This window comes from Grampus griseus (genome assembly GCF_964374135.1).
Source record: "Grampus griseus genome assembly, chromosome: 15".
In the NCBI taxonomy this organism is placed as follows: domain Eukaryota; kingdom Metazoa; phylum Chordata; class Mammalia; order Artiodactyla; family Delphinidae; genus Grampus; species Grampus griseus.
In genome coordinates, this window is record NC_139009.1 from 76,976,530 (window position 1) to 77,045,033 (window position 68,504).

At 45.7% G+C, this 68,504-nt stretch overlaps 2 protein-coding genes across 3 annotated transcripts; one reads left to right on the forward strand and one right to left on the reverse strand.

The window, feature by feature from the left end:
• Positions 1-18,112: 18,112 nt before the first annotated feature.
• SLC20A1 (solute carrier family 20 member 1) lies at positions 18,113-33,046 on the reverse strand. 2 transcript variants are annotated; one of them, XM_082672561.1, is made up of 11 exons: positions 32,840-33,046; positions 31,775-32,390; positions 31,459-31,599; positions 31,189-31,274; positions 26,370-26,466; positions 23,809-23,928; positions 22,001-22,273; positions 21,321-21,879; positions 20,543-20,728; positions 19,912-19,996; positions 18,113-19,076 (listed from the first exon to the last, which is right to left on the reverse strand). In XM_082672561.1, exons 2-11 carry the CDS (start codon positions 32,118-32,120, stop codon positions 18,915-18,917), a joined length of 2,055 nt encoding a protein of 684 aa, XP_082528687.1. In that variant the 5' UTR covers positions 32,121-32,390; positions 32,840-33,046; the 3' UTR covers positions 18,113-18,914. The 2 variants fall into 2 exon arrangements, with proteins under 2 accessions (XP_082528687.1, XP_082528688.1); XM_082672562.1 differs by lacking the exons at positions 18,113-19,076; positions 19,912-19,996; positions 20,543-20,728; ... (1 more) ...; positions 22,001-22,273; positions 23,809-23,928 and adding an exon at positions 25,766-26,280.
• Positions 33,047-33,151: 105 nt separating this feature from the next.
• Positions 33,152-59,806, forward strand: LOC309834152 (cleavage and polyadenylation specificity factor subunit 5-like; the record flags this gene model as incomplete). Its single annotated transcript, XM_082672770.1, is given in 7 exon segments — positions 33,152-33,246; positions 46,621-46,683; positions 46,879-47,034; positions 47,993-48,057; positions 58,715-58,839; positions 59,255-59,414; positions 59,417-59,806. Coding segments are annotated over 7 exon segments (1,020 nt in total). The 3' UTR covers positions 59,773-59,806.
• Positions 59,807-68,504: the final 8,698 nt, after the last annotated feature.

Genomic DNA, 68,504 nt, shown 5'->3' on the forward strand with positions numbered 1-68,504 from the left:
CAAAGGAACTGAATAGATGTTTCTCTAAAGAAGATATACAAATGGGCAACATGTATATGAAAAGATGCTCAATATCCCTAATTATCAGGGAAGTGCAAATCAAAACCACAGTGAGATATCATCTCATATCTGTTAGAATGGCTATTATCAAAAAGGCAAGAGATAACAAGTGCTGATGAGGTTTTGAAGAAAAGAGAACATTTCTACACTGTTGGTGGGAATGTAAATTGGTAAAGCCACTATGGAAAACAGTATGCAAGTTCCTCAAAAACTTAAAAATAGAACTACCATATAATCCAGTAATCTCACTTCTTAGTATATATCCAGAGGAAATGAAATCAGAATCTTTTTTTGTTTTGTTTCGATTTTTTGGCTGCGTTGGGTCTTCGTTGCTGCACACAGGCTTTCTCTAGTTGCGGCGAGCGGGGCTACTCCTCGTTGCGGTGCACGGGCTTCTCATGGCAGTGGCTTCTCTCGTTGCGGAGCCCAGGCTCTAGGTGTGTGGGCCTCAGTAGTTGCAGCACATGGGCTCAGTAGTTGTGGCTCGCAGGCTCTAGAGCACAGGTTCAGTAGTTGTGGCACACGGGCTTAGTTGCTCCGTGGCATGTGGGATCTTCCTGGACCAGGGATCGAACCCGTGTCCCCTGCATTGGCTGGTGGATTCTTAATCACTGCACCACCAGGGAAGTCCCTGAAATCAGGATCTTAAAGCAATATCTGCACTCCCATGTTCATTGCAATATTATTCACAATAGCCAAGATATGGAAACAACCAAAGTGTCTGTTGATGGATGAATAGATAAAGAAATTGCGAGATATTTTATCAATGCTAATAAAATGGGGAAATATATATATATGATGGAATGTTTTTCAGCCTTAAAAAAGAGGAAATCCTTGTCATATTGAGTGAAGTAAGTCAGGCAAAGAAAAACAAATACCATATGATATTGCTTATATGTGGAATCTAAAAAAATGGTAAAAATGAACTTATTTACAACACAGAAATAGAGTCACAGATATAGAAAACAAACTTATGGTTACCGAGGGGGAAAGCAGGGAGGGGGGTTGGGGAGGGATAAATTGGGAGATTGGGATTGACATATACACACTACTATATATAAAATAGATAACTGAGGGCTTCCGTGGTGGCGCAGTGGTTGAGAGTCCGCCTGCCGATGCAGGGGACACGGGTTCGTGACCCGGTCCGGGAGAATCCCACATGCCGCGGAGCGGCTGGGCCCGTGAGCCATGGCCGCTGAGACTGCGCGTCTGGAGCCTGTGCTCCGCGATGGGAGAGGCCACAGCAGTGAGAGGCCCGCATACCGCAAAAAAGAAAAAAAAAAAAAGATAACTGATAAGAACGTACTGTATAGCACAGGGAACTCTGCTCCATGCTGTGTGGTGACCTAAATGGGAAGGAAATCTAAAAAAGAGTGGATATATGTATGTGTATAACTGATTAATTTTGTGTACACCTGAAACTAACACAACATTGTAAATCAAGTATACTCCAATAAAAATTAATTTTTTTAAAAAAGAGGAAAGTCCTGTCATTTGCAATCACATGGATGAACTGGGAGGATATTATGCAAGGTGAAATAAACCAGACACAGAAAGACAAATATTGCAGGATATCAGTTATATGTAGAATCTAAAAAAGTTGAACTTAGAGAAACAGAAACTTAAGAAATGGTGTTTCCTGGGACTTCCCTGGTGGTGCAGAGGTTAAGAATCCTCCTGCCAATGTAGGGGACATGGGTTCAAGCCCTGGTCCGGGAAGATCCCACATGCCACGGAGCAACTAAGCCCGTGTGCCACAACTACTGAACCTGTGCTCTAGAGCCTGCGAGCCACAACTACTGAGCCCATGTGCTGCCACTACGGAGGCCCACACACCTAGAGCCCGTGCTCCGCAACAAGAGAAGCCACCAAAATGAGAAGCCCACACACCGCCACGAAGACCCAACGCAGCCACAAATAAATAAAGAAAATAAAATAAAGAAATTGTGTTTTCCAGGGACTGGGGGTTGAAGGAAATGGGAAGATGTTGGTCATAAGGTACAGACTTTCAGTTATAAGATGAATACGTTGTAGAGAGCTAATATACAGCATTGTAACTATAAGTTAATAATAGATCGTATACTTGAAATTTGTTAAGAGAATAGACTTTTTTTTAATTGGCTGCACTGCACAGCTTGAGGGATCTTAGTTCCCCAACCAGGGGTTGTACCCCTGGCCCTTGGCAGCGAAAGCACAGCGTCCTAACCATTGGACCACCAGGGAATTCCCGAGAGTAGATCTTAAGTGTTCTCCCCTCACCACCACCACGCCCCCCCACCCCCGCCACACACGAACACAAAATGGTAACTCTTAAAGGTGTTGGATATGTTAATTAGCTTGATTGTAGTAATCATTACACAAGGTATACTTACATCAAAACACCACACTGTATGCCTTAAATGTGTACAATTTTTTATTTGTCAATCATACCTCAATGAAGTTGAGGAAAAAGCATTGTAAAATGATGTTTAATTTCTTCCAATGCTAATAGAAGTGTGGGAATAATCAACCAGGACCTACTGTATAGCACAGGGAACTCTACTCAATATCCTGTAATAACCTATATGGGAAAAGAATCTGAAAAAGAATAAATGTATATGTATAACTGAATCGCTTTGCTGCACACCCGAAACTAACACAATATTGTGTTAACTATACTCCAATATGAATAAAAATTAAATTACAAAAGAACTTTAATGGAAAAGAATCTGAAAAGGAAAAAAAAGTGTAGGAAAAACATATTAATCTTTTGTCACACATGTTGCAACTCTTGTTGCTATTTTCTATAGTGCCTTTATGGTGTTTTTCATGATTATGGTGTGAAGTCTGTCAGTATTTCCTTTATTGTTTCTGATCTGTTTGTGTGGTTTTAAAAAGTCTTTACACATTAAGGATAAAAATTGACCTGTGTTTTCTTCTAAACTTTACTAAAGATTTTGTTTATTAAAAATTTATATTTAAAAAAAATTTATATTTTATCTAACTTGAAATTATTTTTGTTATGGTATGATTCAAAATCGAATTTCAGAATCGAATTTCATTTTTCTTTTCCCCCTGAACGGTTCTTCCAAATATATCATTTATCCCAGGGTTTCGCTCCAGTGGCACTATTGGTATTTGGGGCCAGGTAATTCTTTGCTTTGGGGTTGTCCTGCACATTGTAGGATGTTTAGCAACATTCCTGACATCTATCAAATTCTAGTAGCATCACCCCAGTTGTGACAACCAAAAATGCCTTTGGATATTGCCCGGTGTCCCCTGGGAAACAAAATCACTCCCAGTTGAGAACCACTGATTTATCCTTCCCTGGAAATGATTTGAAATACCATCTCGACAACGAAGTACATTCTAATATATCATATACACCCGGGTCCATTTCAGGACTTTCTATTCAGTTCCAATTATTTGCTGTCTATTCTTGGACTATATAGAAAATAGTACCAACTATTTTCCTTATTGTAGTTTTGTATTAACCTTTAATCAGTTTACACTCTTGCTTTCCCAGTCTTTTTTTTTTTTTTTTTTTTTGCGGTACGCGGGCCTCTCACTGTTGTGGCCTCTCCCGTTGCGCAGCACAGGCTCCGGACGCACAGGCTCAGCGGCCATGGCTCACGGGCCCAGCCGCTCCGCGGCATGTGGGATCCTCCCGGACCGGGGCACGAACCCGCGTCCCCTGCATCGGCAGGCGGACTCTCAACCACTGTCCCACCAGGGAAGCCCTCCCAGTCTCTTTTAATCCTTCACGGAGGATACTTAATCTTATTGATCAGTTGCGGGGGGGGGGGGGGGGGCGGGAAGGAACAAAAGAGACCGAAACGGAATCTGGGGCATGGGAGGCCCCACCTTCATGTCAAGGAGGCCCACACTGGGTGGAACAGGCACAAGGCTGCCTGAGGCTGATAAGAGAAAAGGCGCCTCATAGGATCTGGAAGCCACAGCCCCAGGATCATCTGGTGCAACCCAAAGGGGAGGAGCTACAGAAAATAAAAACAGGAAGAGGAAGCAGTGCTTTGAACTGCTGGTATTACTAAGTGGGTCGGGGGGAAGGAAGCTGGGGAACAGGATGTTTATTTACACGGTATCTATAGACTTCTGTTGTTCCAGAGGAGCTGAATATAGCCCTATAAGGAATTAGTCTGGGCTTCCCTGGTGGCGCCGTGGTTAATAATCCACCCGGACATGGGTTCGAACCCTGGTCCGGGAAGATCCCACATGCCGCGGAGCAACTAAGCCCATGCGCCACAACTACCGAAGCCTGCGCGCCTAGAGCCCATGCTCCGCAACAAGAGAAGCCACCGCAATGAGAAGCCCGTGCACTGCAACGAAGAGTAGCCTCACTCGCCGCAACTAGAGAAAAGCCCACGCGCAGCAACGAAGACCCAATGCAGCCAAAAATAAATAAATTTATTTTTTTAAAAAAAGGAATTAGTCCTTTAAGCCCAGTAGATGAATCATAGTCACATGGACACTGGTAAATTCCCTCAGGACCAGGACCTTAGATTCCCCTCCCCTCTGGGAAGGAGGGCCCACCTCTGCCAGGACAACTACTGGGATAAATAGGGCAGCGCTGCCTCCTCCATGGAGCCCACAACCCAGGGGTTCTAGAATTCTCTCCCCCTCTGCATCAGAGACAACAGCTCAGATCAAAGACTAGTGACAGGCATCCCAAGGGTACCAGTTAGGATGGCTTCAGCTGCAAGAAACAGGAAACCTGACTCAAACTGGCTTAAGCCATCAAAGAAATTTCTAGGCCCAGGTGACGGAAGTCCACAGGGAGCCTTCCTCCAGTAGCTCAGTGACTTTGCAAGGACTTGCTTCTTTCCTGAGCTTTGCACTGTCTTCCTCATTGTTAGCAGCATCCTTGGGAAAGGCTTGGGGCTCCCTTTGCATTGTGCTGATAATCACACAGCAGAAAACTCTTTGGCCCAGAATTCCCAGCAAAAGTCCTGACGTTCGCTTTGATTAGACCATACTTGTTCACATGTCCATCTGGGAGAAGGGTAGAATTGGCTTGTCTTGATCACCTTAGAGCTGGGACCACTTAAATCCCCACCGGAAATCTGGGCCTGCGGGGGAAAGGGAAGAGGGAAAACGGAATGGATGCTGAGATACCCCGACGTGTCCACTGCACCAGGCTTCCTGAAGAAGCCGGGAAGGAAGCAGCGTGGAGCCTGAAATCTGAAAAGAAATACTTGTATCACTGGAGAAACTTTGCCCCTTACATCTTAGATAGATTCATAACATCATTTTTCTTTATACCATCTTTATCATTTCTTCCCAAGCTCAGGATTCAAAAACCCTGTCAGCCAGAAATGAAGACCCAGAAAATGCATGTGACCTAAATCAGGAACGAGACCCCCAATACCAGACAAAGCCAGAGTCTCGCTGCCTGATCTGTCCAGCCCCTCCATAAAGGGCACACATAAGCTCTAAGTGACAGGTGCCATGTCACAGTGTTTTGTCTGGAAAACAATTTGCAACCATCAGAGCAAAAAGTGCCCTGGTGGGCTTCCCTGGTGGTCCAGTGGTCAAGATTCTGTGCTTCCACTGCAGGGGGCGCGGGTTCGCTCCCTGGTCGGGAAGGTCCGCCTGCCCGGCAGTGCAGCCAAAAAAGAAAAAAAGTGCCCTGGTGATGCAGGCTGGTCTGTCACAGCCACTGTCCTTCCTGAGTTGCTCAGCTGTTCCTTGATGCCAGGAGGGCTGCTCGGGAAGAAGCAAGAAAGCCACAAGCCCCCAGCCTACTGTTAGCGCAGCGACTTTGGGAGAGCAGTGCCTAGAACAACCCCTCTATCTTCTCGAAACATGTTTCTCATCAGCTGCTTCCAGCAGTTTTGCGTCATCAAGTAGATCCGTGGCTCCTACCCACAAACTCTGCTCTGTTTAACAGAAACTCCTGCGAGATGGCAGTGGGTGGGGAGGTGGGGGGCAAATCAAAGCTTAGCCTGTTTTGGCAACATGATGCCTCAAGGTTCCTCCTGCGGTCAGGGTCAACCATGCTGGTACAGACCATGGGGTTGCACTGGGAATGCCAGAGTCGCATGCCAGGCATTCAGAAAATGGCAGCATTGTCAATATCCTTATAGTTATGCCTGCAAATCAGACTATGTTTAGTCCAACACTGCTCCTTTGTTCATTGATAGAGGCACTCTTCCCAAGAGTATAAGACCCCAGCAATAAAACCCCAGAAACGGGTAACAGAGGCATCTCTACTATGTACAAAACCAACCATAACCTCCCTGTTCTTTATCTTCCTTCTCCTTCAGTTGCCAGTTATCTTGATTGGCTTTGAAGACCCCAAAAGCACAGGTCACAGATTTGATGGTAAGGACTCTTTTCTCCAAGCACATGAGGAAGTCTCAATGGTGTTGTCTCTGTGGTATCCAGATCTTCTGCTGGCTGCAGATTTTTCTGAAGGAGCTATTGCCAAAGCACACAGCAAATGTTGCTTCAATGCTCCTTAAATAATTTTCCCAGCACTCACTTACTTTAAGAGGAGCAGTCCAATTGGCATCCAGCAATCTCATTTATCTCAGATTTGGAAATGCTCCTGCCTTACCTGTTGAGTGTTTTCTCTCTGTATGGGCACCAGATACACTGTCCTCCATTGCTTTTAACCTTCTCCATTGCAGTAATGACACATTCCTAGTGTGCTGGCTGTGTGACCTTGGATTATTCCCTAACCTCAAGAATCCCTTAGTCTTCTCATCTATAAGATATAACTTCCTGATTGAATTATTATGAATATTAAATGAATTAAAGCAAAGTGAGTGCTAAATTAACGTGAACTATGACTAATTTTGCACCAACCTAATTGCTGATTTCCCTGTGACCAAATCCATCTAAAAATTATGACACAGGGGGCTTCCCTGGTGGCGCAGTGGTTGAGAGTCTGCCTGCCGATGCAGGGGACACGGGTTCGAGCCCTGGTCTGGGAAGATCCCACATGCCGCGGAGCGGCGGGGCCCGTGAGCCACGGCCGCTGAGCCTGCATGTCCGGAGCCTGTGCTCCACTAGGGGAGAGGCCACAGCAGTGAGAGGCCCGTGTACCGCAAAAAAAAAAAAAAAATTATGACACAGAAGACCTAAACTGTACCTATTTCATAATTACATATTTAACTAGAAATTAAATATGCAGTTAAAGCAAAGACTAGAACAGAATATGGACAAATGAAAATAGTAGATTGGGAGTCATGGTAGGTGATTTTATTTTTTATTAATTTTTATTAGAGTATGGTTGCTTTACAATGTTGTGTTAGCCTCCACTGCACAACAAAATGAATCAGCCATACACATACATATTCCCCTCCGTTTTGGACTTCCTTCCCATTCAGGTCACCACAGTGCATTAGGTAGAGTTCCCTGGGCTATACAGTATGTTCCCATCAGCTGTCTATTTTATACATAGTATCAACAATGTATACGTGTCAATCCCAATCTCCCAATTCCTCCCACCCCACCACCTTCCCCCTTGGTGTCCATACATTTGTTCTCTACGTCTGTGTCTCTATTTCTACTTTGCAGGTAAGATCATCTATGCCATTTTTCTAGATTCCACATATATGTGTCATTATAAGATATTTGCTTTTCTCTTTCTGACTTACTTCACTCTGTATGACACTCTCTAGGTCCAAGTACATGATTTTATTTTATTTTAATTTTATTTATTTTTGGCTGCGTTGGGTCTTCGTTGCGCGCGGGCTTTCTCTAGTTGCCGCGAGCAGGGGCTACTCTTCGTTGCAGTGCACGGGCTTCTCATTGCGGTGGCTTCTCTTGTTGCAGAGCACAGGCTCTAGGCGCGCAGCCTTCAGTAGTTGTGGCACGCAGGCTCAGTAGTTGTGACTCACGGGCCCTAGAGCGCAGGCTCAGTAGTTGTGGTGCACAGGCTGAGTTGTTCCGTGGCATGTGGGATCTTCCCGGACCAGGGCTCAAACCCGTGTCCCCTGCATTGGCAGGCGGATTCTTAACCACTGCGCCACCAGGGAAGCCCCAGGTAGGTGATTTTATAATGTACTGTTTGTATAACATGGGAAAAGTCAACCTAAAATAGTCGTATTGGGTGGATTTAAAATTTTGAAATGCATGTAATACATATATTTTGTGACAGCCATATATATATATATATATATATATATATCTTCCCTTCAGTTTCTGCCTTCACTATAGCTCTGGTTACCTATTGTCACATAACAAGCTATCCCAAAAGTTAGCGGCTCAAAAGAAGCATTTTATTTTGCTCATGATTTGGGGGATCAGGAATTCGGGGAGGGCTCCAAACGGAGCTCTTCTCTGCTCCACACAGCAGCAGGTGAGGCTGGAGAATCAACTTCCAACATGGCTCACTCACATGGCTGGCAAGTTGGGACTGGCTGTCGACCAGGAACCTTGGTTCCTCTCCATGAATCTGCCTGGGCTACATCACAACACTGCCGCCAAGTCTCTTCCCCAGACCAAGTGTTCTAAGAGACAGGAAGTGGAAGCCGCCAGCCTCTCAGGGGCCGGGTCTGGAAATTGGCAGAGTCACTTCTGCCAAAGTCTATGACTCAAAGCAGAGACAGCCCACCCTGAGATTTCAGGAGAGGGGACACAGACTCCGCCTCTATGGGGAGAGGGTCAAAGAATTTGTGGCCATTCTTCAACTGCCACAGTTACCCTTTTCTCATGCCAGCTTGCATGCCGAAGCGACAGACAAGGCACTACCGTTTCATACCTCACACACGTCCTCTCTCACCTCAGCCTCTCTTATTCCTTGCTAGATCCTGGTCCTTTGCCCAGCTGTCATCTCTCACACCTGCAGACGCTCATCTCTAGTTACAGATTCAGAAGCTACACTACATTGCAGTGACGTACTGTTAATCAAGAGCTTTGGAAATGGTAGACCTGGGTTAGAATCAACTCTGTCAATGACTTGCTGTGACCCTGAACAAATTACTTAATATCTGACACTGAATTTCCTCACCTGAAATAAGAAGCCTACTCATAAGATTGCTGGGAGGATTAATAAATAACGTATTTGGCAAAAACTGTAATGTCCGACAATGCCAAGTGTTGACAAAGGCATAGAACTGGAACTTTATACACTGCTCGTGAGAGCATATACTGCGTCAAGTTTTGGAGACCAACTTGGCAATATATGATAAGATTAAAGATGAACATATACTACAATGCAGTGGTTCTACACCTAGATTTAGACCCTGAGAAACTCCTGCACAGATGCCCAAGGAAATCCATATAAGAATACTAATGGATGGACTTCCCTGGTGGTCCAGTGGTTAAGACTCTGCACTTCCACTGCACTTCCACTTCCACCTGTTGGATCCCTGGTCAGGGAAGATCCTGCATGCCTGGCAGCGGGGCCAAAAAAAAAAATGCAAGAATACTAAGGGTAGCACTGTTTTTAATTGCCAAAAGTTGGAAACCACCTAAATGTTGACCAGGAAAAGAGATAATCAACTGTGATGTGGTCATGTATGGGCCAGAGCTACTCATACTAACACGGAGGAATCTCACTACTACAATGTATAAAAAGTAATTAGAATGAAAATGCACATGGTGTGAAGCCATTTACATATAGCTTGAAACATGCAAAACAATGTTATGTCTTATTTAGGGAAAAAAGCATGTGTAGTAAAAGTAAAAAGAAACAGTAAACACTAAATTTGGTCAGTTGTCAGTAGTCCTGAATGGAACAAGAGGAAAACAGTCCAGGCCCTGGAATCTTAAACTACACAGTGGGTACAAGAGTGTTCATTATTTTATTCTTTTTATAACCTTCTCTATGTCTGAAATATTTCACATCAAACTTTGAAAGTTTTAAAGACCTATTTATAGGGACTTCCCTGGCGGTCCAGTGGTTAAGACTCCACGCTTCCACAGGTTCATTCCCTGGTTGGGGAACTAAGATCTCCCATGCCCGTGGAGTGGCCAAAACAAACAAGTGAATAAAGACCTATTTATAGTGAGTATGTGTGCAACGCCGGGGATGAGTCAAAGGCTCAATGTCCACTAGGAAATGCCTTCATTTTCACTCCGACATTTCACCCCTTGTTACCTACTCACCCTTGGGACCCTCTCCTTCACTCCACCCTTAAGCTAGAAAAAGGTGTTTCCATTTTTACAGGAGTTCAAATGAGTGTGTGACTAAGGTCATGAGAGAAGTCACATTTATCTGGTTGCCTGGATCTGGACCAACTGAGTCAGACTGGATTTTGAGAACAGTAACTTTTTTTTTCCCCAAGGGAAAAGAAATCAAATTTACAGTTGCACATATATACAATGGAATATTCCTCAGCCATAAAAACGAACAAAATAATGCCATTTGCAGCAACATGGATGGACCTAGAGATTGTCATACTGAGTGAAATCAGACAGAGAAAAAGACACATCATATGATATCCCTTATAAGCGGAATCTAAAAAGAAATGATACAAATGAACTTACTTACAAAACAGACTCACAGACTTAGAGAACAAACTTATGGTTAGCAGGGTGGACAGGTGGGGGGAAGGGATAGCTAGGGAGTTTGGGATTGACATGTACACACGGCTATATTTAAAATGGATAACCAACAAGGACCTGCTGTGTAACACAGGGAACTCTGCTCAATATTATGTAGCAACCTAACTGGGAAAAGAATTTGAAAAAGAATAGATACATGTATATGTATAACTGAATCACTTTGCTGTACACCTGAAACTATCACAACATTGTTAATCAAGTATAATCCAATATAAAGTAAAAAGTTAACAAAGAAATCAAATTTATAAATATGCCATGTGGTCAAACACTAACAGTGGGAAGATTTTTTAAAGTGCTGATTTGAGAACAAGGCATGCCAGTATACCTAGTTCAGTTCCTTCATTCCCATTCAATGGAATGTAACAGACAGCACTCATTTACCCCACGTGACCACTGTCGGCTGCCTGTTTCCAAGTTCTGAACCGTGGAAGCATGTTGGAATCCTCAAGAGAGCTTTTAAAAATCCTGTGCCCAGATCCCACCTATACCAATTAAATCCCAATGCCCCTGGAAAGAACCCAGGCCTCAGGTCTCCCGATGAGTCCAATGGGGCAGGCACAGTAGAGAATCACTCGCCTATTTGGTCCTCTCAAGAGAATAACACCCTGAAACATCAGACACCACCTGTGAATTCAGGTTGTTTTCCCTCATCCTTTCATATGTAAAATACTCATTAATTCCTTCTAAACCTTTTATAATTCAAGACAATTATGGATACAATGACAGAAATAAGACTGCTTCGGCTTTGGACTGTGTCAAAGTGACGGCTGACTACACCGTGTCTGTTCTACCCAGTTCTTAATAATACAACTCCAACTTTTAGCCAAGATGTGGTCACCCAACTGAAAACCGCCATTTCCCAGAGCAAAGTATGAGGGAGATAAGAGAGCTTTCCTTTACCAAACGAAGAATGCCAACTAATAAATGTTCAAGGTGTAAGAAAAATAGAACATCACCCATTTTACAACCAGTTTGGCAAAAATGGATTCAGGCAAGATTCATCAATGGATACTGAGGCCACTGAATGCAAGACGGCTGTGAGGCACAGGACAGTCACACAATCTCAAAATCTCACCCCACAGATAAGGTATTAATTCCAAACGTGCTCTGAAGATGAAGAAATCCGGCAGACGCCCCTGTGTTGGCTGCTAAGCTAGACCACATCTCAGCTGCAAACCCAGCCCTCCCGACTTTGTGGTGCCGCCGGGGCTGGAACTCTCCCAACCACGTGTTCGCCGGCTTTGGTCACAGCATGCGTGTGGGATCCTAGTTCCCTGACCACGGATGGAACCCGGGTTCCCTGCATTGGGAGCGTGGGGTCTTGTTCCAATTGTTCACATTTGCTCAGTAGGGGAGCTGTGAGGACCCGGCCAGGAAAAGGAGCTGCTCCTGGTCAGCCTCCTGTTCCTTCCATTCACATTTCTTCATTCCCACAGCAGCAGTTCCCCCACCCCAACCAGCTGCAGCCTGTTGGTAGTTTTTCAGCCCTCACAGAGTCATCCTCTTCACACCTAGCCGCCAGCGTGCCCTCCTCAGGCGCTGGGGTCCCAGGCCCATGGGACTCCTTCCAAACTGAGACACCATTTCCAGCCCATCAGTAACTGGCGGAAGAAAACCTTTCTTCTGTGTTCTTGGGATTTTCCATCACTCACAGTTTAACCGAATCCTAATGTATACAGGGTCTGAATACACTTTTCTTCAAAGGCAAGCCACCAAAATTAAATCCTTCATTTCAGATTTAAGAAATACATAAAGGTACAGTTAAGGAAAATTACTTAACAGTCACTCCATAGTCAAGGAAGGGTATCTAGGGGAATCAGTGTTAAGTCAACCATGACCGTGTCAAGAAAAGTTACATATATTTATTTGGAGGATGAGACCAGTTAGTAAACACTACTTAAGAAGTGCTTAAGAAGGCACACTTCACAGGCATTATTTTAATTAATCCTTATGAAAATCCTGGGACCTAAGTACCATTATTATCACCAATCTTCAGACAGGGACCTGAGGCTCAGAACGATTAAATGACCTCAAGGATCCGCAAGTGGTAGAGCTGGAATTGGAACCTAGACAGGTCTAGCTCCAAAGCTTACGTTCGGAACCACTCCACTCCACCACACACAGGAAGTAATCACTGTCTTTAAGATCGCCGATTCTGGGCTTCCCTGGTGGCGCAGTGGTTGAGAGTCTGCCTGCCAATGCAGGGGACACGGGTTCGAGCCCTGGTCTGGGAGGATCCCACATGCCGCGGAGCAACTGGGCCCGTGAGCCACAACTACTGAGCCTGCGCATCTGGAGCCTGTGCTCCGCAACGAGAGAGGCCGCGATAGTGAGAGGCCCGCGCATCGCGATGAAGAGTGGCCCCCGCTTGCCACAACTAGAGAAAGCCCTTGCACAGAAATGAAGACCCAACACAGCAAAAATAAATAAATTAATAAACTCCTACCCCCAACATCTTCTTTAAAAAAAAAAAAAAATCTCTGATTCGGGGGCTTCCCTGGTGGTGCAGTGGATAAGACTGCACACTCCCAATGCAGGGAACCTGGGTTCCATCCCTGGTCAGGGAACTAGATCCCACATGCATGCTGCAACTAAGAGTTCACATGCCGCAACTAAGGAGCTCGCCTGCTGCAACTAAGACCCGGTTCAACCAAATAAATAAATTTTTAAAAATTAAAAAAAAAAAAGATCTCCGATTCCAATGGCAACTTTGAATTTAAAGCCCTTTTCTGTGGTAGTGACGACAGAACCACTCTAAGAAAAACCAAAGATCCTAAACAGAAGAGTCACACCAACTCTATACTCACAAGCTGACAGTAATTCCAAAAAGCTGGCAAGGCCAACCACATTTAGACTGAAGGAGAGCTTGCCAGAAGCCAAGACCTTAGCTAAAAGATTACCTTCCTTCCAAATCAATAAGGTACACACAAGGCCCATTGTATGACTATTCAACTAATGGGCAACATTGACTAACATTCCCAGAACGTGGCTCCCTCAAAATTTTTAATTGAAATTCAATTTAATAAAAGCTCCCAGAAAAAGACATCAAATCAATAGGCTCTTGGTTCTTCCAGGCTGAAATCTGATCTCTAATGGTCCTTGCACACAGCACAGGCTTGCCCTGGGACTTCCAAAACGCCATTACCCTTAGTGCTAAACTAAAAGGTACTATTTCACTTTAGAAACCAAACCAGCAACTCATCTGTCAACGATTATTTTGCAAAGCAGGTCACAGTTAGTTGAAAATTATATTTTTCCAATTAGCACAATGGGAAACACTACGGAGGCATTCAGCCCAAGCCTGCAATTAGAGAACGTTTGCTTGCTTCTGGAAATAGAATGAATGGGAAGTAGAAACCTGCTATCTAGGTCTTCAGCAATAATCGTCTGGGAGGGGAGACCTTGCACTAATGTCAGCAGTCCCCAGAAAAACAAACATCTTGCTCCTTTTCGTAAGTAGCCATCTGCACTGCATCACAGTGTGTTCAGCTGAGATGAAACCCTGCTTCAGCTCTGAATATAACAAAAGGGGTTTCCACAAGAGCCCAGTCATTAGAAAGGCAAGCCAATGAGCAGCTCTAATATTTTAGTATTAAAAAAAGCTATTAATAAAGTCTCGAAAGTCCCCATCTGTCACAAAAGTAACAGTTTGGTAGAAGCACCTCAGCAGTCTTCAGTTAGCTGAGTTTTCTCCGACTTCAAAGATCTCACTGTGTCTTGGGTGTAAATGGGATGGGTAAAGAATTTAAACCTCTCAAGTAGAGGCAAAGACAAAGAGAACGGAGTTAAAGAGAAAGGACTTTCACACCATGGGGTATGAGTTCTGTAACCTTACTGAAATTTTGGAGCACTAAACAAGACTTTCCTGTGAAGCAAGAGAAAACCATGGCAATTAAAATATTTGCAAATCGTACACACTGCACAAACACAGTGCAGAAAGTGTTTAATAGACCAGGCATCCCTATACCACTATGTTGTAGAGGGAACACCGCAACCCAGGTTTTATGAGCAAGTGTTTTGATTTTGTCACCTTGGGTCTCTAGGAAACTTTACGTTGCGGAAAGGTGAAAGGGTGAGGTAGGGTGAGAACAAATCCTTTTATTTCCTGCCAGTCAGGAAATGAACTGTTGGAAGCACTAGTAGCCTAGAGCTTTGCCCAGCTTGCAAGTAAACATGATTGTGTAACATTTATCTAGTTCTCAGTTACCATATTGCAGTTTAACCAGGTGACTCGTCATTGACCCGTTTATCCTGTGAATGATACTGTTCATTTCCTGTTCCGGTTGCTGGTTTCATGGACCTGTCCAGTGTGCAAAAGGTCAGCAAGTTATACAATTATGTGCACTTTTCTGTATACAATATATTTCAATTAAAAAAATCTAAATTTCATCTGCAGGAAACTAATTAATTAATTAAATAAAGTGTTTGAGGCTCAGCTTCCAACATTTTACCTTTTCTTCACCGTTGAGAAATAGCTCTGGGAAGTCCCTTCATGTGAAGTTCAGGCGAAGTTCGGGCCAGGCCAGCATCACTTCCTCTGGGACATCCGCATCCTTTTCATCACAACCACCTTCCTCATTTACGCCGACACGCTCACCTTCACTAAAGCGCCTCCGGCTGCCTATCTAGAATCTCTCAAACAGTAGCAGCATCAACCCTCCCGTGTTCAAATACAACTCAATTCACGTCCACTTTGAATCGTCCAAAGTTATTTGCAGTGTAGTCAGTTTCTGCCACACTGCAAATTACTGCTGCTTTTTGCCATGACGCTTTCAACTTCTTCCAAGCCTCAGCTGAAGCAATCGTACAATCTCCAGTTATAGTACCAATAGCCTGTCCAAACCTGTTAAAATTTGAAATAACCTCTTTGTTGGCTGGATCAATGAAAGTTGCATTTGATGGTAAAAGGCAAGTTTTCGCACTTTCATTCAAGCCCGCAAGAGAACCTGGAACATAATCCAACTGCGGTGCTAACAGCCTACAGCATCTCTTCTACCGCTGGAAACACTACTAAAAAGCTCTGTTGTCAGTGAGTGAACTGAATAATAGCTGAACGGCAACCAGACACCAAGACGACTTTGAAAGAAGCGAACTGAGAGGTCATTCGTTGGGCCTATGTCCATCTGTTCCTCTGGAAATGGGATTTGTGGACCAAAGAGCTAGCATTAAAGTTCGTACTGTACGCGATTCCTCAGTTAAAATATACCATGGCAACTGAAATCTGAACCGTGTTACTGGGGGACTGGTGTTAGTTACCTAAAAACTGTGGTAATGAACGCTGCATTTGGAACCAGGCAAAAAAAACAAGGTACTGAAAACGGGGAGACTAAAATACACTGTGACCCTTGCCCTAGTGAGCCCCGGAACTCTGAGCAATTAGGCCTTTACCACCCGAGATTCTCTCTCAGGAAGCTGCTACAGTAGGGTGTTCTCCCCCAAAACAGGGGAATAAACCAAGAAAAAACAAAAACATGGGCTACAGGAAACAGGAAATCCAACAGAGGAGGTAAAAGAAATTTCCAGAATGGCAGAGGGAAATTTTAGGCTGCAGATGTGAAACTTGTCTACACTGGAACAGGTCAGAGGCTGTGAGTGAAGCTTCCCTAAAATATCAGGAACTTTCCTGTTGCTTCTCATAGTCCTAAAAGGGTGACAAGCACTTAATAAAAAAAAAGGGGGGGGGTGGGGCGGTAGAGCTTATTCCAGGGAAAACAAAATGGTCACAGTATATACGTACTATAAGACTCAGCAGGGCTTCTCTGGTGGCCCGTGGGCCATGGCCGCTGAGCCTGCGCGTCCGGAAAAGACTCAGCAGCTCAGTGACATTTTTAAAACACTCTCAATTTTGATCTTACCAAAATTAAGACCGAATTATACAGCAAAGGTGGGAGGTTAGGGTCTGTGTATGATAACAGTGTTAGACTAGAACTAAACATCATTTTTCACTATGGGACATCAAGAGCTAAACACTGAAAGGGCCAAATAGTAATACAAATACCAAAAGAAAAGCAAGTGGTTGCCTCAGCAAAGAGGGAAATGATGGTGGGAGATCCCTGTTCCATAGAAGCCTTGTTGAATCACTTGAGTACTTTATTATGCATACATGCAACCTTAATGAAAATAGCTTGGATGGGGGGAGAGTTAAAAAAAAAAAGGCAACATCTAATAACGCCCAAGAGAAACAGGCCAGAGTTCTCACCAGCCTGTGTCCCTGGCCCACAGCAGCTATCACCATACATGGAAATACAGATCCCCTCTGGCCTCTTACTAGCTCTAATGGGGTTCCTCTTCCCCAGATCTAGCTGCTCTTCCTAGAGAAACACATCCTTGGGTCAAGTACTTCCTCAGCTGTCCTCTCCTGGGCCAAGGGGAGAGTCTTGGGGAGAGTCACTACTCTCCAATTAATCACTGGGCAAAGACAGGATCTGGGTTTGTGTGAGGTCACGTAGCACCAGGAAAGGAGGCCAGCGCCAAAACTCAGAGGGTCTCCTGCAGGACCCTCAGTTCTGGGCTTACCGTTAGGTTCCTTTTACCCCAGGCCCCCCTCTCCTTCCTCAGTCACATGGCTACCTTCAGCTAGCCTGGGGCTGTCCATTCTCTTTATTTTGGCTGCACCAGGTCTTAGTTGCATGGCACCCGGGATCTTTAGCTGTGGCATGTGGGATCCAGTTCCCCGACCAGGGATCGAACCCGGGCCCCCTTCATTGGGAGCGCGGTGTCTTACCCACTGGACCACCAGGGAAGTCCCTGTCTGTTCTCTTAAGATTAGGAAAGATACAGTTCAGTGTCTTTCATCAGCTACAAAATAATGTTAGGAACTACTGCAAAAGGTCTTGAGAATTAAATGTATATAAAAAGCTTAGTGCAGTGCCTGACATGAAACGGTGAACATTTACTAAGTGAATCCATGGCAGGTATGCAACCAGTGGTCCAATTTCTCAGGCACAGGTCAGGCAAGCATAACCTTATCCTTGTTGCAGTCTGGCTTCTACAAAGCATCTTGCTAAAAGTCTAAGGACAGGACCCATCAATCTAGTTTGCAAAGCCATGCACTTTTGCTTAACTGTCCTGATCAAGCCTAAAAGAGATAATGGGTCAAGACTGAAGAATCCGACACTGAGAATTTTTAAATGAAGCCGAGCTACACACACGAAACACGAACACTCATTTTAGCATTCTAATAGCAAAGCTACAAATAATCTAAGTAAGGGTCTAGTAAGACAAACTAATCCATTCAAACAGGAAAACTTTGTGGCTGTTAAAGACAATGAGTAGATACGTGTTAACGTGGAAATGTCTAGGATGTGCTGGTAAAAAATACTAAACAGTTAGAAATGCCCCATGGAGGAATGTCAGGTATATTCTGGGATCACAAGAAACATACCAGGGAGGAGTGGGGAACTTTAAGCTAGAGGGCAGTTCTCACTTGTTAAGATACCACATTCTCCTAAGAATTGCATAAGGCTGACTGATCGGGAGCTCAGATGCTTCAAATATGTGAACAAAACCAATGAGACATGTTTTCTAAAAACGGTAGGCTTTTTTATTCAGTTAAGAGGTAGACAGATGAACATGGAAGGCTGGCCCATTTAACTCACCCGAAGTTCATATTCCACTGCATTCATCCATCCCACACTGCCAGAAATCTTAAAGAAATAACCAAGACTGCCAGAAGGATTTTTCTTCCTAATTCTTCTTAGCAATCACAGTCAGTGAACTGCCTGCAAAGAAGTTACTACTAACTTAAATTTTCACCGTGTCCAAAGAACCTTGTCCTTGTAAGTAAGAAGTTCACGTATGCCAACAGAACCTGCCACTACCGACAGGAGGGCAGGGTACAAATGACGATTTTTCTAAGAGACTACAAGGGAAGCTTCGGTTACGGTGTGTGCTGTTAAGTCCCTGTGCGTGTTGGGGCAGAAGCTGGTGAAACCAACAAAGCAGAGCACACTGTCAAATGGCTCTGAAGGGTCGTTTTAAAACGACACAAAACAAACAAACAAAAAATCACAAGTTATCTTCAGAGACAACATTAAAACATAATGGAATTGAAGCCTGATACAAAAAGTAGAGAAATATATACAGGAATTCACAGCCCAGAAGGAAAAGGAACCTCAACAGGAACCAGTGGAAACCTGGCTACTTTACATAGCTAATCTTGAGACAAGTCATATTTAGCACAAAAGCAATTATAGCACAAGTAACGCTTCCCTCCCACAGCTCCCAAACTTTAAAGAGACTCCTGTCAGTCTTCTATAACACTGTAATTCATTCTTCAAAGGAACAGGAATGTGGATGGTGGTCCCAAACACTGACCCGAATTTTCATCTCAAACAGCTTCACACTCTGAGGATGACATATTTGAAGACTGCCATGATAGCAGCACTGATAACGCCAGAAATGGGGACTGTGACAAACCAGGCCATAAAAATGTTGCGGAAGAGTCGCCAATCAACAGCCTTTTTGGATCGGAGCCAGCCAACGGACACAACAGAGCCCACCTACGGGAGAAAGCAATCAAGGAAACTGGTTACTGAAGTGCCAGTGGCATTTTGTTAAACAGACCCGTGATTCTTAGGTAGGTAAGGAGCCCCGGACTGCCGGACCGATCCACGAAAGCTGGCTTGTAACAAGACGAAGGGCAATATAAAATCCAGTCACGGAATCCGTGCTAATTGGGGTAAAAGAGGGAAAGAAAACTCCCTTTCCCCTTCTGAGCTGCTGGAATGTAATGAACTACATTAATAATAATAACTGCTTTAATAATAGATTCCTTTAAGTTTTAGGCTTCCCAAAGATTCTAGAGGGAGGCTGCTGTTAGACCTAATAGCCAATCACCCGTAGATCTCTCTGGAAGAAAAAGAATGACTCAAAGGCTCCATGATGAACTAACTTAAAAATTCCCTTAAGGAAGCCAGTTTCTTCCTTTCCCTACAGTTACCCTATGGTTATTAGATGGTCATCAAGCCACCTTAGGACTCAATAAGTTTCTCAGGACTTCAATCCTGAGATGCTCTGAATATATGCTTGCTTCAAATAAACTGCCCTTCAACAAGCCTCACAGACTTGCTGCCTCTATAAAAAGGGGCTTTTGCATGGTTTGGAGAGAAAATATACTATCTGCTTAAATAAAAGTAATAGACGCTAGAAATTGCACAATGTGTATTTACATCCTTAGAGTCAACTTGTCCTAAACTTGTGAACTCTTCAAGACTCCCACGGTATAACACCAAATATCAAAGGAAAAAAACCAAAAACCAAAAAGAACAAAAAAATACCTCTCGACGTATCTACTAAAACCACTCAAAAGACACAGTACCTCCACATTACACTTACTTTACAATGTGTTGTACTGATGGGAAGGCCAATATTCGATGCAATTACTACAGTGAGGGCAGATGCCAGTTCAATACTGAAGCCGCTGTGGACACAGACAGATCACTTGTCAAGAACGGAACTTAAATTTTGGTAAGTTAGCACTACCCCAAAGTTCACGCAATCTTGCTGTGCTCTATCCAGTGACGAAAACTCCACCATCTGTAGTCTGCTCTAACTCCTGAAATCTGCTTTAAATCAGGCCATGAGACTGCTCTTCTCTTTTCCAGCATTTGAGGTGTTAAGGTTTTCTGGAAGCCCATTCTTAAAGCTTGCACTTTTACTCTGAATTTAGTAAACATCAGTGTTGGCTCCGTAAAGACAGAGATAAAAGCCAAATGTACATAGCTAGTAAGTCTTAGCACACACGTCTTTCTCAGAAGTTATTTTGTTAAAAAGAGTCCACCGGAGTTGAATAGATAATTTATGTTTAAGGGCCAGACGATAAGGAAAATCTAAAAAGTTCACACCAAAGAGAGAGGAACATCAGGAACTTACACGAACTTGGTTACTTTACGTAGTACCACTGCACAGTATTATGTATCTTAAGAAAATGAGCATTAACCTAATAAGACCTGCTTTACCAACTTACCTAGAGGGTGTGATTGGTGTCAGATCTTTCCCCATGGTCTGGATAACTCTCCTTCCCCAAACCCACAGACCAATACAGATACCAACACCACCATAGAGCAGAAGCCATATTGGTGTTGCTACTTTTGAGGAAACATCTCCCGTGTCATAAACCAGATACAAAGCAACCAGAGGACCGATGGCGTTGCTGCAAGAAAAAGAGGGCAGGGATGATTTTTCAGGCAAAACTAAAACTTGGCAAGAATCTAGTTGTCAATTGATCTACTAAGTTTTCTAAAGCAAAGCTTTCATTAGAAACTGGTCTTTCTTTCAAAGGAAATAAATGGAACCCCAACATACACAACAGAAGAAAATGAGAGCTCTTCTCAGAGGGGAAACGCCACGCATCTGGTGGCCTGTCTTCCTACAGGCCCAACTAAAGCAAATTTTGGGTTCCAATGAACAGGTGACAAACCACAGAACTAGGATTAACCACCTACAAATTCATTCTAGGGGGCAGTGATTCTATCAAAGAACTGGCTCCCATCTCGATAAAAGGCTTCTCTGTGGAAGATATATGTGTTTATCACCTACAGAAACAAACATATTCTTTGTAATCTCTGAAGAAAAAATTTTTCTTCCTGTTTTTTTAAGTCAATTAATTGCTATTACCTCATCCTTTCTGCATTATTCAGTGTCCCACGGGTGGTATAAGTACCAAGGCCACAAGCAGAACCTCATAAAGGGATTAGGCGGCACAAAAATAGCACGAGCAATGCCAAGAATCATAATCGACTGACCTGACGTCATTGCCACCATGGGCGAATGACCCAAAGCAGGCCGTGAGGATCTGCAGGAACTGGAAGAGGAGAGACACTTCTGGTTTGTCCTGGTCGCACCATTCTTCTAGAGAGCTGGTGCTTCCTTTTCTGTCGCCCAGACCCATCTCGGCCTTGACACTCACGTCGATCTCGGATGCCGAGTGAATATCAGACACGGCGTTGCAGTAACTGGTGTAACTGTCCATTCGAATTCGCTTCTTGCTGTCTCCGTTAGGCCACGTCAGCTTCTCCATCTCTTCACCCTTCTGTTCACCTTCTTTGGCACGGAATGAATCCAGGGGCATGCCACAAATTGCCATGGTATAGGAAGTGTAGCTATTGTTGCGCCTCAAGGGTTTGTCACCAGAGTCTCCCATGCAGTCGCCCACCTTGGCAAGATGTAGCTTGTGGAGCAGCTCTTTGTACAAGCCGGAGTCCTTATGCACCGTGTGATACTGATAGTGGCCGCTGGAGTTTATCTGGTTACTGACAGCTTGATTGAACTGAACTAGGTTCCCATTAGGCAACTGCACTGCACCTGGCCAAGACCGAAAGGTTACACTCAATGCCCAGAGCATCAAGTCCGAACACAGAGCCTCGCAGCAGTGCTGCTGACAAAGGGAAACTCGGCTTTCCCCACCCGAGAAGAGTCCACTCACCGTTCATCGTGCCATCTATGCTGGTTTCCTCTTTCAGGTCCACGCTGGGAAGCCTCTCTCGCTCTGGAGCTTCCTCCAGGTCTCCAAGTTTGAACGAGACCGTTCTCTCCTCCACTGCAGCCCGCAGGGGCCCAGTGGCTGCTGACCCTACCTCTGAGACGGGATTCCTGGTTTCGGTATCACTGAGAGACAACTTTGTTTCTTCACGGTCTTCTTTCAAGCTATTCTTTTTTTCCATTAAGGGGCTTTCAGAAGGACTAGACTTGATTTCTCCTAGAAAAGAAGGATGTTTTTGTTTGGTTTTGACCAAACTAACTTGCTCTACATTTCCCCTTTCCCTCACTTCAAAAAAAAAAAAAAAAAATCCTTCTCAAAATAAGACCACATGTAAACTTCAGTGAAAATTCAGGATAATTTTCCTGTCTGCTTTATTTGCTGTATCGCTTAATCTCTCCCTTGGGAAGAAACCAGCGATACAAATGCAGAACACCCTATTACTAGGGGTTGCAAAGTTTTTTTCAGTGAAGGGCCAGATGGTAAAAATCTTTTAGGCTCTGTGGACTCTGCTATAAATTCTTGTTCTTTATAGAACCCTTCACAAATGTAGAAACCATCCTGAGCTTCGTGCTGACCCCTTCCTGAGGGGAAAGGAGCTCAAGCGTGGGGCTGACAGATAACTAAAAATTCTGACTGCATCTAGTGCACGTCCTTTTTAAAAAGTGGCCCCAGATTTCAGTCTGTGAGTTCAAGCAAAATGACACAGCTCAACGCAGGCAACTGAAGGTGACTTGAATTTCCACCTCTAGAAAACAAAGACATGTGCCTTATGGTTCAAGTTCCATGACCAGGTGGGAACGTTTTCTGCCTCTGCACCAATGCCCAGTGTGTTTCCGTGTTCATTCAGGAATCCCGGTCAAGCTACCAACCAGGGTACAGAACATTAGCAAGACCTGTCTCATCTTCTCCCAGACTGAGGGAGAATCAAGGTCACGAAGTCCTGAAGGCCGCCAGACTAGCGCAGAGCCTCTCGGAGGCTCCGGAACACAGCTGCATGACGCAGCACTCTCCCGGTGCCACTGCAGTCTGTGCAGCCCTGCGCTTCTTCAAAGAACAAACTTATATCACCACCCGAGCATTTGCAGATGAAAAGGGCGGAAAAAGATCGTCTCAGGAGAGTTCAAGTAGTAAGGGAAGGAATACAAGATTTAATTAAGACCTATACTAACCAGAATGTATGCCATATTTGATTATACTGAAATACTACATACAGTAATGGTCTAAATGATCCCTTCATGACACCCTGAAAATGTCTACCTCTGGAATCTGTGCTCCAGTTCTGAAAATGAACCAAATCTGAAGTCAGATAATATAGTAGCATAGCTCTGAATATCTGAATCTGAAGGCGCTGGTTTTGGTAAATGTTTCCTGTGAAAATACTTCATACCTACCTTTTATTTTTCATTAAGGTATCCTCATCCTTCTCAATTAATGTAGACTACAACTTCTCTGTATTTATCTAGCATGTCACTGGCAAGTGATCAAGGTACAGTAAAAAAAAGAAAAAACAGATTAAGTGCCTAGCTTGTCTGGCGGCCCAAATAAGGTCAAATACGCCTTATGACTAGGTCTCAGGTCATTTTAAGTTAATAAGAACGTAGTTTGGACAATAAACCTACATCCGCAAATTTCCATGTAAATTTTCTGGCTTTACCAATCTATCCAAGTAGCAGATTTTTACAGACGGCTACACACAAAGAAGCAAGCACAGCATTACTAGTTAAGATTTTCTGCTACAACGTGTTACTTACGTTCAATTTTTCTCTTCATCCTGGGACATACAAAGAACCAGACGATAAGGGCACAGAAAACTGCACATCCCACCGAGATGAGGATGGTACCCCACAGAGGAAGTTTGTCAAAGCCCAGCACTAGGAGATAAAATGGTGCATCTTGAAAACCCCAGGGCAACTGCCCCCCTGTAATAACGTGTCAACCCTCCTCTGGGGACTCTGGGGTTCCCCAAGCCAGCCCATCACCCTTTATAGCTGTTGCCAGCCTTAGGTCCACAGGATTACTGTGTTCGTGGCTATACAAATCTGGGAGAAAAATCCCATAGCATGTGAAATCCACCAGTCTGGCCTACTTTAAACACCTGCTAGACAGACATCTCCCAAGCTCCTTCACATACTAGGCTTTTTCCTTTCTTTGCTTTAGAAGACAGATTACTACACTGAGCAACTGCAACTAGCTATGAAAATAAACGGAAGCTTTCCACTGCCCAGCCTCCAGATGGGAGCGGCCACACCTTATGTTTGCACATAAGATTTTAACGTTAAGAAAGGAAAGTGCCCCAGTCGTCACATTTCTCCTACTGATGTAATCAGTTCTCTGTGGAAGTTATCACATCCAAGCAAAATCCTTTAGAGCAAGATTATCTCTTAGGACGCATTATCAAACTAAGATACATTTATCTATCAAGGGATAAGAATAGTTCAAAGGGCTGTCTTTCACAAAAAGAAGATAGTAGAGTGGTAATCACACTAACAAGCGACATCTTAAACAGAGACATGCCTACTTCTCACATGGCTCAGGGATCATTAACTAGTCACCTGGTTATCACTTAAATGCCAACAGCCTCCAAGCCACTCGTCTATATTTAATGACAGAAGCAAAGCACTAGAGAACACTACTTAAACCTAAAGGATGTTATAATGATCTGTGGTTTATCCAAGAACAGCTTAGTTCCTTGTGGTTGTTTTGCATATTAGGAATTACTTATAAAATGGAAATTCTATTGTTCCTCAAAATGATTCGTATTTAAAAATCAGATATAAATCGAGGCCCCTTCAAAACCAAAGTTCTGTGATGACTAAATCTTTCCATTTTAATTCCTGCTATCAATTCTAATCATGCAGTTAGTCACACAAACTAAAATATACATGAAATTTAATCAATCTCTGTATCACAATTTAAATTTGCCTACGTTCCAAGTCAAAAAAGGAAAATGAGACTGGTTCTTTCTTGTAAATGATCGACCAAAGGACAGGACAAAAATACCCACATTCCCTTTTCAAAGACGACTGAAAATGCAAGTTTCTAATTTCACTGAACTATGAGCTTTGCTGCTACCACATAAAACATCAGTGCTTAGAGCCTCACGGAGCCTTTTTTAGTTTAACATGAAGAAGCCAATTTAAAACAGAATGGAAAGGCAGCAGGCAAGCTTTCCTTTGCCTGTAGCATTTGGTAAGGAGGCTGGTATCCCCTAAATAAGATCAATATCCTCATAAAGTTGTCTGATTTCTTTCCTGATTATTCTAACAAAGACATGGTTAAAAATACTTAGCTAACTCCAATTTTGGTCAGTGACTTATTACTTCAGTGAGGTTTCCAAAGCAAGTTACAATCCATCAGTCAGAAATGGAATCAATTTGGTGGGCCACAATGAGCATTTTAAAAAGCTAAAAAGAATACTTGCAAATATGACTGCATAGCACATAGTAAGGTTAAGTAGCTTCAACATACTATTCCAGTTCTCTTTCCCTCTCTCCCCCTCCCTCTCTAAGTATGTGTGTGCTGGGCAGCAATGTACAATGTCTTTCTTCCAGTGTGTCACAACAGTCAAAAGATTGAAAGCCACTGACTTGACGGATCAAAGGCCATCAGGCCAAATGAACCTAGACAGGAAAACTGACTGATCAAGACATGTACTGTCCTGTCTGACAAGTTACAGGTTATCAATCTTTTTCAATTGCTAAATGAAACACGTATCACAATTTAATCCATGCTTTGCCTGTGTTCCAACATAAAAGTAATCAACATTTCAATCTTTATATTCTCACAAATATTTTTCCTCTTAGCTGCATGAATTCTTCTTCCAAGTGCACTTAGGGCAGGTGTTAAACATCCCAACTCTTCTCATTCAAGCAGATTCAGGGAGTAAATTTAGAAACAAAAAGGAGCTCCACTTGGGAGAGAAAAATGAGAATATCCAGCAAACCAGTCCTAAATGACTGATTATCGAAGACCAAGTATAACTAATGACTCTTCAGTAGTCGAGGTAACATCAATTCCGGTATTTTTAGCATAGATAGGAAAGAGGGAGGGAGAAGATCAAATTATCGGTGGATCCTGTGAAGACTAAAGAGTAAAGGTCTGTAGTGATTTAGAATCTGAGCAGGTCTCTTTGGTTGAAAAACTATCTAGGTTAACTCAGCATACACTAGCCTGCAGCCTTCTGAAATGGGCGCAGGCCAGCCACCTTCTAGGAGATTTCAGCCCTGTAAACAAAAAGGGGTAAATTGGGCATTTAATGCAAGTTTTAGAAACAACTTTCAATTCACATTTAAATATTCTGATATGTACTTACAAGGTGCTCCAGTGTACATGATGGAAAAGAGGTTGATTCCAACTGTGCAGGCATAGAACACTGGCAAAGCTCGCAACCCGTTAGGAACCGGATCTGCCTGTAAAATACCATCATCATTAAGCTCAAGATCTTAAAAGCTGTAAAAACTTAACCCATTTCCATAGAACCTTATCAAAGGGCAGCTTCAGGAATTAGTTCCAATAACTATCTCCCCATAGTAGTTTCCAAGGCCAGATGGTCTTTTCCTACATTTGCTCCTGGAAGTTCCCCTACCAAGGCTGATCTCATCTTCTACATCCATCTGAATTTAAGTTTGTGTTTGCTTTAATGTTTGGGGGTTGGTTAGGTTTTTGTTGCCGTTATTGTTTTTTTTTTTTTTGGCTTCGTTGCATCTTTGTTGCTGCGCTTGGGTTTTCTCCAGTTGTGTCGAGCGGGAGCTACTCTTTGTTGCGGTGTGCGGGCTTCTCATTGCGTTGGCTCCTCTTGTTGCACAGCATGGGCTCTAGACATGAGGGCTTCAGGAGTCGTGGCACGCAGGCTCAGTAGTTGTGGCTCGCAGGCTCTAGAGCACAGGCTCAGTAGTTGTGGCGCACGGGCTTAGCTGCTCTTAGCTGCTCCGTGGCATATGGGATCTTCCCGGACCAGGGCTCAAACCCGTGTCTCCTGCATTGGCAGGCGGATTCTTAACCACTGAGCCACCAGGGAAGTCCCTGTTGCTGTTATTCTTAACAAGGCTACCTATTACTAGTGACTGGTGATGTCCTGAATGATCAGTTTCAAACCCCAGTGCTCTAAGGTACCTCATGTCCAGATAAAATCTGAGCACACACCTGAAAATGTACTATATAAGAGAGATCAAGAAACAGACTATGAGATATTACATTTCTTACCTGACTTTATACCTGCAATGACTTCTTAAAAACAAAACATGTAGGAGAATATACCAGCAACAACCATCTTATCTAGACATTTGATAAATATGCCACAACTAGTGATTTACCAAAGGGCTAAGATAAAAATCAATCGTACACTAGGTCACCTCCTCATTTAACAGACTGTGCCAAGCACTAAAATATGGGAGTGAATGAGACAAAGTTCCTGCTCTCACAGAACTGACACTTACATTCTAGTACAGAATCATGCTATGAAGAAAAAAGAAGGGGAAGGAGGCCGTGATGGAAGGAGGCGCACACTTTAATTCTTGGAGGTGGCGCGGGAGATACTCCAAAGACCATCAGTGGAACAAAGACACAAATGTGTTAGGTCAACAAGCCATAAGCCAGGTACACACGCAGGGGTAGAAAAAGAGCAGCCAGAGAGCAGGCTACCTGGAGGGCAGACTATCCCAGAGACGTCAGAAAGTACAAAGACCCTGAGGCAAACACCTGAATTGTCTGAGGAACAGCAAGGAGGCCAGTGTGACTGGAAACAAGAGTTAAAAACAAGAGCACAGATCTGAATACATGAGAAGGCTGAACTTCAAAGATGTGGTTAGCCCAAAGGTTTAATGCTATCTTGAATCACAATCCAATGGAAAATCTTGGGGAGGAACAGACAAGGAGAAGAATCAAATACATCAGAAGAGTGAGGTAATGGCTTAAAATCAAGGAAACGGAAAGTAGAGGTGCCATTCCAAATCAGCAGAGATGGGCGCTTGACAAAAACCACTCTGAATATTACCTTCCCTATCCGTAGTTTAAGAGAATGCTACAGGTAGGGAATTGGTCAAAACAAAAATAGCCAATAAAACCTAAGTATCAGGGCTTCCCTGTTGGCGCAGTGGTTAAGAATCCACCTGCCAATGCAGGGGACACAGGTTCAAGCCCTGGTCTGGGAAGATCCCACATGCCGCAGAGCAACTAAGTCTATGCGCCACAACTACTGAGCCTGCGCTCTAGAGCCCGCACGCCACAACTACTGAAGCCTGCGCGCCTAGAGTCTGTGCTCTGCAACAAGAGAAGCCACTGCAATGAGAAGCCCGCACACGACAACGAAGAGTAGCCCCCACTCGCTACAAGTAGAGAAAGCCCACGTGCAGCAACAAAGACCCAACGCAGCCAAACATTAATTAATTAATTTAAAAAAAAAAAAAAAAACTCATCATCTCTGAGTAACTCAACCATGCGTGTCCCACCCCAAGGGTAGTCGGTAAGGTTATGAACCTGAGGTGTATATACATTTTTCTTCTAAGAACTCTCTGTGCTTTAAAGAAATTCTCCAAGAAACCAAAGACCACCCCCCGAAATCAAAATCCATAAGGGTTCTAGACATTTGTGGGGGCTTCTCTTTCTCCCTTTTGCTACCTCCAAACTCCTCTTAGCCACTCCCCCAAGAGGTAACCAGGGCTAACATTTTATTGAATGTTGACCACCATATGACTCACCTAACACTTAAAACTTTACCTATAAGTAAATATCTCATCATCCAGTTATATGGGATGGGAAAGGGGTTCTTCATAACCCATTTTCAACCATAATAGTTCATTTTTTATACATCGGACATTCCAGTAAACTAAAGAAAAAAGTTCCTGAGTTTGAAAAGATACCCTAGATATATTTAATGAGATTCCTGACAGAAGGGAGAATGCTGAAAGGCCCACTTTCTTTGACTAGAATTTAAACACTCAACAGGAAAACTCCCTTTTCCCCTTATTCCTTGTTTATTGTCCCAATCCTTAACCTCCACTCTGCTTTTTCCTACTAGACTACCCAACACCCTTGGAACATTCAGAAAATTGAAAATTTTTAAAAGCACTTTTAATGTTAATTTCCAAAACAGAATCTTTAGTTGGAAAGTATCTTAATGGTCAAATATTTAGATTTTAACAGCCAAGACCACCAAAGGTTACTAGTGTAAAGATGTTTTCTTGAGACTTAAAAGCTAACAGTAACCAGAAATATTTAGCCTCATCACCTAAAAATTCATCTGTTATTGGTAGATTAAACACAAGAGTACGTGCCTGCCTGTGTGTGTGCGTGTGCGGGTAGATTCTCAAAGTCCATATTGAATAGTTTTAAACACTATTCCAATCATTCTTTTTTTTTTTTAATATTTATTTATTTTGGCTGTGCCGGATCTTAGTTGCAGCACACAGGATCTCTTAGTTGTGGCATGCGGACTTCTCAGTTGCGACATGCGAACTCTTTAGTTGCAGCATGCGTGCGTGATCTAGTCCCCTTGACCAGGGATTGAACCCGGGCCCCCTGCATTGGGAGCACAGAGTCTTACCCACTGGACCACCAGGGAAGACCTATTCCATTCATTCTTGATCATGTTCATCCTCATACCCCATGAGAAATATATAATTAAGAAGTTCATATATCTAACTTAAGGTCTCTAACTGAGGATAAAGACGCCTGGCATGCATTCCCCAAATGAGAGTTCTGGGGACCTGAAAATCCGACTTTGCACCTGAAAGCATGACCATTCCTCCTCCAGAAAAGAAGTTTGTTTGGGCTTGAGACACACAAAGCCTCTGGAACAATCTGTCTCTCAATAATCCACAAAGGCCCGGTGTAAACCTTTATGAGCACAAATCCACAACAGGGGATCCCAGCAATCCTCCTGCTTCTCTGGTAAGGAGCAAGCTATACAGCTCTCAAAGTACGAAGAGTTCTGATCCCTGACTACTACTAAGCCTCAAAGGGAAGCCTCACGTTATCACATTCCACAGCTGTGGGGAGTAGGAGGGTAGGTGCTATTCACTAACCACTTGCTAAACAAGACAATGCCAAACTCTGAGTCTGTTGATATCAACTAACCGTTTACTCTCAAATTATACCAAGCTATAGAGGTTTCAAGTTTTCAAAGTATTACGCTGCTATCTTTTGCCAGACTCAGGCCATGTTAAAAAGTGATTAGTGAGTCACTTTACCAGTTACTGAATTTCTATAGAAAAGTACGTATCCTTCCCTAGAGAAGCTCAGAACTAGACCAAACAAACGGTTCTGAATACATTCTTACCCCTTGGGATTAAGCTACCTATCTCCCTTCACTCAGATTTCTTCAGTTCAGAAGAATTTTTAAGAACTTACAATGGACCGTTAAGAGCCATTCACCTCAGGAAAAGGACAACTTTGTTTCCTGAGAAAAAAGCATTTATTCTTACTGTAACTCAGTCCAACGACAACATCCCTTGTTGTCTACATTTATTTTGGAGCCAGCATCAGACTTCTTGATTAAAAAAAAATGCTATCAGGTCCCTCAAAAGGGATTTTCAAATGGACAGGAAATTAAATGGCTGTCTGGAATTTTTTTTTTTTTTTGCCAAGAAAAACAAAACGAGAATTACCTTTACTGGTTCCTTTTTACCTATTCTGAGCTATTAGAGTCAAGTCACTGTGAGAGGTAGCGTGTCCACCATGAAGCTTACAAGCTGGTTTCGATAATCAACACTCTACAAATAACTATGTGGGGACCCAAACGACTCCACTTTAACTGGCAGCTAAGAAAATGTCACCCAGGACACTGTGATTTGTTGAACCCTAAGCTTACAATGCAGACTGGCCTGCATATGACGGTGATTTGAGGTAGTAATCTGCATACAGGTCAACAAAGCCACTCCAAATACATTTCCTTAATTTTTTCTTTCAGTCTCGGCACGCTATAGTGTTCAATTTTTCCTTCCCAAATGACTTCTTGGGTATTGAAAACCTGCTTCTTTCAGAAAATTCAACATACGAGAGGAATACAAAACAAAGAATTTTTCTAACTTTCCAAGGCCACACTCCTACACACCGATCACATTTGCAATAATGCTATCGGTTTGAACACCACTGAGTGTGACTTAGTACAGGTCATGGGGGGAGAGAAAGATTACCTTACGGAGGATGAATGCACGAACAAGGAAGAATAAAATTCCAGACATAGTACCAGAAAGCAGCGGTGAGACGAACCAAGACATCACTGGAATAGAACACAGTAAGAAAAAAATGTCAACTAATGGAAATCAGGAACCAAAACACACTTTAAATTTTAGTCCTCTCGTTTCAAAACTTTAGCCCATCCCTCCAATTTTACATCATTTTCTCCCATACACAACGCCATGGTAACACGACAAGAATAAAAAGCCTTTTAGAATTAAACATACCAATTTTTATCAGTTCTGACCACTTGACCCCCTCCTGCCCCTTCGCCACCAGGGAGAAACCAATGGTTGCACCAACGATACAATGGGTTCCAGAAATGGGAAGCTTCAAAAACGAAGCCACTAGTTGCCACACAGCAGAACCTGAAACACATGAAGTTTTATTAAGTACGTGACAAAAGTGACAAATTCCATTATGTACGAAGTGCATATTACTGAATGTAATACTCTGAATCGAGGCAGAGCACAAGAATGGAACTACCCATGATAAGAATTTCCTCACCCGCCACGATCAGGACAACACGAATAAAAAACTTACCAAACATCGCACTGACAGAGCCGGCCATCAGCAGCTCTTGTGTCGAGTTGTACATCTCCACGTCAATCAAGCCCTTCCTGATGGTCTCGCTCACTTTGGCCCCCAGCAGGACGGAGCCCACTGTCTCAAAGATACTAGCTAGGATGCAGGCTTGCTTCAGGGTCACTACACCTGATCCCACGGCTGTACCAAACGAATTTGCTACATCATTGGCTCCCACGGAGAATGCCAGGACAAATGCAATAACGAAGCCCAGGACGAGCATCCATAGGTAGTCCACCAATGGACCAGAAGCGGCAGTAGCAGCAATAGTAGTGGCAATCAGCGTTGCCATGGTAGATGCCATTCTCTAGAGTAGTGGTTCTTTAATTAATCAGAGAATTACTGAGCGGTTTTCGAGATGTGTAAACAGAATATGAGGTATCAAAAATGCTATAATAAATAATATATATTATATAAAATTAAATACTGTAAACTACGGCACAGAAACCGAGCTGGGGAGTTACTGCTATACGCTGCGTATGGGCATCTGTTGTCTGGGGTTTCTTTGGCTCTGGAGGGCTAGAAGCACGGAGCAGAATTCCATGGCGGAGAAGAGAAAGGACGCAAGTTCATCCTGGAAGGGGGGATGGATAACAATAGCAGCGCGCCCTTGCGGTCCCGCACCCCGCGACGGCCCACCGGGACTGGGGGCCCCGGCCGTGCCCGCCGCCCGCGATCCGGTGTCCCGCACCCCAAGCAGAACGCGCCGGGCGGCGGGCACGTGGCGCAGGGGACCACCTCGGCCCGCGCGCGCCCAGCCCGGCCCCCGCGCCGCCGGCCCGCGCGCGCCCTCCCCGCGAAAAGCGGAAAAGAGCCGTTCCCGCGCGCGCCTCCCGGGGACCGCCAAAAAGGCCCGCGGGCGGGCGGACGGGGTGGCATGGGGGAGGGTGGGGGAGGGAGGCGGGCAGCGCCGAAAGCAGAACCCCACCGCGCCGCCGGCCCCGGCCCAGCCCCCGCGCCGCCGCGTCCGCGCCGGGCCCCGGGGAGAAGAAAGAGCCTTTCCAAGGTGGCGCCGCCACTCACCAAAGGAAACGAAGGGCCGAGCGGGAGACGAGGTCCAGGCTGCGGCGGCGGGCTAGGGCCACGGACGCACGCACCTGCTGTCGGCGAGCACACGGCCTGGCCTGGGGCGGAGGCTCTGGGGATGGCTCGGCGGGGCTGGCAACCCACCCAGGAAGCAGCCGCGGACGCCTCAGCAGCCGAGAAGGAAAAGCACTCAGCACGCGACGGCAGCCATCACTCCAGCAGCGCACTCCGCCGGCCTCTACTTATAGCCGTCGCCGCGCACCGCGTGACCAGCCGCGCCTCGCGCCGCCCAGGAGCCCCGCCCCCGGGATGACGCAGCCCCAGCCAACCCGGCGGCCCGGCCGGATGAGCCCGACCGCGGCGATCATTGGCCCGCCCCGCGCTGGCGGCCACGCCCCCAGAGGGTAGCCTGTCCACGTGGGGAGGGCCGGCCTCCTCCCTGCGGCCTTGCCCTGGTGTCCTGGCACCTTCTGGCCGCGCCTGCTGGTTAGCGGCGGAGGCCGCGGGGCACCCTCACCCTGCCGCTGGAGGTTGTCAAGCGGGGATTGTAGAGGCCGCGACCAAGGTCATAGTTCCTCCCGCGCGAGCCCAGTTTTACGGAGCTGGCCGCGCCTCAAGCCGCACTTTCAGCGCACTTGCGACCTGCCACATCCGGAGGCCACACCTGGCCGAGTTCCCTCCCTCCCGTCCTCCCGGTGACGCTGCAGGAGAGCTCGCGCCCCGGGGCTCCGAATCCATTCCCGGCACGTTGTCGCACCTGTGACTTGCCATTGGCCAGACAGGCACTGTCCCTCGCCGGGGGAGGGAAAGGGCTCACGTGGTCGCTTTACTCCAGCAGTCATGCACTTGGGTGAAAACAGACTGAGCAGTCACGAGAACCAGGTCGTCTCCCAGTCATGGCGCAGAGCCCCAGGGCGGCTGCGAGTCGTCAGTTTCCCCGTGGCAGAGCTGCGTTTTCTGCGCCGCAGCTGTGGCGCGTGGGGAAGGACACTGCTCCGGATTCAAATCCTGACTCCTGCTCGCTGCAGCGTGTCACCTTGAGCGACTTCCAGATCTCTCTGACTGCGCTCTCGGGAATGTAAATTGTTAACAATCCCTACCTACCTGGTAGCGGGGATTAAGTGAGTTAACGTGTGTGAATGTGACTAGAACTCAGTAGGAGTTCAGTGAATGCTAATTTCGTCCTGCTCTTTCCGTGAATATTCCTGTTTTAGAATGTAGAAAAGGTTGTAAGGGTGTTCTCTTTGCATCCCGGAAACTTTCCTATTTTGAGACATTGATTTCTGGTCCCCCTACGTGGTATATAATGTAGTTTTGACATTAGTGAGATTTTCTCTGCACATTTAGGGGCATTTCACTATTTGGCTTAAGTTCAAGACGAACCATTCATGCCAAGGGAGATTAAGGTCATGGTCTCTTGTCAGGGTTGTCGTGAGATTAAAGAATTCCCAACAGAAATATTTACCAGGCTTAGAATGTTCTGGAGCCCTCCCCACCTTTTGCCATCTCTAGCAGCTGGGCACTGATTAGCAGGAACGAAGACGTTGTAAATCGTTGCTATGTCCGGGTCATCTATGGAGGCGTAAACTCCACCGGAGTATCCTCTGACCTGCCTAGAAAATCTGGTGGAGTTATATGAGTAACTTACAAAACTCTAAGTCCGAAGGTCATGTCCAAAAAGAAGAAAGTGCGTGTCCAGGAGCACTGACCCTGGGGTGCAAATCTGATGTAATTCTGACACCTTAAATTGTACTCCTCCTTCCACCTTTACTTCATTTCAAGGTTATGAAAAAAAAATAAAGGACTGGTCTGTTAAAGGTCCTTAGTGTTCTGCCACTGAAAATGATAATTTTCAAAGCAGTTATTAAGGCAATTGCCTGGAACTTTTCCCAGTATGTGTTTTTTGCATTCTGTCCTTTCTGTCTACTTTTGCTGGCCTGTGGTACTAGCTCTTTAAGTGGGCAAACACTTGCTGGACAATGTCTATTGAAGGCCGTGGGGCAGCCGTGGGGCATATCTATCAAGGCAAGAGCACATTCCAGGCCTCCTGGGGTGGGTTGAGGAGAGTGCCAGGGCAGAGATTCAGGAGATGCCCCTTGTGACACAAATGAATTCTGTGAACATCTTCAGGCTCTAGAAGGGTTCTACCCTTCCTCCTTAGGACAACACTCAGAGTGAACCAGGCTGTAAAGGGACGTGGGGGGGTTGAAGGCCGTGTGGGGTGGGGTGGGGTCCTGGCTGCCTCACCTGGGGAGAGAGGATCTGTGGGATACAGCCCTTAGAGACCTAGACTTACCATGGTTGGGACGCCTTATCCTCCCATTAGGGAGAAGAGCTAGGGCTCTGCCTATGGAGAGAAGTTACAGTGCCTTGGAAATGGAAAACGATGGAAAAAATGAGGACCACCAATTCACACACAAATGGCGCTGGTTCTGACCTTACGGCTGAACACAGGAAAGAGGGCAGAGATCTCAATGATAATGTTTCTCTCTTAGAATCAAGGCGTTCTCTGTTAGAATCTCGGACCCTAGCGAAGCCAGTTGGTCTAGTGGTTTAACGTATGGACAATAAAGCCGAACTGCCTGCTCTGCTACTCACTAGTCACATGACCATGGGCAAGTACCTTCTATGCCTCAGTTTCCTCATCTGCAAAGAGGAGAGGTTAAGAGTTGCTACTTCCTAGGGCTGTTGTGAGGACTCAATCAATGTACATAAAGTCCTTTGAGAGGATGTCTACTCCGTGGCTGGTGTGATCTCGGCACTCTTACTGAGTTCAGTATCTAGCTGAAGGCCTACTGTGCAGAGCTCATGTTTAAAAGGAACTGTGTGCTACATGGCAGAGTTGCCATCCAGGCCAAGCTCTTTTAGACTTCTCCCATTGCTGATAAAGAATGGGGGGCCACGAGAAACTGGGGCCCTCTGCCGGGGCCCTGGCATGGTGGGATGGGGTATAGTGTGTGCTTCAGGGCACATGAGTGGGCTTGCTGGCCTAGGAGTGAGAGGCCTGGCCTGGCTCAGACCCTAACTGCCCCCAGGATCTTTGGTGAGTCCCTGCCACAGAGCCCAGGAGCTTCAGGGTCCCTTACCCACCCTCACCTCAAAGAGAATTGAACAGGGAATTCCCTGGCAGTCCAGTAGTTAGGATTCTGTGCTCTCATTGCTGAGGGCCCAGGTTCGATCCCTGGTTGGGGAGCTAAGATCCCACAAGCCATGCAGTGCAGCCAAAAAAATAAAAAAGAATTGAACAAGACAGCCTGCCATGTGCCGCTGAACGGCAACCTGGGCACTATGGGTTTGGAGTTTTCTTGGAGATGCTTCCATCTCTCACTGACTCCATGGGTGGAGTTAAATTGTAGAGAGCTGGGAAGGCTGACCCACCAGCCCCTCCAGACCTGCAGAAGCGTGGACAAAAGGAAGAGGCAGTACCACTTCCGCACTTTCTGAGCTCAGAGACGCTTGCAGTCAGAGAAATGCATCTGAGGTCACCATTCACTGAGCAGGAAGGAAGCCTCCTGGAAAGGGTCTGCTTCGAGGAGGGGGGACTGCAGTGGGGAATGGGAACACTGTGGAGCCAGACTGGGATCCAAGGAAGTTTCAGAGGCCATCCATTAGGACTTGGATGGGAGAGGGGAGAGGAACATTCAGGGAGAAGAAGATGGGAGCCTTTGAGTAAAGGAAAACCACCTCTTCTCTACCCACCACTCCCCTCCGCTCGACTGCGGTCACAAATGAATGAAGTAGTGGTAATATCTACCACGTTTACTCTGCGCCAGGCAGTTTCAGATGCTCTACATGCTAATGCTCACGTGATGCTCTAATAAACCTCTCTTAACGTACTTTTACCTCATTTTACAGACGAAGAAACTGAGGCACAGAGAATGAAGCAACAGTTAAACCAGTGAAGAACCCCACAAACTTCGAGTCTGTAAGTGCTTTTTCCCTGAGGCAGAGGCAAATAGGATGCCCTTAGGTGGTAACTCTTCTTTGCACTTAACCCGTTTACTTCCCCCTTCTTTCCTCTTTATTTTTGTTAACTCTGTTGCTTTTACAGCCTGTACTTTAAGCCTCTTCCAACCCTGTCAGAATAGAAAAGGGCATTTCTAGGAGACCTGACTTCAAGATTGCCCTCCCGGGCTTCCCTGGTGGCACAGTGGTTGAGAGTCCGCCTGCCAATGCAGGGGACACGGGTTCATGCCCCGGTCCGGGAAGATCCCACATGCCGCAGAATGGCTGGGCCTGTGAGCCATGGCCGCTGAGCCTGCGCATCCGGAGCCTGTGCTCCGCAATGGGAGAGGCCACAACAGTGAGAGGCCCGCGTACCACAAAAAAAAAAAAAAAAAAAAGATTGCCCTCCCTTTCTGCAGAGTAAGAAGAGGCAGGAAGTCAAAGCACATATTCTTTCTTCCTAAAAAGTAAGTTGATGCAATGGCCTGACCATGTCTTAGAGTTGCTGAAAACTGTGTTCTCTTTCAGACTTCTCAAGAAAGGAAACGTGGGGGAGTTTCCTTTCTTGAGAAGTCAAGAGTTCTAGGCCACCAACTGGTGGCCTAGTTGCTCGGATTCTGGGCTTTCGCTGCTGTGGCCTGGGTGCAATCCCTGATCAGGAAACTGAGATCTCATGCAAGCTGCTTGGTGCAGCCAAAAAAAAAAAGAGAGAAAAGAAAGAAAGGGAACCTGTCTTGTACCCGGCTGTAGTCAATGCCTACAGAAACAGGTTCAAAATAATGATTCAAGTAAGGACCACACATCACCATCCCACCACCACACTCCCACCTGCTGTGGATGTGGCTGGCTTCCATCGTCAAATATTTCCTCACTCCCCATCAAACAGGACTGGCCACCCAGTATCCGTGGCTCTGCCCCCACGAGGTCCAGGGACTGTTCCGGAGAGAGGGGGAAGGTAGGGGAGGGGCGCTTTCAAGCACCCACACAGACAAGCTCTGATGTGGAGAGCTGCCTCAGGCCAGCATCCCACAGCCATAAAGAGCTGGATTTTGTTTGGCCCAGACAAACGGGTCAGTCTGTTCCTCTGCCAACACAAGGGGTGGGGGACTAGTCCACCCACTCCAGACTTTATGTGCCTCCTTCCGACTGCTCATCCCTGGTCTCTTCCCTTTGGTTTTGAGTTCACACGCTTGGGCGTGTTGTGGCATAGGACCCAGACAGAGGGGGCAGCACCGAAGACCCAACGCAGCCAAAAAAGAACCAAAACGAAACAACAAAAAAAAGAATTCATATTTATCAGTCATTCTATTTAGTTCACAAACTGTGGTCACTAAAAAAACGATCAAGCCCTTTTTTCCTGGACACTTCTTCAGAAAGGCCTCTCCGGAGACCTCACCCAGGACTCCATTTTCCCCAAGGCCCAACTTTCTCAGCTCTTACCAGGAAAGCACGGAAGAAAGGCAATTTGCTGGAAACTCAGGAACTGTGTGTAATGACACTCCTGTGGCAGAAGGGACAAGGGGTCAGCTGGTTGTCACCGTGCCCCTGGACACATGGCTTTAGGCTGAGAAAGTGAGTGGGCGGCAGGATGTGAGTCATCCTCACAGCCCTCCCACAGACTGGGTAGAGGGTAATGGCCTCAGACGCTCCATTGCTTCCGTAGCTCTTCATCCTTTCACTCGCTGAACAGAAGTCTAGCATGGATCTGGCAGGGGAACAAGATTGACCAGCCCTCGCCCTCACAAAACACAAACTCCTCACACCCAGAATTTCACACCGAGGACCAGCCCTGAGCACAACAGCCGAGAAGGCAAAGTCAACCTTCCACCCGCCTCAGACCTCCCCCTCCTGTTCCGGCCCACACAGCTCATCATCCAGGCCACTCTGATTCATCGTTCTTCTCTCAGCAGACATCTCCAGAGCACAGGAGGCTGCCCCCTGCTCTCCATGGGCGTCCCCCAGCTGGCTCAGGGTCCCTCACGCATCTGATCCCCTCAGCAGGAGAAGGCTGTCTGTTAGGGGAGCGACCGGCCCCGCAGGCCCAGAAATTCAGATGTTTGGGGGCTCGGAGGGGCTTCAGCTGTTGGGAACTGCCTCACGGGAGACTGAGGTTCTAACAAAGCCCAGTTTCTTCATTTTCAGTGGGGAGATCCATTTCCAATTTCCCTCTACCTAGAGCCTTGCTTCTCCAAGTGTGGTCTGCAGACCAGCAACAAAGGAGCTGGCAGAACCTCAGGCCCACCCCAGACCTGCAGAATCAGAATCTGCATTTAAAAAAATTTGTTATTGAAGTATAGTTGATTTACAACGTTGTGTTGATTTCTGCTGACCAGCAAAGTGATTCATTTATACATACACATACATTTTTCATATTCTTTTCCATTATGGTTTATCACAAGTTATTGAATATAGTTCCTTGTGCTATACAGAAGGACCCTGTTGTTTATCCATCCTATATATAATAGTTTGCATCTATTAATCCCAAACTCCCAACCCTCCTCCCACCCCGCTTGGCAACCACAAGTCTGTTCTCTATGTAGAATCTGCATTTTTAACAAGGTCCACATGGGACTCAGAGGCACGTTACAGTTTGAGAAGCAATTACAAGAAGAAGAATGATTCTTGTTATCTGGACAGTTTAGAAACAATATGTTAATACCTTCTTTTTCAGTCGGATGTTGAAAAGCCGCCACTCTTTTCTATCTTAAATCTGATCTTCCTGAGCAAGCACTCCAGCATTTTAGCTACGGGGTAGTTCAGCACCTAGGCTGACTGTCTGAAATGAGAATCCTGCTCTACCATTTCCCTGCTCTGACCTTAGGCAAGTTACCATGCTTCCCTGTGGCCCACATTCCTCCTCTGTAAAGTGGAGATAATAGGGTTGTTATAAGGATCAAATAAGTAAAGCGCTTGGCGCATACCTGGCATTTAGCGAGCACTCGATACACTTGGATACTAATTGGATTTGGGTGTCCCCCAATTTTCTATATACTGCACTTACCATCTGTTAAGATGAAATGCTTCTGGAGTTGGTGGTCTCATCCACTATGCACAGATGCTTCCTAGTTTTCTTTCTTTTTTTAAAAAAATATTTATTTATTTATTTATTTATTAGGGCTGCACTGGGTCTTTGTCGCGGCTCGCAGGATCTTCATTGCAGCCTGCAGGATCTTTTAGTTGCAGCATGTGCACTCAGTTGCAGCATGCATGCGGAATCTAGTTCCCCGACCAGGGATCGAACTCGGGACCCCTGCATCAGGAGCACGGAGTCTTACCCATTGGACCACCAGGAAAGTCCCTGCTTCCCAGTTTTCTTTTCTAAAAGTGACTTTATTCCTGCAGGCAACCTACTGTTACCCCCGAATATATTCATTTCAGGACTGTCCATTTAATTTATTCCATACCCGCCATCTGCAGGGAATTGAACTTTTTCACCGTGACCTTGGGTAATGCCTCTGACGATGATTTCTGAAAACCTTGAATATTTGTGTAGGGCTCTTACCCTCCAGGTACCTTCAAAAGCATTGTTTCATCTTCACAACTGTGTAATGTAGGCAGAACAAGTATTATTACCCTACTGTACAGGGAAATGAGAATCTGAGAGCCCATGGCCACACGGTAAGTGGTGGAGCAGGGCCTGGAATGCTGGCTGGTACAGGATGCCCTGGTAGGCCCTGGATGAATGACTCAAAACCCAGCGTTCTTCCCACCACCCAGGGTTGCCTCCAATGTAAACCAGAGGAGCAACTTTCAGGGGTGAGGCTTTGAGGCCAGATAAGGGAGAGAGAGCAAAAGGAGAGACCTCTGTTCCATTGTCTCCATAAGAATTCATATTTGGACTTCCCTGGTGGCGTAGTGGTTAAGAATCCACCTGCCAATGCAGGGGACACGGTTTCGATCCCTGGTCCAGGAAGATCCCACACGCCGCAGAGCAAGTAACCCCATGCACCACAACTACTGAAGCCTGCGCGCCACAACTACTGAAGCCCGCGTGCCCAGAGCCCGTGCTCCACAAGAGAAGCCACTGCAATGAGCAGCCTGCGCACCACAACGAAGAGTAGCCCCTGCTCACCGCAACTAGAGAAAGCCCCCTGCGTAGCAACGAAGACCCAACGCAGCCAAAAAAAAATAATTCATATTCATATTTATCAAATTTGCATTCTGACTATTTAGTTCACAAACTGTGGTCACTTAAAAAGCAATCAAGCTAAATAATACGTTCAGATGTTAAAAAATACACCATACATGGTGGGAGTGTAAATTGGTGCAGCCACTATGGAGAACAGTATGGAGGTTCCTTATAAAACTAAAAATAGAGCTACCATATGATCCAGCAGTCCTACTCCTGGGCATATATCCAGAGAAAACCATGGTTCGAAAGGATACATGCACCCCAATGTTCATTGCAGCACTGTTTACAACAGCCAAGACATGGAAGCAGCTTAAATGTCCATGACAGATGACTAGATGAAGAAGATGTGGTACATGTATACAATAGGATATTACTCAGCCACTAAAAAGAATGAAATAATGCCATTTACAGCAACATGGATACCTGAGATTATCATACTAAGAGAAGTAAGACAGAGAGAGACATATCATATGATTTCACTTATATGCGGAATCTAAAAAGAAAAAACTGGTACAAATAAACTTATTTACAAAACAGAAACAGACTCACAGACTTAGAGATTGAACTTATGGTTACCAAGGGGGGAAGGATGGGGGGAAGGGATAGCTTGGGAGGTTGGGATTGACATATACACATTGCTATATTTAAAATAGATAACCAACAAGGACCTACCGTATAGCACAGGGAACTCTACTCAATATTCTGTAACAACCTAAATGGGAAAAGAACTTGAAAAAGAATAGATACACATATATGTATAACTGAATCACTTTGCTGTACCAATACAACATTGTTAATCAACTATATTCCAATATAAAATAAATTTTTTTAATTTTAAAAAATTAAATTAAAAAAAATACACCATACAGAAGTTTCAAGTTAAAAGTGCCCCTACTTAGAACCCCAATTTTCTAATCTAACCCCCAAAATAACTGCTATTAACAGTTCCTTGTGAACTCATGACATCATTTAATATAACTAAATAGGTACAGATTTTTGTATGTCTATCATACCTCAACAAAGTGGTTTCTTAAAAAATTCCTGTGATAGACACATAGAAAGTATGTTTTTCTATAATATAAAATACATACCATGTTTCTTCTTTTAATCAAGTGAAATCCTACCACACAGTTATACAACTGGTTGTCTTCACTTAACATTTTTAGATACTTTGCATATAGAGCTCCCCGATTCTTTTCCCTTAAAGTCTGCATAATAGTCCATCATAAGGTGTATGTGTCCGTGCGTGTGTGTCCTAGCACGGGTGGAGTAGCTGGGTTATAGGCTATGTGAATGTTCTCACTTATAGGGTATTGCCAAACTACGAGTTAGGTGCCCACCTGTAAGCCTATAAGAGAAAATGCCAGTTTCAAGGCTCAGGATGTTTTAGATCTCCTTCGGGTCACACGTGGTCAGTGGCCTAATGGCCCACCTACGTCTCCTTCATCAATATCAATCTCCCTCTTTAGCATCTCTGAACTCTCTGTCAGAATGAGACCTTTTATTTGGGGAGGGGGTTCCCAGTGCACATAGAAGTCATGTTTACGCTATACTGTAGTCCATTAAGTGTGCAATAGCACTGTGTCTAAAAAACAATGTACATACTTTAATTTAAAAAATACTTTAGGGCTTCCCTGGTGGCGCAGTGGTTGAGAGTCCGCCTGCCGATGCAGGGGACACGGGTTCGTGCCCCGGTCCGGGAAGATTCCACATACCGCGGAGCGGCTGGGCCCGTGAGCCATGGCCGCTGAGCCTGCGCGTCCGGAGCCTGTGCTCCGCAACGGGAGAGGCCACAACAGTGAGAGGCCCGCGTACCGCAAAAAAAAACCTTTATTGCTAAAAAATTCTAACCATCATCGGAGCCTTCAGCAAGTCATAATCCTTTTGCTGGTGGAGGGTCTTGCCTCGATGCTGTGGCCGCTGAGTGATCAGGGCGGTGGCTGCTGAAGGCTGGGGAGGCTGCGGCAGTTTCTTAAAATAAGAAGATAATGAAGTTGGCCGCATCAATCAACTCTTCTGTTCAAGAACACTTTCTCTGTAGCGTGCAGTACCGTTAGATAACATTTTACCCACAGTCAGAACTTCTTTCAGAATGAGACCTTTGGACCCTCGTCCCCAGCAGTAGGCTTTTTTTTTTTCTCCTTCCAGCTCTTTACTTGTCATTCCTGCACAAATCTGTCTTCCCCTTCACACTGTGCCTCGCAGTGTAGACCAAGACCACTCTCCTTCATCCATCCGTCTTCCCTTCCTGCCCTGCCGTCTCTAGAGCAGCCTCCAGCCCAGCTGTGAACACGCACCTCCTTCCCTGCCCCGGGGGTGTATGTTTGCTTTTCCAGTGAGGTCATCCTCGAAGGCACCTCCTTGCTTGTTGATGTTCCTATATCCACAGGGCCTGCTGGCCTGGTGCTCGTTGTGGGGTCCGCGTGGGTAACCAGATCGTGAAGAGACAGACTCTGCCACCGAGAGAACTTTAAATCTGTCGTCACTCGCCACCTCAGCAAAGGCTGGCTGAGAACTTGCCGCCGAGAACTGTGATGATTAACCCAGGCCTCGCCCCGCCCCCCTTCCTCGTGGTTACCCACTTTTACTTCCTGTCTGTCTGCTTGTGCCTGGGGAGCCTAAAACGGGGGCCAATCAGAGGGCTTCACGGACGTTTCCAACCCTCTGGACAATCACTACCAGTTCTAATGGGGGCCCCTGAGAGAGAAAGGAGAGTGGAATCCAGGGCCAGAGGGAAAAGGAATCGATGCTGGTGCTCTGGGTCCCAATGCTGAGCTAAGAACATCCCCGCGTTTCCCCCAAGGTGCCTCACCTGGCCAGCTGCCGACTTCCCTCTGCTGCCCAAGTCCAAGAGTGAGGGGCACAGACAGTGGGGGGACCCAGGGCCGGGCCCGAGATGAGGGGTGAGGGCATGCAGCCCGTTGTGAAATCCAAGCTTGGCGTCTCCATCCACCCCCTCCACCGCGCCTGAGCCCTTTCTTCATTTTATCATCTTTCCGTAGCAGATTCAGTACTTTTCTCACCATTGTCTCCTTCTGCCTTCAAACTTCCAGGACTCTCCTTTTGTTCTTACTGTCACAACCGAGCAGGACCCTACGGCGCTCTCCCAGATACAAAAGCCCCTCCGTGTCCCCCATTTCTTGTTTGTAGAAAAAGGCTTTAGACTCCTAGAACTTCCCTGAGTTCCAGAGCAGGAACAAGGAGTTACTTAGCAGAGAAGTGAAGGAATGCAAAAACAAAGGAAAAGCAGTTAAGAAAAGTAATGACAATAGTTCAGCGAAAAAACAGAGTCCACGTTCTATATCCCAGTCCTAGCCCTATATCCCAGAGTCCTCAAGGGATATACATCACAATGTGACACTACCTTCTGCCAAAACTAAGACCTCCACCGCCACCCCCGCTCCCCCTGCCACCCAGGTGGAGGACAGTGACTACATGCTGAGCCCAGGCAGTAGACCCCAGACTGGTTAGAACCTGAAGGTTGATGATTAAGATTCCCGAAACATCACCCTGTTACCTCACTACCAGCCAATCAGAAGAAAGTCATGCCCCGGCAGTTCTCACCCCAAATGTTGCCTTTCAAAATCCTTCCGTGAAATCCAAGGGGTGGGGGGAGTTTAGGTCTTTTCGCCAGTACTCCGCTTGGCGCCCCGCAGATGAATGCTGTACCTTCCTTCACCACAAGCCGGTGTTGGTATCGGTGACATCACTTGTATCTACCACGAGCTCCTTGAGATAAGGAGCCTCTTCTCCACCGGTGCTGTCTCTCTGATTGTGACATATGTGGCCGTCTTCTCCACACCTGCCAAAACGTCTGCCACTCCCTGGCTCCAGACCTCAGCCTTTGCTCTGCTCCGCTTTTCCTGAATCCTCTGAACTTGATGATGTCAGTGGACCTCTTTCTTAAGGTTGTCCTCTCTGCTCTCCCTCTCCGATTCCATGCCCGTCTTCTTCCCCAATGCCTCTCCCTCTCTCTTCTTTTTTTCCCCCCTCCACATCTCCCTTGGGATTCTTGCTCTAATCCACTGCCGCCCTAAATCACCACCTCCATCTCTGGGTCCACGGTTCTAAATGCCTGCTACCTTTTTCATCCATCAAATGTAACACATTTCAATCAAAATTTCTCAACTTCTCACCCCACCCCAGGCAGCTGCCTTCTCATGACTTCCCCATCTCCGTGATTCAAGAGCTTTGTCTCTGTGATGCTCTGAAGCTTCAAGCTTAGTGTCCTTGGATCCTTCAGCTTGCACACTGCCCGGTCTTTACATCCTTCAAACTTCCTCCCAAATTGGTACCTCTTTTCAGCTCCCACCCCTGTCCCCGCCCCTGCTACCTTCCTTGAACTGTTCTGTGCCACCGTCATTGCTCCCTTATGCAAACACCTCAGAGGTGCCCCCTGCTGCGTGTGGAATGAAGCCCAGCCAGGTGAAACTTCTCCAGGCGGTCCCCTCCGGTCCTTCCCCTTCCTGGAACATTCCTCCCTAGTCTCCATCCCAACATTCCTCTTCCAGCGAGGCTCAGTGTGCAACTCACCTCTGTACATTCCTCTATCATGACCTCCATGGGAGATCTCTCGTCTAAACTCCAAAAGTAGGATGGCTGTCCCACACACTGGGTCTGGCATGCTCAGTCCTCTTGGCCTGTATGTTGGTCTTATTTTCCCAGCCATGTCAGAAGCTCCTGGAGCACCTTTGTGTTTCTTAGGGTGGGGTTGCTAAAGTCATAAGCTCAGTGGCGAGACAAGGCAGGCAAATACAGGAGGCAGAGAGGGGACAAGGGAGATGTGTAACAGAGTGAGAGGGCCTGTGTGGGCCAAACAAAAGCCATCTGCAGGGGGGATGGCCCTGTGGGCCACCAGTTTGAGACCCTCACCCAGGTACCTTGCCCTGGCGGGCTAGTCCATGAATATTTCTTCGATGCCCCAGAGGCAGCAGTCGGTGCCTCAGCATCTAGCAGAAGGAAGAGGGGCAGGGTGACCTGATTTCCTTGGCCCTGGGTAGAAGGAGCCACCGGCCTCAGCAGCCCAGAGGCATCACCTCCCCTTCTCACCCAGCCGGCTGTGCCGCACCTGATGTCAGGTGCTACCCTTTGGCTTGAGCTTCCTGTGAGGTGTAGCCAGCAGGCGCTTTTCTCTCTCACAGACTAAAGAAAGGGTGGCATGCCCCTCCCGCTCATGACCCAGTCAGAGCCAGCCCGGCCCCCGGCACCCAGGGAGCACCCACTGGGCAGCAGCTGCGTCGTCTGAAGCACTGGCTGAGCCTCACGTACGCACTGACCTGGGTGGTAGAAGGACACACAGGGTGGATGTGGGGAGTAGGGGTGGCATGGAGACAGAAGGACCCGGACGGGGACTTCCCTGGTGGTCCAGGGTTAAGACTCTGCGCTCGCAATACAGGGGTCTGGGTTCAATCCCTGGTCAGGGAACTAGATCCCGCATGCCACAACTAAAAGATGCTGCATGCCGCAACTAAAGATCCTGCATGCCACAACTAAGACCCGGTGCAGCCCAATAAATAAATAAATGAATAGTTAAAAAAAAAAAAAAAAAAAGAAGGACCCGGAGGAGAAAGGCAAAGACAGAGAGAAAGACTTGGGCGCGGGAGGGGGGAGGGGGCTGACAGAGCACAGGGAAACCCAGTTTTGAGTCCTCCCGTGGCCACTCTCTCACACCTGCCCCTCCCCTCACTCTCTCCTCCCTCAGTGCAGCCACTCGCCCCTACTCCCCCGCCCCCAGCCTCACCCGGCTTCCAGCCGAGCTACACAGGTGCCCAGACTAATCTGTTAGGCCATGACTTTCACGAAGGCTCCCCGCACGACCAATGCCAGGACACACTCTAGACGGTTCTGGCTGGCCGGGGCCCTTCTCTGTCCATGCAGCTCTCTTTTCCACGGATTCACCACGGGAAAAATCCAGTCGGCCCAGTCTGGCTCTTCACTACCACCTTCCTTCCGCACTCAGAAGGCAACAGGCTCCAACGTCACCTGAGAAAGTTACCGACTTCTCCCAAACCTCAGCTGCTGCCACCTATGTCCCCTCGTTTCCCTCCTCCCAGCAGGCCTGGGTGCAGTACAGTCATCCTAATTCCAAGGCCGAGAAGAAACTGGGGCTCAGAAGGTGCCAGTCGCTTCCCGAAACCACAGGGCTGAGACCCCTCTGTGCTCCTCGCCTGGAGGCCTTCCCACTTTACCTGTCTTGAACACCATGAGCTCCCGAGGAACAAGGGCCAGGTTCTCTTTTTTGTGTGACAAACAAGGCAACAACGAGAGGACGGAGCTAGGTAAACAGTTAAGAGGAACAGTCATTGGTTCTGTGTCTGTTTTTAATCTATCCTGTTGCTGAAATTCATTTAAAAAAAAAAACTGAACTTCGTACCCCTTGGCAGACGGCACGATGCTGTCCTCTTAAAAGGCACTGAAAGAGCAAAGACGCAAAGCAAGTGAGGCCCAGACACAGGCGGCAGCCAGCTGGAATGTTCTGGGATGTTCTCACCCCGGTTCCTTCCTGAGGTGGCGAGCTCTCTATGGAGTGGAGCTCTGTGTTTGTTGTTTCTTTCTGCGTGGAAGATGTGTGATTACCGCCAGCACAGGACCAGCAGAACCGTGACTTACATTTTCCGACGTAATGCGATTTATGTACTATTTATGTTTCACGATCTATGTCATTCCTGACCATCCCCAAAACACTTTCTACCCGGAATATTGGTACATTGGCACGGAAGGTGGAGACACAGCACTGACTGCCCTCCCACGCAGTTTTATACACATCATCTGCTCAGAGCGAGGCACGGCAAAAGGGAAGAGGAAGCTCCAAGGCCCCGGGGTTGGCTTTACCCGCGGCGAGTGACCTGGGTCACATTCAGACCCTCAGTGCCAGGCCCCGAGTTGGCGGTCATCCGCCACTGTAATCAGGGCTCCAGGAACCCCAGTCCTCAGAGACTGCCTCGGCACCAAAGTTCACCCTAAGCCCAGGTTTATCGTCTTGATTTCTTAAGTTGTGAGGTTTCTGGACGAAGTGAAGAGATAACCGAGTTTTGGAAATTCACTGTTGAACTCCAGTCACTGCCCCTGGGCAGCTCCTGCCACGGCCTGCCCTTCCTGCAGCAGCTCCGAGCCTTCGGCCACTCCCGACCCAGCAGCCGTGAGGAAGAGGTGACACCCGCGGACCCCCTGAGAGCAGTCCTTCATCTCTCCTCATTCACACAAGGCAGTCCTGCTGGGTGGCTTTCCCAGGCCAGGGGCCCTCCAGGCACTCAGGTGAGCAGCCAGCCATGTGAAAAGGAATTGCATCACAGGCCAGTGTGATAAGATCAATCAGAGAGGTATGCACGAAATATAAGTGACGCCCCAAGCCAAGTGAGAGGAAGTCTTTGTGAGGCGGAGGTGGCCCTGTGAAAGGAATGAAGGAAAGATAGAAAAGACTGAACGAGAACGCTGCAAAGGGCACGCCCAGGCCCAGGTACTGCCCGGAGTGTGACGTCCAGCATGTATCCACTAACCCTACCTGGGCCTCTGCTTGATAATGAGGCCAAGACCTTTGTCTGCACCTCAGAGCTGGCTGAGGCCCTCATTTGTTTACACTTTAATCCTAATCTGATCCTGGCTGGAAGAGAAGCTCTTCTCCTTTCATGCTTTCGAACAGTGGCTTTCCACCTACCAAGTCCCAACAAAGCATTTAGGAATAAAATGAAATAAAAGAGAAAATCTCAAAGCGCATCTAACATAGTAAGTATTGTTTCTTGAAACTCTTATTTCAATTATATACATGTGTGGATGAGTGTGTAAATTGGATCATAATGTAAAAAATATTTCTTACTGAGGTTGTGGTTTTAAGTTTAAGAAACGTTGCTTTAAGGGAAAACATCCATCAACTATTAAACAAATGCTCTCCAGAACTGTATCTTGTTCTAGGGGAGAGAAAAAAGCAAGACTTGGTTCCTGCACTTAAGCTCCGGATCCGGGGGTGAAAAGACAAACACACCACCAGGACAGGATGTGAAAAACCACACTGACAGAGGGGTGTGCCCAGCCTGCCAAGCCACCGCCTTGCCCAGGGTCCCAGTGCTTCCAGCTGGGCGTTGGGGTGTGAATACAGAGCTGCAGGGGTTGGTGTGGCCACCCGGGGCCAGGGGCTTCTCAGCAGGTGCTGGGGAAGGACGCAGGGGCAACGGTGCCAGGCAGGAATGGAAAGATTCTGAGAAGCGGCCAGCTGAGGATGTTCCCCTGTGGGAGATGTGGGATTATTCCTATTGTTTCAAAAAGGGGATGACATGGGGCAGGGGCCGAGGCGGGGTTGGGGGAGGGCAGGCAGCAGCTTGAGGACCAGATGTTGCGTTTGTCCCTGGTTCAAGGATTCTTCGGGTTTGTTTTTTTGTTTCTGTTTTGTTTTTTTGCGGTACGCGGGCCTCTCACTGTTGTGGCCTCTCCCGTGGCGGAGCACAGGCTCCGGACGCACAGGCTCAGCGGCCATGGCTCACGGGCCCAGCCGCTCCGCGGCATGTGGGATCTTCCCGGCATGTGGGATCTTCCCGGAAGCCCCTATTTTTATTTATTTTTGAAATTTGAAATGTTACAATGGTTCCAAAGGCAAGTCAGAACAAAAAGCTGTTTCAGGGCTTCCCTGGTGGCGCAGTGGTTGAGAGTCCCCCTGCCGATTCAGGGGACGCGGGTTCGTGCCCCGGTCCGGGAAGATCCCACATGCCGCGGAGCAGCTGGGCCCGTGAGCCGTGGCCGCTGAGCCTGCACGTCCGGAGCCTGTGCCCCGCAACTGGAGAGGCCACAACAGTGAGAGGCCCGTGTATCGCAAAAAAAAAAAAAAAGCTGTTTCAGAGAAGTGTCATTCCCCTCATTTACTTTATTCTTTCAATCCTGTTCCCACTATGCCGTGCAGGTAACTAATCTCATTAGGGTTTTTTTTTTGTTTGTTCCTTTTTCTGGTCCTTCTTCCTTGAATAAATAGGTTATTGAAAGTTATCTTAGTGGAGGTTATTTCCTCCACTCAAATGATATTCTTAAGACCATGTCCTTTGAGACCAGATTCTCAGGACCCTAGTCATCTTTGCACTTCAGTTTGGGAGGTGTTGCAAGCAGGAGCTCCATGACAATGGGGTTAGTTGGTGCTAATTCTCAAGGGATTAGTCATGGTGAGAATGAGCTGGCGTAAATCCTTGCCCAGGTCCCAAAGGTATCTCTATGACTGATAATGGAGCCACGGCCCCCATTCCTGCTACTTGGGAGTTCCTGCTACTCGGAGGCTGAAGCGAAAGTTTTGTGCCCTAATGAAGCATCCCCACCGAGCCCACCGCGGCCTCCTGAGAGGGCAGCAATGCCAGGCTGCCTGAATAAAAAAATATAAGATTGGATTTTTAGAAAACCACCCTCAGTGGTTTGCTTTGCAAAACCACACTAAGCAAGTGCAGCATCCCTGGGACCTTAGCTCTTGATGGGAAAACAGCACTTTATGCTTCTTACCCTTATTTCTCGGTGAGATCTGAGGAATCAAGGTTGAAAGGTCCCTGGCTACTTCTCCGAAGGACCTCACGTCAAGGAGTAAAACCAGAGTAAATAAAAGTGCACAGCCAGAGGGAGATGGCCAGAGGAAGCGAACGCCACAGCTGGCGGTATTCATTGGAAAAAGCAGTAGGAGGAGAGGATCCTTACTCGGAGTCAGGCTGTCTGCAAGTCAGCTCCGAGGCTGTGACTCACCGCGAGGAAAAGGAGTGCCCTGTATTCCGGGCGAGGCTGCTTACTCCAAACGGGATCGGTGGCCAGGGAAGGAAATGAAGCAATCCAAGAGTAATCAGCAGCTGCGGGGCAGGGCGAGCTGGAAGCCCAAGTCATCCCCAACTACTGTAGCTTGATATTGACCCTGTGCCTCCAAGGGACAAACAACACGAAAGAGACGGGATTCGGGTGAGAAAGGGAGTCGGGCCCTATCCTGGGCAAGTAGTTCCCCCCCCCCCTTCTGCGCCCCTTAGTTTCTCACTGTAAGATGAAGGGGCAGACCTGGCAGTCAGGACCCCAACTCAGCCCAGGGCCATGTTTTATTTTTTCCCAATTAGAAAAACAAGTGAACGGAGGTGTTTTTGCACAAGGCTGGGCTTCCGGTTCACCATCGCCGCTGTAATTCCCCACCGTCTCGCCCTAAATCAGCATCACAAATTGAGGCTCACCGCCTGCCTCTGAAGTTATTTGAAATGGCAACTCCTGGACAAAGCAGCTCCCCCGAGTTTTTTTTTTCCAGCTCTGGGGCTCTAGGATTCTATGCCCTGGAAAAAACAGATTTTTGAATAGTGAGTAGAAACGGGGCAAGCAGAATGCCCTGGGATGAGACGGAAATGATCCTTCGCCCCAGTATGCTAGAGAGGGGGATCGTGGCAGGGCGCCAGGGCTGAGCATACGCCATGCAGAAGCGACACAGCTTAGAGAGAATTCAAAACAGCATTTTTTTACAGCCTCCTGGTGCATCCTGTTTCTCTAGGGCTGCCACCGCCGTCAGCAAGTGGGCATCACGCCCAAACTGCAGTGGTCAGTGAGGGATAGGTACCCATCTATCCGGTTTCCTGAGCAGGCGGCTGGGATCCTGGTGCCCAGGCTCCGGCTGCCCTCTGCTGGGCAAGCACAGAAGCTGCTTCCCAAGGGAAGGAGGCGCCCCTCTCCTGGAGTCCCCGCATCTGGGAGGTGGGAAAGGTCTTCCGCTTTTCTGCCACCTTCCAAGGAAGGCTGGGGAGAGTATCAGTGCCTCCTACAAAGTCTCCAGTAAGACAGTCTCAGGTCACTTAAGTCTTCTGCATTTAATGAGAATGATTTTTCTGACATAGGGTCTGACCCAATGATGTGCCCAATAAATATTAATGGAATAAATAACTAGCTCAGCAGTTACCCAAGGTAGAAACCGCTCCTGGCTTTGTTGGGAGAACATTTCCAGTTTATTGTCCCTCTTTGTGAAATTCCTGTCTCTAGTAGGTCCTTCTACCTGGTTCTCCCAGTTCCAAGCTGCTTCTACTGGAGATCCAACCTGGCCTTCTTCCTTCGGGATCCTGGAGGCTTCTCTCTTCTAATCCCTCAACCCAGCTCCCGGTTCCCAGCGGAGATGCTTACAAATCACGTCGGATCTCGTTCACAGCTTCTCCCCTTTCTCTCTCTCTTTAAATGTTTCCTTCTGTGTCCCTTTTGGACACCGGGATTCTCATCTGGCCTATAGTTCCTTGGACTTAGAGATTTTCTCTTTTTCCCGAAGCAGCCCCAGGCCGGCTTCTCTTTCCCTCATTAATTATTAACTGTTGTTACTTGACACTTGCAAATAACATGGGCCTGGAGAAAGGGCTGGAAAGGACCTGTGGGACCCCCTGGAGTGAGCCTGGGAGAGGGCCTGGGGTAGGGCCTCAGGTCCAGGCCACTTAAGAGTATGATCGGTGAACACTGAACTTTTCTTCAAGCCTGTCTCAGGTGTTAACTAACCAAACCATACTTAAGTGTGTGTGTGTGTGTGTGTGTGTGTGTGTGTTCCTTAAGATTTTTCCTATTATGCCTATTTCTCTTACAACTTGTTCTTCCTAATCAATAATAGGGATCTAACATTTTTTTAAGCTAGGTGACATATGTGGTGTTAAAAAGTAAACTGAGGCATATTACAATTTTTAAGAATTTATTTGAGCAAAAATCGATTCTAATCAGGCCGCACCCAATCTGGCAGATAGAAAGGAGCCCCCAGTAGCTGTACAAAATGAAAAACTTGTATAGGCACAGAGGAGCAGGAACAAGAAGTTATATCGGGCAAAAAAAGCAGATTGGTTATTGCAATGTTACTTCCCTTTAGGGGTCGGCAGGCAGAGGTCGACCAGGCAGCTGACCTCCCTAGTGCTGGTCAGGCAATTCCTGATTGGCTGGGCTAAGATTCCATTTCAGGGCGAGCCAAAAGTATAAATAAGTTTCAGTTTGGTGACGTGGGGTTTAGCATGAGCAACTCCATCTTGGGCATGTCATCTTGTTTTTAACAGTTGGTAGGAAAAATTCAAAGGACTGAACAGAGTCAGTAGAAAGTTGTGCTCACTCCCAGTCCTTTCCCCATGTCCCTTGCCCACAGAAAGCCTGCTGCCATTTTCTTGTGCCCTTATAGAAATAGTACTATGAACATACAGACATATGGGTATAGTCAGTCAATATTTACTGAGTACCTGCTATGATCCAAACACTGTTGTTGCCCAAAATATACAAAAATTCTTGCTCTAGGGAACTTGCATTCTGATGAGAGGTGAGGGGATCGGGCAACAAATGCGATAAACCAGTCAAATCTATGATATATGTTGATAAGTGCAATAGAAAAAACGTAAGCAGGGTCAGAGAGCTGGGATGTGGTCCTGACTGCCCTTCCCCTCTGCTGCCCCGGCCACACCCTGAGAACCTGGGGCTGCCCTGGGTGGGTCATGCCTTCACCACACTCCTCAGTGCTGGGGGGTGTGCCCTGCATGACCAGGTGGGGCTGTAGCAGGTCCTGGGGGGTCAGCTGGAGAGCCTCCAAAGCAGGTGATGGGCTGGGGGCTACTCATCTTCGTTTATCCTGGGTCACAGTTTATGAATATTTTTCTGGCTTTAAGTAAATGTTACCAGAATTCTCTACATCAGTAGTTCTCAAAGTGTGGTCTACGGACCAGCAGCTTCAGGACCAGCATCGTCTGGGAACTTGTCAGAAATGCAAATTCTTCAGCCCCCTCCCCCAGTCCCACTGGGTCATATACTCTAAGGTTGCAGTCCGAAATCTGTGGGGTTTTTGTTGTTGTTGTTTTGTTTTGTTTTTTGGTCGCATCACACGGCTTGTGGGATCTTATTACCCGACCAGGGACTGAACCCAGTTCCTCAGCAGTGAGAGCTCGGAATCCTAACCACTGGACCACCAGGGAATTCCCACTGAAATCTGTTTTAAATAGCCATAACATCTGCTCTACAGAAATGCTTTACCAATTCACATTCCTAACAGCTATGGTCAGAAGCACACATATTCTAGAGCTATGCAGTGAAAAAAAAATCTTTTCCAAATTAAATCCTAGGCTAGGGATAGAGATTATATATTAGCGAGTAAAAGATAAATCGACTTTAAATGGAGTATAATCTATAAAAATTTTGAATCATAAACATAGAAGTAAAAGATAAATCTTATAGCTCAATTATTTGAAAATAAGGATCAATTCATTTGATTCTTGGGGACTTAATCTAACCAATTTGTCATGTAAGAATATTCCTTCAACTTGATGGGTGACCTAGTCCTGAATTCCTACCCCTAAATTCTATGTTATTAAAAAACAACAAAAGTTGGAAATAAATGAGGAATAATTAAAAACTGACAATGTGGGTTGTTAAAATACAAATAAACGTAATATACATTTCTGTTCCTCTTTACACTTTCCAGAAGAAGAAGCGAGTGGTATTGATGGTCGTTAGGCTATATTCTAGGCAGTGTGGAAAGCACTTGGTACGTAATTTTATCACAGCAGCACAAACAAGAAACTATCAGAAGAATATTTTTGGCTTTCATTTACCGATGAGCACACAGGCTCAGGAAGCTTAAGGATCTTGCCTGGTATACACCTAGCAAATGAGAGGATCTGGAATTGGATTCTTTCATCTCAGTCTGTGCTCATTTTACTGAAAGCCACATTTGTAGATAATGGTGCTTATCTGAGCCTAATCCCTGGAGTACTAGGATTCTTTGGACAGAGAGGCTTAGGGCGGTCAGGAGGAAGATAAGTCTTGGCCAGAGTCCATCTCACAGAGGGTCAAGTGGGATCCCAGACACACCTTGTGGCTATTTGGCCAGTCTTGCTTCCCTTACCAGAGGAATAATGTCTATTATGGTAGGAATGGCCAGTCGGAGTCCTGGAAAGGGCCTCCTACAGCCAAGATAATAACCTAAAAACAATTCCGTGCCCCGGAGGACATTGCAGAAATTAGTTCCATAAAGATCTGAAAGATGCAGGGCTAGTGATTCCTACAGCATCTGCATTTACCTTACCTGTCTGGACAGTGTCACAGGCCAGCGGTGGTGGGGAATAAAGGTCAGTCAACACAGACACCCTCTGGGTGTGGAATTGCCTACCTCCGCCCTTAGCACTTTCGCCAGGAGAGAGGGCACCCACACTCAGAGGGAGGGAGTTACACAGGGAAGGCATGTACAGCAGGGGGTGGACTCTTGGGGGGCCACCTCGGAATTCGGCCTGCCACCCCTCCTCCCACTTAGAGCGTGGCTGCCAGCTCTAAGCTGTTTAGCTGCGTCACAGCCTGGGCGTCATCCATGGTGCCACGCTGGACCCCTTTTGTCTTGGTGTCGCCCTGCACAAGGGCCACAAGGATCTGGCACCTCTGACTTTTCACTTTCACTCTCTGTGTGAGTAATAAACTGCCTAATCTGAAAATGGGCTCGTTCTTTCTTTTTTTCTTTTTTTTTTTTTTTGTGGTACGCGTGCCTCACTGTTGTGGCCTCTCCCGTTGCGGAGCCCAGGCTCCGGACACGCAGGCTCAGCGGCCATGGCTCACCATGCCCAGCTGCTCCGTGGCATGTGGGATCTTCCCGGACTGGGGCACGAACCCGTGTCCCCTGCATCGGCAGGCAGACTCTCAACCACTGCGCCACCAGGGAAGCCCCTTATTCTGGTTTTTTTGTACTTAAAAAAAATCTCAAAATAAAACACTAAACTATAAAAGAAAGAAAGAAAGAAATCCTGAGGTTTAGGAGTTCCCTGGCGGTCCAATCATTAGGACTTGGCGCTTTCACTGCCGTGGGCCCAGGTTCAATCCCTGGTTGGGGAACTAAGATCCCACAAGCCTCGAGTTGCTGCCAAAAAAAAAAAAAAAAAAAAAAAAAAATCCCGAGGCTTGAAGCATCATCATTCCAGGGGCCAGGTAATAACGGAGTCCTGGACCAGGCCTCCTTAGTGAGTCTACCATGTCCATGGAGCCACCTGATGGTCATTTCCCCAATCCACAAATACAGAATTGCAATGGACATGCTTGACAGCTAGAAGAACCCCTACATGGTCCTTAGCCTGTGGAGAAGAGCTATGGCAGTGGGCAAGGTCAAGCGGAAACCTCTGAACCTGCTTCCCGTGACCAAAATCATAACTCACAAATAATCCCACATCCTGGGGGGGAGGGGAGTTGTGCCACCCATAAAGATGAAGGAATGTAGAGGTGAAGGTGCCTCTCAGACCCCTCTTTAATCACATCCACTTCAAGCACAAACCAGATGTATCCTAGCAGAAGACGGTGGACAACCGCAAAGGCAACCAAAGAACAGCCCCAGTGTTCACAGCTGCCTCGCAGAAGAGGTACCCAGGTGTCTTCCTCAGGCAGAGGAACAGCATATCAGGGATGCAGTATGGGTCAGTGATCTGGCAAATTGCTCTTCTGCATCCTTATCAGAGCCATTTGCAGCCTTGCCCCAAGGCATAAATCTCCCACCTTCTGGTTCTGGTCAAAGAGGGCTTGGGGTGGAATTAGGGTCCCTGAGAGCACATCAGGGTTAGGTTAAAAAAAAAAAAAAATCATGCAGTGTCACGAGCAGGGGTAGAACAACCAAAAGTGTTTACAAGGAATTGCATTCACATGCAACGCTTTTGGAACACAAACTCTACGAATTTGTGTTCACTTCTGGTACCCCTTCTCCTCCCTCAGGATGGACTGGGCAAGAGACCGTAACAACAACAATGAAAGGGGTTCATTCTGCAGGTCTTTTAGTCTATCTCCCAAGACCCAGCTTTCTCTCCTGCCCTGGGGCCTGATCACATCCTGTAGATATTTGCATTTATCATGTAAAACTTCCTCCCCAGCCTTTCTAAACCGGAAACCTGTTCCTTCCAGCCTAAAATGAAGCTGGGACCTCCAGCCTTTTCCTGTCTTCCCACCTGTTGGCCCTTAAGCTCTCCTCCCACCACCGCCAGCATTCCAGGAGTCCTTGACCCTCAGCCTCTGAGGTTTAGCCTGTGCCGCGCACATTTAACCTGCCCTGAGGCATTAATGTGAGTCCAGCAGACACAGGCAGATGCTTCAGAGCTGCCCAATTTCCTCTAAAGAATATTTTCACTTTTCTTCCTGGAGACAGCTTCTTGCTTATTTTCGGGCGTGAGTAATCTTTCAGGCAGTCAAGTCATGAGTTCTAATAAGCAGGAAAGTCTCTGGTTATTTAACAACCTAAGGTCTCCTCTTACTGTGTATTCTCTTTCTCCATCGTTTGTGCACAAGTACTTCGATCGGCAGTTAAGTCTGCCCATAGGGGAGTCGACTGTATTCCTCATACTACACCATTTTATGTAAGTGGCTTGAGCATCCCCAGGGGCTCCTGGAACCAGTCCCCCCAGGAAAGGACTACAGAGGGTGTGCCCCCAACAGAACTTAAGGAGATTCTAAAGAATGTACTTTGGACAGGAGGAAAGCAATCCAGAAAAAAGATCGGAGATGCCGGAAAGAATGAAGAACATTGACAGTGTAGAACAATAATACTGTCCGCTGGGCTTAAAAGAGCAAGATGAACACGTAAGAGGGAGAGGAAGTGAGGTTCATATAGTCAAATATCCTTGTGTGGTTTGAAGGACCGTAAAGCTATTCATTGTAGATTTTACTAAGTTAAATAGGAATGTCAAAATATCAGGGTAAAAATTATTAAGCTGAAAATATGTCCCATACTTGTAAAAATTAAGAAAGTAATTAGAAAGAATATTTAATTGATCCAAAAAAAGCCAGAGAGGAATAAAAATAGAAAAGAAAGCACAAAATAAGATGGACAAAATAATCCAAAGAGAGCGCTGATTACCATATAAATTGTAAAAGAGTATATAAAATACAAATAACTAAAAACATTAATTTAAAAAGGACAAGAGGGAACTCCTTGGAGGTCCAGTGGTTAGGACTCGGTGCTCTCACTGCAGGGACCGGGTTCGGTCCCTGGTCAGGCAACTAAGTTCCCACAAGCCACTCGGCCAAAAAACAAACAAAAAACAGATTGTCAGAATGGATTCTAGAAATCGTTATACTGCTGACAAGAAATATCTAAAGGTTTAATTCTCAGAAAGATCTAAAGTAGAGGGATGCAAAAGGATATACTTGTATTTAGACACACTAAGGGAAAGAAAGCAGATGTAGCCATGTTATTATCAGGCAAAACAGAATTTAATGCAAAAAGCATTACTGCAGATTGAGAGGATCACTCCATTATGATAAAAGGTTTATTACGCCAGGAAAATAAAGCAAATACAAACTTGTGTGAACCTAACTAAATAGTCAAAATACTGTATATAAATGAAAATGGACAGAACTACAAAGAGAAATTCACAATGCTACTCTCCATGAATTTTTTTTTTTTTTTTAATTTGGCTGCCCTACGTGGCTCGTGAGATCTTAGTTCCCCGACCAGGGATTGAACCTGTACCCTGGGCAGTGAAAGCGGGAGTCCTAACCATTGGACTTCCAGGGAATTCCCTCCATGGGATATTTGACACATTACTTTCTGCAATATTCAGATCAAGACGTTACTCTATTGACTAAACTCTGCAACCAAGAAGCTTAACTTTGGGGCAGAAATAGAACAACAGTGGATCTCATAGGGAGCGTTTATGAAAAAAGATCCCACAATGTTATTTTCATCAGCTCTCAAAAGACTGATTCACTCTCTGATTCAATTAAATTAGAAAGTATTAACCAGCTCTTGCACTCTCCTGTTAGTGAAGGGCGGCGGCTGTTCCGTGGAATGCAGATAACCTCTGCCGGCACAGGGAACATCTCCCTGCCTCTCCCTTTCCCCTTGCCTCCAGTGCCCGAGCTCGCCAGCATGTCCGTGGTGCCACAGACGAACAAGGGCAAGATTCTTGCCAAGAGAATTAATGTGCCTAGCAAGTATATTAAGCACTCTAAGAGCCGAGATTGCTTCCTGAAATGTGTGAAGGAAAATGATAAGAAAAAGAAGGAAGCCAGATAGAAGGGTACTTGTGTTCAACTGAAGCGCCAGCCTGCTCCACCCAGAGAAGCACACGTCGTGAGAACCAATGGAAAGGAGTCTGAACTGTTGGAGCCCATTCCCTATGAATTCATGGCATGATGGGTGTAAAGAAAATAAAAGACTTGGACTCTACAATGCTTCTCTTAATTGACTGGAAATGTTGTGTCCCCTCCCCCAAAGAAATATTTAAAGCACATTTTAATTGTGTTCAAATTCAGTGGGTGACGTCTTTATTTTTCAAATGTAGTGGTTTTGCCTCCTGAAAGATGTGAGGTAGTTTGTTGTGCGATAACTCCATTGGTTAATAAACGGCCAGATATTATTTATAAAATAAAATAATAATAATTAAAAAAAGAAGTACAGCTCTGTTGCAGCCAGATTTCAGCGCATGAGTGAGGAACTTGATAAAATTGGCAAGAGGAGGACTGTAGAAGGGGTTTTGACTGTCCCTGAGCACCGGCTACCCCATGTGTTGCTGCTACAGCTGGGAAAAACTTTCTTCAAATTACCTGGTGGTAGCTTAACATAGGAGAAGATGAAGTCGACGGACAAAAATGCTTAATGACAGAGCTATTGGGTCGTCAAGATGGAGTCCTGCAAGACTGGGACATTGATGACTGCAATGGTAACTGGTGGAGACCAAATTTTGAACCTTCTCAGTATCCATATATTCCTGCACATATTACAAAACCTAAGGAACATAAGAAGTTGTTTTTGGTTCAACTTCAAGAGAAAGCCTTGTTTGCAGTCCTTAAAAATTACGAGCTGGTAGCTGCACCACTGTTTGAACTGTATGACAATACACCCAGATATGGACCCATCATATCTAGTCTCCCCCAGCTTTTGAGCAGGTTCAATTTTATACACAACTGAATTCCTGCGCAGCAGAGAAGTAAGAGAAGCCGTCTTGGTGGGGAAGGATAAACTGGGAGATTGAGATTGACATATACACATTATTGTATATAAAATAGATAACTGGGTTTCCCTGGTGGCGCAGTGGTTAAGAATCTGCCTGCCAATGCAGGGGACACGGGTTTGATCCCTGGTCCGGGAAGATCCCACATGCTGCGGAGCAACTAAGCCCGTGCGCCACAACTACTGAGCCCGTGCGCCACAACTACTGAAACTCACGCACCTAGAGCCCGTGCTCCGCAACAAGACAAGCCACCACAATGAGAAGCCTACACACCACAAGGAAGACCCAAAGCAGCCAAAACAAGATAACTAATAAGGACCTACTGTATAGCACAGGGAACTTATATATTTATTTGTTTGTTTGTTTGTTTGCGCCAGGTCTTAGTTGTGGCAGGTGGGCTCCTTAGGGAACTCTTCTCAATACTCTGTAATAACCTATATGGGAAAAGAACCTAAAGAAGAGTAGATATATGTATATGTATAACTGATTCACTTTGCTGTACAGCAGAAACTAACACAACATTGTAAATCAACTATACTCCAATAAAAAAAAATTTTAAAAAAAGAGCAGCTGTCTTTGTGAGCACAGCTATACACAGTGTAGAATAAACATGCTAGAAAAGTTTTTTGGGTTTTATCTCTTTCCCAATCCCTAAATGACCACCTACTTTCTGTTGTTTGAATAGCAAAGTTAATATGAAAAACTAGATTGTGATGTAAACAAATGGGATAATGTTTACTTTATTTTTGGTTCTACACATACTTTCTGTACAACATTAAAGCAAGTGGACTTCTTTCTTAAGAAAGAAGAGAAAAGAAAAGAATTAACCAAAAGAAAATTAGAAAAATACCGTATTTGGAAATTCATGAAATAACATCTAAATAACTGATGTGTTAAAGAAGAACCTCTTGTGGAAATCACTTAGTATGCAGAAATGAAAAATAATGACAATATACTACCATATCACAAACACTCTTTAGATATTTATAGCCTTAAATGCTCGTGTTAGAGAGAAATAAAGGCTGAAGATTAAAGATCCATGTAAGTATCCTACTTAAGAAGTTGCAGAAAGGACAAAAGAAATCCAAAGAAGCTGAAACCTTACTTCATCCGCTGGAACAAGCATTCATTTTCCGTGAACCAGGCCCTTGGACCCAGTAGAGCCTCAGGTTGCAAGTTGGCAACCTGCTCATTGTGAGTCAATGTGAGAAAAGGCACTCTGCATTCTACCCCTTGATTCCAGAACCTGTATATTCTCGTTATTGGTACAATGCATAGACTGCATCCCCGGAGGAAGAAGAATGTCCTATCCCTGAATGTTGTTCCCAAGATGGTGCCAGGGCTGAGGTTTTAATGGGGCATTCCAAACATTTACCTGGCTGACTACTTTTGGATGGTGTGGTATATGGTAGGACTAGTGGATTCCGTTATTAGGTACCCATGGTTATGTGTCATTCAAACTCACGGAAAATCAGGCATTCAGTGAGCCTTCACAGTGATGCTGGCAGAGACACTTCAGGCAGTGAATTACAACCACGTGTGCAATAGGCATAAACTATAGTAAGAATGAATCACTGTCCCCTCCAGAATACAAGAGATCAGATGTAATCAATTTGCCACCAGGAGGCTGGCTGTTTTCCTCCAAGGGATGGTACCACGTGGCACAGTTGGTGACATGGTAAATGTTAAGTTAGATCAGCCTTGGACAGACGGAGCCCATGCTGTCAATCACACAAGCAATGGAGTTATAAGAGACAGAGCCTAGCTGATATCCACCAGATATGTCATCCTGTCCACATGGCTGCTGAGTGCATCTTCTGACGTGGATGCTTTTGGTGGGCCCTGACTTGAAACACGAAGATACACACACTTGTGCTCATGCACACAGGTTCACCCTCCTCAGACCCCTTTGTCTCTAATCTTCCCATCTTACTCCTTCTAGGTCCCTGACCTACTAGACAAACTACTCATCACAGCTCAGGAGTCCATACACATACCTACTTTAGACCTCGTCTCTTGAAATACAAAGTATATGTGGACAAAACTTGTTTCCTGCCATTCCAGTAAACTATGAACGTTGCCTGCCATCAGACCATCAGCCTCTGCACAGTGCTCCCTGAGGGGAATTCTTCAGGATGGAGAAAAATAGACACTGGCTTTATATAGTTAAGATGCATATCAAACGAATGATTTCAATGATGCAGACTCTTGCATCTTCCCATACATAGAAAAGCACGAAATTCATTAACTTGTCTGTTTATTTGTGATTAGCAGTAATTTTTTGATGTTCAACTATATGGGTTTGGTTTTCTTTTTTTTTCTCCAACAAAAACTCCTAAACATCCTGGCTCCTCTCTTACCTCATTGGAACAGTTGCTCAGAGCTATCTGAGAGGCTGTCTCCTGTGCTATAGACCTCAGTATAGCCCCCGAATAAAACATAATTTCAGGTTGTATGTTTTGTTTTTTGTTGTTTTTCAGTCAATATACACTACTCACTGCTCTGATTGCTGGGAAGATTTCTCCTCATTGCTTTTTTTTTTTTTTCTTCCCCTCGTCCCCCCTCATTGCTATTTTTATGGCCACCTTGAGTAGAGCTGTAATGTGGTAGCAGTCCATTTCAGCTCACACTAAGAAGGCCCAAGATTTTCTTTCGTTAGTTGATCATACAGATCCCCTGAGGTTATATGCATGAGCTGAGAGAATGGCGTCAGTGCAACAGAGGTGGATGACATAGGGATCTGGACCATTTATCCATTTAACTTACTTGTGTTCTCTGGACCTGTTCATTTCCCTTATATGATGAACTGTTGCTGCAACTTGAAAGACAACTCCAGTTGCAAAGTCATCGGATGCCCCATGATCAATTTCAAAGTCCCTTTTAGGGCTCAGTGGCATTACAGGAGCTGCTTCTCAAATGAATGGCAAATAGTTCTTTGTTACAGAAGGTAGAACCTCGTTCCAGATCCCTAGAGGTCTGTGCTGTAGACCTCCTACTAGACATTCCTGAGACTCCGCATGGCATCTTTACCTATCAAGGATATCTGGGCACCACAGGTCCTGCTGAGTTGCAGTGGCCACGGAGCAGGTAATTTGCCCTACGTCCTGGATCTACTGCAAATCTCCTCTTGCTCTGGACATTATTTGAACTAGGAAATAAATGAATCAGTGCTGTATTGCCAACGTGGTGTATGATGCCTCAAATCCAAAGAGCTCCAAAAAATACGATTTTTCTTTTTTTATCCTATTTGTCCCTTTCATAGTGATAGCGGGTACATAAGGTGCAGCATCTTGTCCCAAACCAGTGGACCCCTAAAGATTTCACCAATGTGGCAAAGACTTTGAATTTTGAGGGAGTCTTTTTTTCCCACTAGTTGGCATCTGGGCATCCAGAGTACTTATATTTTGTTCAACAAAGTTCAGTTAGTATCATGTTCTGTAGAATATCAAGATGATCAAGGTCTCTGTGGATAATACTGTAGCAGGAAGCAAGAGAGTTAATGTAGCACTGGGCCAAGACAGTCAATGTATTCTGCTGGCCTTCCCACATATAAACAAAATGGCTTTGAGCCTTTTTAATGATGGAGATTGAAAAGAATGCATTTACCAGATCAATAGCTTCATACCAAGTGCCAAAATCTGTATTGATCTGTTCAGGTAAAGATCCAGCTCAGCGAGACTTCCCTGGTGGTCCAGTGGCTAAGACTCCACGCTCCCAATGCAGGGGGCCTGGGTTCGATCCCTAGTCAGGGAACTAGATCCCACATGCTGCAACTAAGAGTTCACATGACACAACTAAAGACCCCACATGCCACAACTAAGACCCAGCACAGCCAAATAAATAAAGAAAGAAAGAAAAGATCCAGCTCAGCAACTACAATTGGGACTATCACTTGGTTAAGTGGATGGAAATCCACAGCCATCCATCATAATCTGTCTGTCTTTTTATATTCATGAGAACCAAATAGGTATATGATAGGGAGTCGTGCATCTTTTAGTCTGATATAGGTGCTAATCTCTGCAATTCCACCCCTGATAGGATATTATCCTTTATGTACTGTCTTGTCACTACATCCTAGGCTTTCCCTAACATAATTGGTGAGGGAACCAATATGTGAGGTCTGCTACCTGTTAATCCATTACCGTTAGGAGATGTAACTGCAGGATGGATCTGTGGGCCCACTAGACCCACAGTGAGACAAACATGAATCAGGATTTCATTTATTACCTTTCATCTCTCAGCCTCATTCCAGCCGAGGGAACCACAATGGCATTTCGGATCCCCTGGTATTGGTGTCACCTCAGAACCCAGTATTCCACAGCCCTCGAGAAATCTAGGAATCCCCTTTTCCGTAGTGGACGGTTTCTCTAGAAAATGGCCACGAGTCCCTTTAAGGAGGAACTAGAGGAATATTGTGCATATTTGCAGTGGCCTTACCAAGTCCTTCCCCACAGGGAACTGGACTGCCCATCTGTCAGTCTGAGAACTGACTCAGATCTAGAAACTGGGTGAGAACTTGTGATTTTCCACCGTAGTGAAAGCCATCGGGCTTCAGCTCCCCAGATCTCCATGTTTTCTGGTTATACAACCAAACAATACTCTATTCAGATGCTGTCATATCTCTTTCCCAAAGACACTATGGATCATTAGTCATTGCCACAGATCTCTGTGTATCAAGGTACCCTGGTTGCTACCTCAAGCTTGCTGCCCATTCCAGTGATTATGTCCACATTTCTGACCGTTAAGTAACCACACCTGCCTCTGCTTTTTCAGAATCCTGTTATTCCCAGTAACACAAGGCAGTCCAGTTCAGTGGTACCATGTCTTACCGTCACCCCAGCCTGTGGAGGACCCTACCACTGAATTTCTCATTGCTACCAGAAGCTCCCTCACCACTGTGCTTTGTATTACACCAGGAGTTAAAGGCCATGATGTTTGCAACTTATTCTCAAATTGTTCAGGGAAAAAAAAAGTTAAGAACATACAGAGAGAGAGAGAGAGAGAGAGAGAACAAGCAACAAAGCAAATGATGCAAAATGTTAGCAATAAGTAAATCTGAGTAAAGGATATACGGGTGTTTGTTTTGTTTTGTTTTACTTTTTGGTATGCAGGATCTTAGTTCCCCGACCAGGGCTCGAACCCATGTCCCCTGCATTAGCAGGTGGATTCTTAACCACTGTGCAACCAGGGAAGCCCAGGAACTTTTTGTAATAGAGCGGCACACAGTAGTTTCCAGACAATTTCTGGTTACATTTCCTTTCTCATTTTTAATGCATCTCTTTTAACTTTTTCCTTTCTTTTTCCTTAATCAGGCTCCTGAAGAAGCAACTTGGAATTCATCCTTTTAAGCCTTTTTTTTTTTTTTTGCTTTTTTATTTCCTGTTTCATTAACATCAGATTTTTTTTTTTTTTTTTTTTTTTTTGCTGTATGCGGGCCTCTCACTGTTGTGGCCTCTCCCTTTGCGGAGCACAGGCTCCGGACGCGCAGGCTCAGTGGCCATGGCTCACGGGCCCAGCTGCTCCGTGGCATGTGGGATCTTCCCGGACCGGGGCACGAACCCGTGTCCCCTGCATCGGCAGGCGGACTCTCAACCACTGCGCCACCAGGGAAGCCCTGCATCAGATTTTAATTTTATTTATTCCTCCTTTCTGCTTTTTGTACCTCAAGAGCTCAGACTTGGACCAAGCAAAATGTTTTTTCCATAATACTGTCATCACTATTCTATGCATGGCCTGCTTTATTTATTTTGTTATTTAAAATATAATAGAATAAACCCATGCACAGTCTGTGTCCAACTTCAAAACTAGAAAGAATAAACTATATCTCTATGATCTTGAGCCGTTTAAGTTAAGGTGTTATCAACTGGATTGTACTTTAGATCATTAAGTTGTGTCTCAGATTTTTTTTTTTTTAGAAAAGTCAATCTTTTTTTTTTAAGTTATTTATTTAATTTATTTATTTTTGGCCGCATCAGGTCTTCGTTGCTGCACGCGGGACTTCTCTAGTTGCAGTGAGCAAAGAGGGCTACTCTTCATTGCCGTGCGTGGGCTTCTCATTGCGGTGGCTTCTGTTGTTGCAGAGCACGGGCTCTAGGCACACGGGTTTCAGTAGTTGTGGCTCGTGGGCTCTAGAGCGCAGGCTCAGTAGTTGTGGCGCATGGACTTAGTTGCTCTGTGGCATGTGGGATCTTCCTGGACCAGGGATCGAACCTGTGTCCCCTGCATTGGCAGGCGGATTCTTAACCACTGCGCCACCAGGGAAGCCCAGAAAAGCCAATCTTTTTGGACTGTAGTTGAAAACAAAAGGATGACAACATGGCCTGAATGACTGTTATCAAGAAGTTCTTCCCCAAAGCTTCTTATACTTTACATGTTCACTGATTTTCCTCCAATTTTTTATTTTGGAAAACTTCAAACCTACAAAATGTTGCAAAAATAATACAGTATATCTCTTACCTTGATGTATCAATTATTAACCTTTTGACACATTTGTTCTCTCTAGATAGATAGATAGATATGTTTATATATAGTATGTGTATATGTGTATATATGTATAAATACACATATGTGAATGATAGGTATAGGTGTATATGTAATACCTATAGTTATAGGTGTATACATATATACACTCACATTTCTTTTCTGAACTGTTTGAGAATAAGTTGCATTTATTATGAGACTTCATCCCTAGACATGTATCTCCTAAAGAAGTCTTACATATTATATAATTCTCATATATTAAGCAACTTTTTTATTTTTTGGCCACACTGCACGGCTTGTGGGATCCTACCCCAACCAGAGATCAAACCCGGGCCCAAGGCAGTGAGAGCTCAGAGTCCTAACCACTGGACTGGCAGGGAATTCCCTATAATTCTCATATATTAACTCAATATCATTATCAAACCCAAGGCACTTAACATTTATTGTCTAATATACAGTCCATATTCAAATATCCCCAATTATCCCAATAATGGCTTAGAGATGGATGGCCCAAACAATGTCTCTTTAGCACCAGTCCCTGGACTTTTTCTGTCTTTCATGACACTGATGTTTTTGAAGAGTCCAAGACAGTCATTTTGCAGACTGTCTCTCGGTGCGGATCAGCCTGAGGTTCCCTCTTTCAAGTGGGGCCACAAGTGAGGTGCTTATGGCACTGCTGTGAAAACATACAGAAGTGGAATCTGGCCTCTGAGGAGGGCGGGGACAGAGCAGACTCTCTAAGGGACTCTGGGCTGAGCTCAGGTCTAAATGATGAGAAGGAATTAACTAAGCACACTGGCCATGGCGAGCAACAGCCCTCCAGGCCCAGGTGCAATGAAGTGGCCATGAGAAAGGGTGAGGGGGCCAAAGGAAATGACAGACAAGCTTGGGAAGATGATGCCTTTAGTTCTGGATGGTGAGTGTTCCCTTGGAAAATCTGAGAAAAATCCATGTAGTCGGGGGAAGCCTGTGGCAGAGGCCTGGGCTGAAGGAAACCATCTGTGACCCAATGAATTGTTTGCAATTCTCTATAAGAAATGTCACTGCAGAGAGTAGAGAATAGAAGAGGCCTGGTTCAAGCCTTGAAGAATACCGCCAGGGGTGGGAGTAGGTGGAGGGATGGCCAGAGAGGCAGGAGGAGGCCTGCAGAGTGTGTACAGAAAGACAAGGGAAGACGAGTTTCAGGGAACGGTTAAGGGAGCAAGGTTAAAGGTTAATACTGACACTTGTTAAAATGGTAAAAAAGGCTTTCCTCAGGACTGTTGCAATAGGAGTACTGCTATAGGGCAGAGAGATCTGCCTCAACACTGACTCCAACAAGGACAAGGGGTATTTAGAGCCAAGGGCAGCACGAAGGGCTCAGTGGATGGAAAATGACTAAGGGGAGACTTCAAGGAATTCTTGCGAAACTGACCTAACAGAATTCTTGCTAAGACAGGTGAAGGACTTAGATGTCAAAGGTGGGGCATGAGGAACTTGATCAGATGTCAAAGATGAACCAACTTAGCAGGATTCTTTGCTGAGACTGGGTTGGGCAGACCAGACACAGGATGGCGGCCAAGGCTGAGACCTAATCAAAAAGAGGGTCTGGGGGAAATTGACTCAAGTTTGATCAAGGAGAGAGTCTTTGTCAGAAAGCAACCCGTCAAGAGCGGCCAAGAGGAGGACTGAAAAGTGCTCACTGCACGTGGAGGTCACTGCGGCCTTAGCAAGAGCTGTGAAGAGTTTGAGGATATTCTGCATATAGTTCTATGTATATATGGGCTGGAAACACTTAATTTTAAATATAACTCATTTTTTATATCCATAAAAGGAAATATTATGTAGCCATAAAAAGAATGAGAGAATTATTTAGGTACTCATAATGGAATGATCACAAAGTTAAATTTTTAGGTGACAAAAGACCTAGAGATGATCATACTGAGTGAAGTAAGTCAGACAGAGAAAGACAAATATCACATATCACTTATATGTGGAATCGAAAAAAAATGATACAAATGAACTTATTTACAAAACAGAAATAGACTCACAGACATAGAAAACCAATTTATGGTTACCAAAAGGGAAAGTTGGGGGGAGGGATAAACTAAGAGTTTGGGATTAACATACACACTACTATGTATAAAATGGATAAACAGCAAGGACCTACTGTGTGGCATTGGGAACTATATTCAGTATCTGGTAAGACCTGAAATGGAAAAGAATCTGA

Coding starts and splice junctions, on each gene's coding strand:
- SLC20A1 (XM_082672561.1), bottom strand. CDS start 32,120: ATGGCATCTACCATGGCAACGCTGATTGCCACTACTATTGCTGCTACT. Junction 31,600..31,774: donor CTCTGTCAGTGCGATGTTTG/GTAAGTTTTTTA, acceptor CATGTGTTTCAG/GTTCTGCTGTGTGGCAACTA. Junction 22,274..23,808: donor GATGAAGAGAAAAATTGAAC/GTAAGTAACACG, acceptor CTTCTTTTCTAG/GAGAAATCAAGTCTAGTCCT.